This window comes from Nerophis lumbriciformis, linkage group LG13 (assembly GCF_033978685.3).
Source record: "Nerophis lumbriciformis linkage group LG13, RoL_Nlum_v2.1, whole genome shotgun sequence".
Classification (NCBI taxonomy): Eukaryota; Metazoa; Chordata; class Actinopteri; order Syngnathiformes; family Syngnathidae; genus Nerophis; species Nerophis lumbriciformis.
In genome coordinates, this window is record NC_084560.2 from 13,973,695 (window position 1) to 14,045,783 (window position 72,089).

The following is a 72,089-nucleotide window of genomic DNA, read 5'->3' on the forward strand; positions in this document are numbered from 1 at the left end:
TAACTTGCGTCATGGCAAAACTTACAAAAGATTATTTTTCTAGTAAAACTAACAAAGATACATGTCTCCAGGCATTATTAGACATTTTGCATGTTTGGTGTAGGAATTATGTTGTAATACATTTTTATTGCTTTTTTCGCATTATCTCAGGATTTTAAGAACATTACCGTCATAATGAGTAAAAAACTACTTTTTGTGTTTGCAAGTCTTATAATAGCATATGTTTAGAGTAAAGCTCACAAGGATGCATTGTTTTAGGCTTAATTAGCCTATTTGCATGTGTTATTATGAAGTTATGTTTAAATAACTGTCAAATTGAATGTAGCAGTTATACTGTCATTATGAGAAAACCCCAATTTTTGTATTTGTAAAACTTACCAAATTACCTGATTCTGGTTAAACTCACATAGATACATAATATTAGGCATTTTTGGACATAATGAATGTTCAGTTTTGGAGTTATGTTTATATAACTTTCATATTTGGTATTACAGTTATACTATCATTATGAATTAAAAAAAATAACTTGCATCTTTGCAAAACTTACAAAAGATAATTTTTCTAGTGAAACCAACAAAGATACATGTTTCCAGGCATTATTAGACATGTTGCATGTTTTGTGTAGGATTTATGTTGAAAAACTTTTTTATTGCTTTTTTCGCATTATCTCATGATTTTAAGAACATTACCGTCATAATGAGTAAACAACTACTTTTTGTGTTTGCAAGCCTTAAAATAGCATATGTTTAGAGTAAAACTCACAAGGATGCATTGTTTTAGTATTAATTGGCCTATTTGCATGTGTTATTACGAAGTTATGTTTAAATAACTGTCAAATGAATGTAGCAGATATACTGTCATTATGAGAAAAACCCAATTGTTGTATTTGTAAACCTTACCAAATTACCTGATTATGGTAAAACTCACATAGATACAAAATTATTGGCATTTTTAGACATAATGTAATTTCAGTTTTGGAGTTTTGTTTATATAACTTTCATATTCGGTATGACAGTTATACTGTCATGTTGAATTAAAAAACTAACTTGCGTCTTTGCAAAACTTACAAAAGATTATTTTTCTAGTAAAACTAACAAAGAGACATGTCTCCGGGCATATTAGACATGTTGCATGTTTGGTGTAGGATTTATATTGAAAAACTTTTTTATTGCTTTTTTCGTATTATCTCAGGATTTTAAGAACATTACTGTCATAATGAGTAAAAAACTACTTTTTGTGTTTGCAAGTCTTATATAGCATATGTTTCGAGTAAAACTCACAAGGATGCATTGTTTTAGGCTTTATTGGCCTATTTGCATGTGTTATTATGAAGTTATGTTTAAATAACTGTGAAATTGAATGTAGCAGTTATACTGTCATTATGAGAAAAACCCAATTGTTGTATTTTCAAACCTTACCAAATTATCTGATTATGGTAAAACTCACATAGATACAAAATTACAGGCATTTTTAGACTTAATACATATTCAGTTTTGGAGTTATGTTTATATAACTTTCATATTTGGTATGACAGTATACTGTCATATTGTATTAAAAAAACTAACTTGCGTCTTTGCAAAACTTACAAAAGATTATTTTTCTAGTAAAACTAACAAAGATACATGTCTCCAGGCATTATTAGACATTTTGCATGTTTGGTGTAGGAATTATGTTGTAAAACATTTTTATTGCTTTTTTCGCATTATCTCAGGATTTTAAAAACATTACTGTCATATTGAGTAAAAAACTACTTTTTGTGTTTGCAAGCCTTAAAGTAGCATATGTTTAGAGTAAAACTCCCAAGGATGCATTGTTTTAGGCTTTATTGGCCTATATGCATGTGTTAATATGAAATTATGTTTAAATACCTGTCAAATTGAATGTAGCAGCTATACTGTCATTATGAGAAAAACCCATTTTTTGTATTTGTAAAACTTAACAAATTACCTGATTCTGGTTAAACTCACATAGATACAATATAACAGGCATTTTTAGACATATTGCATGTTCAATTTTGGAGTTATGTTTATATAACTTTTATATTTGGTGTGACAGTTATACTGTCATTATGAATTAAAAAAACTAACTTGCGTCATGGCAAAACTTACAAAAGATAATTTTTCTAGTGAATTTAATAATGTGAGCCCTTTGGTAAGGTTTGAAAATACAACAATTGGGTTTTTCTCATAATGACAGTATAACTGCTACATTCAATTTCACAGTTATTTAAACATAACTTCATAATAACACATGCAAATAGGCCAATAAAGCCTAAAACAATGCATCCTTGTGAGTTTTACTCTAAACATATGCTATTATAAGACTTGCAAACACAAAAAGTAGTTTTTTACTCATTATGACAGTAATGTTTTTAAAATCCTGAGATAATGCGAAAAAAGCAATAAAAATGTTTTACAACATAATTCCTACACCAAACATGCAAAATGTCTAATAATGCCTGGAGACATGTATCTTTGTTAGTTTTACTAGAAAAATAATCTTTTGTAAGTTTTGCAAAGACGCAAGTTAGTTTTTTTAATACAATATGACAGTATAACTGTCATACCAAATATGAAAGTTATATAAACAAAACTCCAAAACTGAACATGCATTATGTCCAAAAATGACTACAATTGAGTTTAACCAGAATCAGGTAATTTGGTAAGGTTTACAAATACAACAATTGGGTTTTTCTCATAATGACAGTATAACTGCTACATTCAATTTCACAGTTATTTAAACATAACTTCATAATAACACATGCAAATAGGCCAATAAAGCCTAAAACAATGCATCCTTGTGAGTTTTACTCGAAACATATGCTATATAAGACTTGCAAACACAAAAAGTAGTTTTTTACTCATTATGACAGTAATGTTCTTAAAATCCTGAGATAATACGAAAAAAGCAATAAAAAAGTTTTTCAATATAAATCCTACACCAAACATGCAACATGTCTAATAATGCCCGGAGACATGTATCTTTGTTAGTTTTACTAGAAAAATAATCTTTTGTAAGTTTTGCAAAGACGCAAGTTAGTTTTTTAATTCAATATGACAGTATAACTGTCATACCAAATATGAAAGTTATATAAACAAAACTCCAAAACTGAAATTACATTAAGTCTAAAAATGCCAATAATTTTGTATCTATGTGAGTTTTACCATAATCAGGTAATTTGGTAAGGTTTACAAATACAACAATTGGGTTTTTCTCATAATGACAGTATATCTGCTACATTCATTTGACAGTTATTTAAACATAACTTCGTAATAACACATGCAAATAGGCCAATTAATACTAAAACAATGCATCCTTGTGAGTTTTACTCTAAACATATGCTATTTTAAGGTTTGCAATCACAAAAAGTAGTTTTTTACTCATTATGACGGTAATGTTCTTAAAATCATGAGATAATGCGAAAAAAGCAATAAAAAAGTTTTTCAACATAAATCCTACACAAAACATGCAACATGTCTAATAATGCCTGGAAACATGTATCTTTGTTGGTTTCACTAGAAAAATTATCTTTTGTAAGTTTTGCAAAGATGCAAGTTATTTTTTTTAATTCATAATGACAGTATAACTGTAATACCACATATGAAAGTTATATAAACATAACTCCAAAACTGAACATGCATTATGTCCAAAAATGCCTAATATTATGTATCTATGTGAGTTTAACCAGAATCAGGTAATTTGGTAAGTTTTACAAATACAACAATTGGGTTTTTCTCATAATGACAGCATAGCTGCTACATTCAATTTGACAGGTATTTAAACATAATTTCATATTAACACATGCATATAGGCCAATAAAGCCTAAAACAATGCATTCTTGGGAGTTTTACTCTAAACATATGCTACTTTAAGGCTTGCAAACACAAAAAGTAGTTTTTTACTCAATATGACAGTAATGTTTTTAAAATCCTGAGATAATGCGAAAAAAGCAATAAAAATGTTTTACAACATAATTCCTACACCAAACATGCAAAATGTCTAATAATGCCTGGAGACATGTATCTTTGTTAGTTTTACTAGAAAAATAATCTTTTGTAAGTTTTGCAAAGACGCAAGTTAGTTTTTTTAATACAATATGACAGTATACTGTCATACCAAATATGAAAGTTATATAAACATAACTCCAAAACTAAACATGCATTAAGTCTAAAAATGCCTGTAATTTTGTATCTATGTGAGTTTTACCATAATCAGGTAAGTTGTTAAGGTTTACAAATACAACAATTGGGTTTTTCTCATAAGGACAGATAACTGCTACAATCAATTTGACAGTTATTTAAACATAACTTCATAATAACACATGCAAATAGGCCAATAAAGCCTAAAACGATGCATTCTTGTGAGTTTTACTCGAAACTTAAGGCTTGCAAACACAAAAAGTAGTTTTTTACTCATTATGACAGTAATGTTCTTAAAATCCTGAGATAATGCGAAAAAAGCAATAAAAAAGTTTTTCCAACATAAATCCGACACAAAACATGCAACATGTCTAACCATGCCTGGAACCATGTATCTTTGTTAGTTTCACTAGAAAAATTATCTTTTGTAAGTTTTGCAAAGACGCAAGTTCCTTTTTTTAATTCATAATGACAGAAAACTGTAATACCAAGTATGACAGTTATATAAACATAACTCCAAAACTAAAGATGCATTAAGTCTAAAAATGCCTGTAATTTTGTATGTATGTGAGTTTTACCATCCATCCATCCATCCATCTTCTTCCGCTTATCCGAGGTCGGGTCGCGGGGGCAGCAGCCTAAGCAGGGAAGCCCAGACTTCCCTCTCCCCAGCCACTTCGTCCAGCTCCTCCCGGTGGATCCCGAGGCGTTCCCAGGCCAGCCGGGAGACATAGTCTTCCCAACGTGTCCTGGGTCTTCCCCGTGGCCTCCTACCGGTCGGACGTGCCCGAAACACCTCCCGAGGGAGGCGTTCGGGTGGCATCCTGACCAGATGCCCGAACCACCTCATCTGGCTCCTCTCGATATGGAGGAGCAGCGGCTTTACTTTGAGCTCCCCCCGGATGGCAGAGCTTCTCACCCTATCTCTAAGGGAGAGCCCCGCCACCCGGCGGAGGAAACTCATTTCGGCCGCTTGTACCCGTGATCTTGTCCTTTCGGTCATGACCCAAAGCTCATGACCATAGGTGAGGATGGGAACGTAGATCGACCGGTAAATCGAGAGCTTTGCCTTCTGGCTCAGCTCCTTCTTCACCACAACGGATCGATACAGCGTCCGCATTACTGAAGACGCCGCACCGATCCGCCTGTCGATCTCACGATCCACTCTTCCCTCACTCGTGAACAAGACTCCGAGGTACTTGAACTCCTCCACTTGGGGCAAGATCTCCTCCCCAACCCGGAGATGGCACTCCACCCTTTTCCGGGCGAGAACCATGGACTCGGATTTGGAGGTGCTGATTCTCATCCCAGTCGCTTCACACTCGGCTGCGAACCGATCCAGTGAGAGCTGAAGATCTTGGCCAGATGAAGCCATCAGGACCACATCATCTGCAAAAAGCAGAGACCTAATCCTGCAGCCACCAAACCAGATACCCTCAACGCCCTGACTGCGCCTAGAAATTCTGTCCATAAAGGTTATGAACAGAGTTTTACCATAATCAGGTAATTTGGTAAGTTTTACAAATACAAAAATTGGGTTTTTCTCATAATGACAGTATACTGCTACATTCAATTTGACAGTTATTTAAACATAACTTCATAATAACACATGCAAATAGGCCAATTAAGCCTAAAACAATGCATCCTTGTGAGTTTTACTCTAAACATATGCTTTTTGAAGGCTTGCTAACACAAAAAGTAGTTTTTTACTCATTATGACAGTAATGTTCTTAAAATCCTGAGATAATGCGAAAAAAGCAATAAAAACGTTTTTCAACATAAATCCTACACCAAACATGCAACATGTCTAATAATGCCTGGAGACATGTATCTTTGTTAGTTTTAATTTAAAAATGATCTTTTGTAAGTTTTGCAAATACGCAAGTTAGTTTTTTTGATTCATAATGACAGTATAACTGTCATACCACATATAACATTTAAATAAACATATCTCCAAAACTGAACATGCATTATCTCTAAAAAAGCCTCAAATATTGTATCTATTTGAGTTTTACAATAATCGGGTAATTTGGTAAGGTTTACAAATACAAAAATTAGGGTTTACTCATAAAGACAGATAAGTGATGCATTCAATTTGACAGTTATTTATACATAACTTACTAACCACACATGCAAAAAGGCTAATAAAAAAAAAGCCTAAAACAATGCATCCTTGTGAGTTTTACTCGAAACATATACTATTTTAAGGCTTGCAAACACAAAAAGTATTTTTTTACTCAATATGTTAGTAATATTCTTAAAATCCTGAGATAATGCGAAAAAAGCAATAAAAATGTTTTTCAACATAATTCCTACACCAAACATGAAAAATGTCTAATAATGCCTAAACTTATATCTTTGTTAGTTTTACTAGAAAAATCATATTTTGTAAGGTTTGCAAAGAAGCTGTCATACTAAATTTTAAAGTTATTTACACATAACTCCAAAATAAACATGCAGTACGTCTAAGAATGCCTGTAATGTTTTATATACGTGAGTATTAACAGAATCTGTTATTTTGGTAAGGTTTACAAATACAAAAATTAAGGTTTTACTCATAATGACAATATAGCTGCCACATTCAAAATGTGACTCCTAAATCACATGCAAATTGGTTAATAATGCCTGGTGAAAGGTATATTTGTAAATTTTACTGGGAAAAAAAACATTTTTTAAGGTTTGTAAAGAAACAAGTTAGTGTTTTTTTTAACTCAACAAGAAAGTATAACTGTCCTACTATATATATCAAAGTTATATAAACATAACTCCAAAATTAAACATGCATTATGTCTAAAAATGCCTGTAATATTTTATATACGTGAGTATTATCAGAATCCATTATTTTGGTAAGGTTACAAATACAAAAATTAAGGTTTTACTCATGACTGCCACATTCAAAATGACAGTTACTTAAACATGACTCCTAAATCACATGCAAATTGGTTAATAATGCCTGGAGAAATGTATTTTTGTGAGTTTTACTGGAAAAAAATAATTTTTAAGGTTTATAAAGATACAAGTTAGTTTTTATATTTAATATGATGGTATAACTGTCATACTAAATATGAAAGTTATATAAACATAACTCCAAAACCAAGCATGCAATCCAACTAAAAATAACTGTAATATTGAATTTGTGTGAGTTTTACTAGAATCAAGTATTTTGGTAAGGTTTACAAATACAAAAATTAGGTTTTACTCATAATGTCAGTATCACTGCCACACTCAATATGACAGTTATTTAAACATAACTCCTAAACCAATTATGCTCAAAGGCTAATGCCTGGACAAATGTATCTTTGTGTGTTTTACTGGAAACAAATAATTTGTAAGGTTTGAAAAGACACAAGTTAGGTTTTTTTTACTCAATATGATGGTATAACTGTCAGACTTAATATGAAAGTTGTATAAACATAACTCCAAAACTAAACATGCATTACGTCTAAAAATGCCTGTAATATTGTATTCATGTGAGTTTTACAAAAATCAGTTGTTTTTGTAAGGTTTGCAAATACAAAATATTGTTTTTACTCACGATGACAGTATACTGTCACACTCAATATGACAGTTATTTAAACATGACTCCTAAATCATATGCAAATTGGTTAATAATGCCTGGAGAAATGTATTTTTGTGAGTTTTACTGGGAAAAAAATAATTTGTAAGGTTTATAAAGACACAAGTTAGTTTTTTTTATTTAATATGATGGTATAACTGTCATACTAAATATGAAAGTTATACAAACACAACTCCAAAACCAAACATGCAATCCGTCTAAAAATGCCTGTAATATTGAATTTTTGTGAGTTTTACTAGAATCAAGTATTTTGGTAAGGTTTACAAATACAAAAAATTAGGTTTTACTCATAATGACAGTATCACTGCCACACTCAATATGACAGTTATTTAAACATAAATCCTAAACCAAACATGCTAAATGGTTAATAATGCCTGGGGAAATCTATCTTTGTGAGTTTTACTGGAAACAAATATTTTGTAAGGTTTGTAAAGACACAAATTATTTTTTTTACTCAATATGATTGTATAACTGTCATACTAAATATGAAAGTTATATAAACATAACTTCCAAAACCAAAAATGCCTTATGTCTAAAAATGCTTGAATTGTGAATCTATGTGAGTTTTACTAGAAGCACGTATTTTGGTAAGGTTTACAAATACAAAAATTAGGTTTTACTCATAATGACAGTATAACTGCCACATTCCAAATGACAGTTTTTTAAACATAAATCCTAAACCAAACATGCTAAATGGCTAATAATGCCTGGAGAAAGGTATATTTGTAAGTTTGTATACAATGTCTCAAAACGTCATCAGGAGTCCCGACACAACCTAAAAATAGAAGAAAATGCATAGTTTACGGAAAAAAAATTTTGATAAAATTTCGTAAGGCGGGACCCTTACAAAAAAATTCAAAAAATCGGACTTGCTTCAGCAGCACATTTCTGGTGCTGTAGTTGTATAAAATGTCTCAAAATGTCATCAGGAGTCCCGACACAACCTAAAAATAGAAGAAAATGCATCGTTTACGAAAAAAAAATGTTGCCAAAATTTCGTAAGGCGGGAGATCCTTACAAAAAATTCCAAAAAACGGACTTGCTTCAGCAGCACATTTCTGCTGCTGTAGTTGTATAAAATGTCTCAAAACGTCATCAGGTGTCCCGACAAAACCTAAAAATAGAAGAAAATGCATAGTTTACGGAAAAAAAATGTTGCTAAAATTTCGTAAGGCGGGACCCTTACAAAAAAATTCAAAAAATCGGACTTGCTTCAGCAGCACATTTCTGGTGCTGTAGTTGTATAAAATGTCTCAAAATGTCATCAGGAGTCCCGACACAACCTAAAAATAGAAGAAAATGCATCGTTTATGAAAAAAAAATGTTGCCAAAATTTCGTAAGGCGGGAGACCCTTACAAAAAATTCAAAAAAACGGACTTGCTTCAGCAGCACATTTCTGCTGCTGTAGTTGTATAAAATGTCTCAAAACGTCATCAGGAGTCTCGACACAACCTAAAAATAGAAGAAAATGCATAGTTTACGGAAAAAAAATGTTGCTAAAATTTTGTAAGGCGGGACCCTTACAAAAAAATTCAAAAAATCGGACTTGCTTCAGCAGCACATTTCTGGTGCTGTAGTTGTATAAAATGTCTCAAAATGTCATCAGGAGTCCCGACACAACCTAAAAATAGAAGAAAATGCATCGTTTATGAAAAAAAATTTTTGCCAAAATTTCGTAAGGCGGGAGACCCTTACAAAAAATTCAAAAAAACGGACTTGCTTCAGCAGCACATTTCTGGTGCTGTAGTTGTATAAAATGTCTCAAAACGTCATCAGGTGTCCCGACACAACCTAAAAATAGAAGAAAATGCATAGTTTACGGAAAAAAAATGTTGCTAAAATTTCGTAAGGCGGGACCCTTACAAAAAATTCAAAAAAACGGACTTGCTTCAGCAGCACATTTCTGGTGCTGTTTTTGTATAAAATGTCTCAAAACGTCATCAGGTGTCCCGACACAACCTAAAAATAGAAGAAAATGCATAGTTTACGGAAAAAAAATTTTGCTAAAATTTTGTAAGGCGGGACCCTTACAAAAAATTCAAAAAAAAGGACTTGCTTCAGCAGCACATTTCTGCTGCTGTAGTTGTATAAAATGTCTCAAAACGTCATCAGGTGTCCCGACACAACCTAAAAATAGAAGAAAATGCTTAGTTTACGTAAAAAAATGTTTGCTAAAATTTCGTAAGGCGGGACCCTTACAAAAAATTCAAAAAAACGGACTTGCTTCAGCAGCACATTTCTGCTGCTGTAGTTGTATAAAATGTCTCAAAACGTCATCAGGTGTCCCGACAACCTAAAAATAGAAGAAAATGCATAGTTTACGGAAAAAAATGTTTGCTAAAATTTCGTAAGGCGGGACCCTTACAAAAAATTCAAAAAAACGGACTTGCTTCAGCAGCATATTTCTGGTGCTGTCGTTGTATAAAATGTCTCAAAATGTCATCAGGAGTCCCGACACAACCTAAAAATAGAAGAAAATGCATCGTTTACGAAAAAAAATTTTTACTAAAATTTCGTAAGGCAGTCGTTTAAATGTCTCAAAAAATTCAAAAAAACAGACTTGCTTCAGCAGCACATTTCTGCTGCGGTAGTTGTATAAAATGTCTCAAAATGTTATCAAGAGTCCCGACACAACCTAAAAATAGAAGAAAATGCATCGTTTACGAAAAAAAATGTTTGCTAAAATTTCGTAAGACGGGACCCTTACAAAAAATTCAAAAAAACGGACTTGCTTCAGCAGCACATTTCTGGTGCTGTAGTTGTATAAAATGTCTCAAAATGTCATCAGGAGTCCCGACACAACCTAAAAATAGAAGAAAAGGCATCGTTTACGAAAAAAAAGTTTTGCTAAAATTTCGTAAGGCGGGACCCTTGCAAAAAATTCAAAAAAACGGACTTCCTTCAGCAGCATATTTCTGGTGCTTTAGTTGTATAAAATGTCTCAAAATGTCATCAAGAGTCCCGACACAACCTAAAAATAGAAGAAAATACATCGTTTACGAAAAAAAATGTTTGCTAAAATTTCGTAAGACGGGACCCTTACAAAAAATTAAAAAAAACGGACTTGCTTCAGCAGCACATTTCTGGTGCTGTAGTTGTATAAAATGTCTCAAAATGTCATCAGGAGTCCCGACACAACCTAAAAATAGAAGAAAATGCATCGTTTACGAAAAAAAAGTTTTGCTAAAATTTCTTTAGGCGGGACCCTTGCAAAAAATTTAAAAAAACGGACTTGATTCAGCAGCACATTTCTGGTGCTGTAGTTGTATAAAATGTCTCAAAACGTCATCAGGTGTCCCGACACAACCTAAAAATAGAAGAAAATGCATAGTTTACGGTAAAAAATTTTTGCTAAAATTTCGTTGGGCGGGACCTTTACAAAATATTCAAAAAAACGGACTTGCTTCAGCAGCACATTTCTGCTGCTGTAGTTGTATAAAATGTCTCAAAACGTCATCAGGTGTCCCGACACAACCTAAAAATAGAAGAAAATGCATAGTTTACGGAAAAAAAATTTTGCTAAAATTTCGTAAGGCGGGACCCTTACAAAAAATTCAAAAAAACGAACTTGCTTCAGCAGCACATTTCTGCTGCTGTAGTTGAATAAAATGTTTCAAAACGTCATCAGGTGTCCCGACACAACCTAAAAATAGAAGAAAATGCATAGTTTACGGAAAAAAAGGTTTGCTAAAATTTCGTAATGCGGGACCCTTACAAAAAATTCAAAAAAAAGGACTTGCTTCAGCAGCACATTTCTGCTGCTGTAGTTGTATAAAATGTCTCAAAACGTCATCAGGTGTCCCGACACAACCTAAAAATAGAAGAAAATGCATAGTTTACGGGCAGCACATTTCTGCTGCTGTAGTTGTATAAAATGTCTCAAAACGTCATCAGGTGTCCCGACACAACCTAAAAATAGAAGAAAATGCATAGTTTACGGAAAAAAAATGTTGCTAAAATTTCGTAAGGCGGGACCCTTACAAAAAATTCAAAAAAACGGACTTGCTTCAGCAGCACATTTCTGCTGCTGTAGTTGTATAAAATGTCTCAAAACGTCATCAGGTGTCCCGACACAACCTAAAAATAGAAGAAAATGCATAGTTTACGGAAAAAAAATGTTGCTAAAATTTCGTAAGGCGGGACCCTTACAAAAAATTCAAAAAAACGGACTTGCTTCAGCAGCACATTTCTGCTGCTGTAGTTGTATAAAATGTCTCAAAACGTCATCAGGTGTCCCGACACAACCTAAAAATAGAAGAAAATGCATAGTTTACGGAAAAAAAATGTTGCTAAAATTTCGTAAGGCGGGACCCTTACAAAAAATTCAAAAAAACGGACTTGCTTCAGCAGCACATTTCTGCTGCTGTAGTTGTATAAAATGTCTCAAAACGTCATCAGGTGTCCCGACACAACCTAAAAATAGAAAAAAATGCTTAGTTTACGTTAAAAAAAATTTTGCTAAAATTTCATAAGGCGGGACCCTTACAAAAAATTCAAAAAAACGGACTTGCTTCAGCAGCACATTTCTGCTGCTGTAGTTGTATAAAATGTCTCAAAACGTCATCAGGTGTCCCGACACAACCTAAAAATAGAAGAAAATGCATAGTTTACGGAAAAAATGTTTTGCTAAAATTTCGTAAGGCGGGACCCTTACAAAAAATTCAAAAAAACGGACTTGCTTCAGCAGCATATTTCTGGTGCTGTCGTATAAAATGTCTCAAAATGTCATCAGGAGTCCCGACACAACCTAAAAATAGAAGAAAATGCATCGTTTACGAAAAAAAAATGTTGCTAAAATTTCGTAAGGCGGGACCCTTACAAAAAGTTCAAAAAAACGGACTTGCTTCAGCAGCACATTTCTGGTGCTTTAGTTGTATAAAATGTCTCAAAATGTCATCAGGAGTCCCGACACAACCTAAAAATAGAAGAAAATGCATCGTTTACGAAAAAAAAATTTTACTAAAATTTTGTAAGGCGGGACCCTTACAAAAAATTCAAAAAAACAGACTTGCTTCAGCAGCACATTTCTGCTGCTGTAGTTGTATAAAATGTCTCAAAATGTCATCAAGAGTCCCGACACAACCTAAAAATAGAAGAAAATGCATCGTTTAGGAAAAAAAATGTTTGCTAAAATTTCGTAAGGCGGGACCCTTCAAAAAATTAAAAAAAAACGGACTTGCTTCAGCAGCACATTTCTGCTGCTGTAGTTGTATAAAATGTCTCAAAACTTCATCAGGTGTCCCAACCTAAAAATAGAAGAAAATGCATAGTTTACGTAAAAAAAGTTTTGCTAAAATTTCGTAAGACGGGACCCTTACAAAAAATTCAAAAAAACGGACTTGCTTCAGCAGCACATTTCTGGTGCTGTAGTTGTATAAAATGTCTCAAAACGTCATCAGGTGTCCCGACACAACCTAAAAATAGAAGAAAATGCTTAGTTTACGTAAAAATGTTTTGCTAAAATTTCGTAAGGCGGGACCCTTACAAAAAATTCAAAAAAACGGACTTGCTTCAGCAGCACATTTCTGCTGCTGTAGTTGTAAAAAATGTCTCAAAACGTCATCAGGTGTCCCGACACAACCTAAAAATAGAAGAAAATGCATAGTTTACGGAAAAAAAATTTAGCTAAAATTTCGTAAGGCGGGACCCTTACAAAAAATTCAAAAAAACGGACTTGCTTCAGCAGCACATTTATGGTGCTGTAGTTGTATAAAATGTCATCAGGAGTCCCGACACAACTTAAAAATAGAAGAAAATGCATAGTTTATGGAAAAACATTTTTGCTAACATTTCGTAAGGCGGGAACCTTACAAAAAATTTAAAAAAACGGACTTGCTTCAGCAGCACATTTCTGGTGCTGTGGTTGTATAAAATGTCTCAAAATGTCATCAGGAGTCCCGACACAACCTAAAAATAGAAGAAAATGCATCGTTTACGAAAAAAAAATGTTGCCAAAATTTCGTTAGGCGGGACCCTTACAAAAAATTCAAAAAAACGGACTTGCTTCAGCAGCACATTTCTGCTGCTGTAGTTGTATAAAATGTCTCAAAACGTCATCAGGTGTCCCGACACAACCTAAAAATAGAAGAAAATGCATAGTTTACGGAAAAAAAATTTTGCTAAAATTTCGTAAGGCGGGACCCTTACAAAAAATTCAAAAAAACGAACTTGCTTCAGCAGCACATTTCTGCTGATGTAGTTGAATAAAATGTTTCAAAACGTCATCAGGTGTCCCGACACAACCTAAAAATAGAAGAAAATGCATAGTTTACGGAAAAAAATGTTTGCTAAAATTTCGTAATGCGGGACCCTTACAAAAAATTCAAAAAAAAGGACTTGCTTCAGCAGCACATTTCTGCTGCTGTAGTTGTATAAAATGTCTCAAAACGTCATCAGGTGTCCCGACACAACCTAAAAATAGAAGAAAATGCATAGTTTACGGGCAGCACATTTCTGCTGCTGTAGTTGTATAAAATGTCTCAAAACGTCATCAGGTGTCCCGACACAACCTAAAAATAGAAGAAAATGCATAGTTTACGGAAAAAAATGTTTGCTAAAATTTCGTAAGGCGGGACCCTTACAAAAAATTCAAAAAAACGGACTTGCTTCAGCAGCACATTTCTGCTGCTGTAGTTGTATAAAATGTCTCAAAACGTCATCAGGTGTCCCGACACAACCTAAAAATAGAAAAAAATGCTTAGTTTACGTTAAAAAAATTTTTGCTAAAATTTCGTAAGGCGGGAGGGACCCTTACAAAAAATTCAAAAAAACGGACTTGCTTCAGCAGCACATTTCTGCTGCTGTAGTTGTATAAAATGTCTCAAAACGTCATCAGGTGTCCCGACACAACCTAAAAATAGAAGTAAATGCATAGTTTACGGAAAAAATGTTTTGCTAAAATTTCGTAAGGCGGGACCCTTACAAAAAATTCAAAAAAACGGACTTGCTTCAGCAGCATATTTCTGGTGCTGTCGTATAAAATGTCTCAAAATGTCATCAGGAGTCCCGACACAACCTAAAAATAGAAGAAAATGCATCGTTTACGAAAAAAAAATGTTGCTAAAATTTCGTAAGGCGGGACCCTTACAAAAAGTTCAAAAAAACGGACTTGCTTCAGCAGCACATTTCTGGTGCTTTAGTTGTATAAAATGTCTCAAAATGTCATCAGGAGTCCCGACACAACCTAAAAATAGAAGAAAATGCATCGTTTACGAAAAAAAAATTTTACTAAAATTTTGTAAGGCGGGACCCTTACAAAAAATTCAAAAAAAACAGACTTGCTTCAGCAGCACATTTCTGCTGCTGTAGTTGTATAAAATGTCTCAAAATGTCATCAAGAGTCCCGACACAACCTAAAAATAGAAGAAAATGCATCGTTTACGAAAAAAAATGTTTGCTAAAATTTCGTAAGGCGGGACCCTTCAAAAAATAAAAAAAAACGGACTTGCTTCAGCAGCACATTTCTGCTGCTGTAGTTGTATAAAATGTCTCAAAACGTCATCAGGTGTCCCAACCTAAAAATAGAAGAAAATGCATAGTTTACGTAAAAAAAGTTTTGCTAAAATTTCGTAAGACGGGACCCTTACAAAAAATTCAAAAAAACGGACTTGCTTCAGCAGCACATTTCTGGTGCTGTAGTTGTATAAAATGTCTCAAAACGTCATCAGGTGTCCCGACACAACCTAAAAATAGAAGAAAATGCTTAGTTTACGGAAAAAATGTTTTGCTAAAATTTCGTAAGGCGGGACCCTTACAAAAAATTCAAAAAAACGGACTTGCTTCAGCAGCACATTTCTGCTGCTGTAGTTGTAAAAAATGTCTCAAAACGTCATCAGGTGTCCCGACACAACCTAAAAATAGAAGAAAATGCATAGTTTACGGAAAAAAATTTTTGCTAAAATTTCGTAAGGCGGGACCCTTACAAAAAATTCAAAAAAACGGACTTGCTTCAGCAGCACATTTCTGCTGCTGTAGTTGTATAAAATGTCTCAAAACGTCATTAGTTGTGTCCCGACACAACCTAAAAATAGAAGAAAATGCATAGTTTACGAAAAAAAATTTTTACTAAAATTTTGTAAGGCGGGACCCTTACAAAAAATTTTAAAAAACGGACTTGCTTCAGCAGCACATTTCTGCTGCTGTAGTTGTATAAAATGTCTCAAAACGTCATCAGGTGTCCCGACACAACCTAAAAGTAGAAGAAAATGCATAGTTTACGGAAATAATGTTTTGCTAAAATTTCGTAAGGCGGGACCCTTACAAAAAATTCAAAAAAACGGACTTGCTTCAGCAGCACATTTCTGCTGCTGTAGTTGTATAAAATGTCTCAAAACGTCATCAGGAGTCCCGACACAATCTAAAAATAGAAGAAAATGCATCGTTTACGAAAAAAAAAATTTGCCAAAATTTCGTAAGGTGGGAGACCCTTACAAAAAATTCAAAAAAACGGACTTGCTTCAGCAGTATATTTCTGCTGCTGTAGTTGTATAAAATGTCTCAAAACGTCATCAGGTGTCCCGACACAACCGACAAGTTATACTGTCATTATGAATTAAAAAAACTAACTTGCGTATTTGCAAAACTTACAAAAGATCATTTTTCTAGTAAAACTAACAAAGATACATGTCTCCAGAAATTATTAGACATTTTGCATGTTTGGTGTAGGAATTATGTTGTAAAACATTTTTATTGCTTTTTTCGCATTATATCAGGATTTTAAGAACATTACTGTCATAATGAGTAAAAAACTACTTTTTGTGTTAGCAAGCCTTAAAATAGCATATGTTTAGAGTAAAACTCACAAGGATGCATTGTTTTAGGCTTTATTGGCCTATTTGCATGTGTTATTATGAAGTTATGTTTAAATAACTGTCAAATTTAATGTAGCAGTTATACTGTCATTATGAGAAAACCCCAATTTTTGTATTTGTAAACCTTACCAAATTACCTGATTCTGGTAAAACTCACATAGATACAATATTACAGGCATTTTTATACATAATGCATGTTCAGTTTTGGAGTTATGTTTATATATACTTTTCATATTTGGTATGACAGTTATACTGTCATTGTGAATGAAAAAAACTAACTTGCGTCATGGCAAAACTCTCAAAAGAATTTTTTTCTGGTGAAAATAACAAGGATACATGTCTCCAGGCATTATTAGACAAGTTGGATGTTTGGTGTAAGAATTATGTTGAAAAACATTGTTATTGCTTTTTTCGCATTATCTCAAGATTTTAAGAACATTACTGGCATATTGAGTAAAAAACTAATATGACAGTATACTGTCACATCCAATCTGACTGTTATTTAAACACAACTTCTAAACCATGCATGCAAAATGTCTAATAATGACTGGAGAAATTTATTTTTGTAAGTTTTACTGGAAAAAAATAGTTTGTAAGGTTTGTAAAGATACAAGTTATCTTTTTTTTTTACTCAATATGACGGTATAACTGTCATATTAAATAAGTTTTACAAATACAAAACTTGGGTTTTACTCATAATGACAGTATAACTGCAACATTTGATATGACAGTTATTTTAACATAACTCTTAAACCACACATGGCTAATACTGCCTGGAAAAATGTATCTTTGTGAGTTTTACTGGAAAAAAATAATTTGTAAGGTTTATAAAGACACAAGTTAGTTTTTTTATTTAATATGATGGCAAAACTGTCATACTAAATATGAAAGTTATATAAACATAACTCCAAAACCAAAATGCATTTTGTCTAAAAATGCCTGTAATATTGTAACCATTGGAATTTACCAGAATCAGTTATTTTGGTAAGGTTGAAAAATACAAAAATTAGGTTTTACTCATAATGACAGTATAACTGCCACATTCAATATGACAATTATCTAAACATAACTCCAAAACCAAACATGCATTATGTCTAAAAATGCCTACAATTTTGTATCCACGTGAGTTTTACTAGAATCAGTTGTTTTTGTAAGGTTTACAAATCAAAATATTAGTTTTACTCATAATGTCAGTATACTGCCACAATCAATCCGACAAAATGGCTAATAATGCCTAGAGGAATGTATCTTTGTGAATTTTACTGGAAAAAAATATTTGTAAGGTTTGTAAAGACACAAGTTAGATTTTTTTACTCAATTTAACGTATAGCTGTCATACTAAATATGAAAGTTATATAAACATAACTCCAAAACCAAACATACTTTATGTCTAAAAATTCCTGTAATATTGCATCTATGTGCTTTTTACCAGAATCAGGTATTTTGGTAAGGTTTACAAATACAAAAATTAAGTTTTACTCATAATGACAGTATATCTGCCACACCCAATATGACAGTTATTTAAACATAACTCCTAAACCAAACATGATAAATGGCTAATAATGCCTGGGGAAATGTATCTTTGTGAGTTTAACTGGGAAAAAAAAAAGATTTTGTAAGGTTTGTAAAGACACAAGTTAGTTTGTTTGTTTTTACTCATAATGACAGTATAACTGCCACATTCAAAATGACAGTTATATAAACATACCTCCGAAACCAAACATGCTAAATCAAATCAAATCAACTTTATTTATAATGGCTAATAATGCCTGGAGAAATTTATTTTTGTGAGTTTTACTGGAAAAAAAAATATTTTGTAAGGTTTGTAAAGTTAGTTATTTTTTACTCAATATGACAGCATAACTGTCATACTAAACGAAAGTTAAATAAACATAACTCCAAAATCAAACTTGCAATCCGTCTAAAAATGCCTGTAATTTTGAATCTATGTTAGTTTTACCAGAATGAGATATTTTGGTAATGTTTACAAATACAAAACTTGGGTTATACTCATAATGACAGTATAACTGGCATTATTAGACATTTTGCATGTTTGGTGTAGGAATTATGTTGTAAAACATTTTTATTGCTTTTTTCGCATTATCTCAGGATTTTAAAAACATTACTGTCATATTGAGTAAAAAACTACTTTTTGTGTTTGCAAGCCTTAAAGTAGCATATGTTTAGAGTAAAACTCCCAAGGATGCATTGTTTTAGGCTTTATTGGCCTATATGCATGTGTTAATATGAAATTATGTTTAAATACCTGTCAAATTGAATGTAGCAGCTATACTGTCATTATGAGAAAAACCCATTTTTTGTATTTGTAAAACTTAACAAATTACCTGATTCTGGTTAAACTCACATAGATACAATATAACAGGCATTTTTAGACATATTGCATGTTCAATTTTGGAGTTATGTTTATATAACTTTTATATTTGGTGTGACAGTTATACTGTCATTATGAATTAAAAAAACTAACTTGCGTCATGGCAAAACTTACAAAAGATAATTTTTCTAGTGAATTTAATAATGTGAGCCCTTTGGTAAGGTTTGAAAATACAACAATTGGGTTTTTCTCATAATGACAGTATAACTGCTACATTCAATTTCACAGTTATTTAAACATAACTTCATAATAACACATGCAAATAGGCCAATAAAGCCTAAAACAATGCATCCTTGTGAGTTTTACTCTAAACATATGCTATTATAAGACTTGCAAACACAAAAAGTAGTTTTTTACTCATTATGACAGTAATGTTTTTAAAATCCTGAGATAATGCGAAAAAAGCAATAAAAATGTTTTACAACATAATTCCTACACCAAACATGCAAAATGTCTAATAATGCCTGGAGACATGTATCTTTGTTAGTTTTACTAGAAAAATAATCTTTTGTAAGTTTTGCAAAGACGCAAGTTAGTTTTTTTAATACAATATGACAGTATAACTGTCATACCAAATATGAAAGTTATATAAACAAAACTCCAAAACTGAACATGCATTATGTCCAAAAATGACTACAATTGAGTTTAACCAGAATCAGGTAATTTGGTAAGGTTTACAAATACAACAATTGGGTTTTTCTCATAATGACAGTATAACTGCTACATTCAATTTCACAGTTATTTAAACATAACTTCATAATAACACATGCAAATAGGCCAATAAAGCCTAAAACAATGCATCCTTGTGAGTTTTACTCGAAACATATGCTATATAAGACTTGCAAACACAAAAAGTAGTTTTTTACTCATTATGACAGTAATGTTCTTAAAATCCTGAGATAATACGAAAAAAGCAATAAAAAAGTTTTTCAATATAAATCCTACACCAAACATGCAACATGTCTAATAATGCCCGGAGACATGTATCTTTGTTAGTTTTACTAGAAAAATAATCTTTTGTAAGTTTTGCAAAGACGCAAGTTAGTTTTTTAATTCAATATGACAGTATAACTGTCATACCAAATATGAAAGTTATATAAACAAAACTCCAAAACTGAAATTACATTAAGTCTAAAAATGCCAATAATTTTGTATCTATGTGAGTTTTACCATAATCAGGTAATTTGGTAAGGTTTACAAATACAACAATTGGGTTTTTCTCATAATGACAGTATATCTGCTACATTCATTTGACAGTTATTTAAACATAACTTCGTAATAACACATGCAAATAGGCCAATTAATACTAAAACAATGCATCCTTGTGAGTTTTACTCTAAACATATGCTATTTTAAGGTTTGCAATCACAAAAAGTAGTTTTTTACTCATTATGACGGTAATGTTCTTAAAATCATGAGATAATGCGAAAAAAGCAATAAAAAAGTTTTTCAACATAAATCCTACACAAAACATGCAACATGTCTAATAATGCCTGGAAACATGTATCTTTGTTGGTTTCACTAGAAAAATTATCTTTTGTAAGTTTTGCAAAGATGCAAGTTATTTTTTTTAATTCATAATGACAGTATAACTGTAATACCACATATGAAAGTTATATAAACATAACTCCAAAACTGAACATGCATTATGTCCAAAAATGCCTAATATTATGTATCTATGTGAGTTTAACCAGAATCAGGTAATTTGGTAAGTTTTACAAATACAACAATTGGGTTTTTCTCATAATGACAGCATAGCTGCTACATTCAATTTGACAGGTATTTAAACATAATTTCATATTAACACATGCATATAGGCCAATAAAGCCTAAAACAATGCATTCTTGGGAGTTTTACTCTAAACATATGCTACTTTAAGGCTTGCAAACACAAAAAGTAGTTTTTTACTCAATATGACAGTAATGTTTTTAAAATCCTGAGATAATGCGAAAAAAGCAATAAAAATGTTTTACAACATAATTCCTACACCAAACATGCAAAATGTCTAATAATGCCTGGAGACATGTATCTTTGTTAGTTTTACTAGAAAAATAATCTTTTGTAAGTTTTGCAAAGACGCAAGTTAGTTTTTTTAATACAATATGACAGTATACTGTCATACCAAATATGAAAGTTATATAAACATAACTCCAAAACTAAACATGCATTAAGTCTAAAAATGCCTGTAATTTTGTATCTATGTGAGTTTTACCATAATCAGGTAAGTTGTTAAGGTTTACAAATACAACAATTGGGTTTTTCTCATAAGGACAGATAACTGCTACAATCAATTTGACAGTTATTTAAACATAACTTCATAATAACACATGCAAATAGGCCAATAAAGCCTAAAACGATGCATTCTTGTGAGTTTTACTCGAAACTTAAGGCTTGCAAACACAAAAAGTAGTTTTTTACTCATTATGACAGTAATGTTCTTAAAATCCTGAGATAATGCGAAAAAAGCAATAAAAAAGTTTTTCCAACATAAATCCGACACAAAACATGCAACATGTCTAACCATGCCTGGAACCATGTATCTTTGTTAGTTTCACTAGAAAAATTATCTTTTGTAAGTTTTGCAAAGACGCAAGTTCCTTTTTTTAATTCATAATGACAGAAAACTGTAATACCAAGTATGACAGTTATATAAACATAACTCCAAAACTAAAGATGCATTAAGTCTAAAAATGCCTGTAATTTTGTATGTATGTGAGTTTTACCATAATCAGGTAATTTGGTAAGTTTTACAAATACAAAAATTGGGTTTTTCTCATAATGACAGTATACTGCTACATTCAATTTGACAGTTATTTAAACATAACTTCATAATAACACATGCAAATAGGCCAATTAAGCCTAAAACAATGCATCCTTGTGAGTTTTACTCTAAACATATGCTTTTTGAAGGCTTGCTAACACAAAAAGTAGTTTTTTACTCATTATGACAGTAATGTTCTTAAAATCCTGAGATAATGCGAAAAAAGCAATAAAAACGTTTTTCAACATAAATCCTACACCAAACATGCAACATGTCTAATAATGCCTGGAGACATGTATCTTTGTTAGTTTTAATTTAAAAATGATCTTTTGTAAGTTTTGCAAATACGCAAGTTAGTTTTTTTGATTCATAATGACAGTATAACTGTCATACCACATATAACATTTAAATAAACATATCTCCAAAACTGAACATGCATTATCTCTAAAAAAGCCTCAAATATTGTATCTATTTGAGTTTTACAATAATCGGGTAATTTGGTAAGGTTTACAAATACAAAAATTAGGGTTTACTCATAAAGACAGATAAGTGATGCATTCAATTTGACAGTTATTTATACATAACTTACTAACCACACATGCAAAAAGGCTAATAAAAAAAAAGCCTAAAACAATGCATCCTTGTGAGTTTTACTCGAAACATATACTATTTTAAGGCTTGCAAACACAAAAAGTATTTTTTTACTCAATATGTTAGTAATATTCTTAAAATCCTGAGATAATGCGAAAAAAGCAATAAAAATGTTTTTCAACATAATTCCTACACCAAACATGAAAAATGTCTAATAATGCCTAAACTTATATCTTTGTTAGTTTTACTAGAAAAATCATATTTTGTAAGGTTTGCAAAGAAGCTGTCATACTAAATTTTAAAGTTATTTACACATAACTCCAAAATAAACATGCAGTACGTCTAAGAATGCCTGTAATGTTTTATATACGTGAGTATTAACAGAATCTGTTATTTTGGTAAGGTTTACAAATACAAAAATTAAGGTTTTACTCATAATGACAATATAGCTGCCACATTCAAAATGTGACTCCTAAATCACATGCAAATTGGTTAATAATGCCTGGTGAAAGGTATATTTGTAAATTTTACTGGGAAAAAAAACATTTTTTAAGGTTTGTAAAGAAACAAGTTAGTGTTTTTTTTAACTCAACAAGAAAGTATAACTGTCCTACTATATATATCAAAGTTATATAAACATAACTCCAAAATTAAACATGCATTATGTCTAAAAATGCCTGTAATATTTTATATACGTGAGTATTATCAGAATCCATTATTTTGGTAAGGTTACAAATACAAAAATTAAGGTTTTACTCATGACTGCCACATTCAAAATGACAGTTACTTAAACATGACTCCTAAATCACATGCAAATTGGTTAATAATGCCTGGAGAAATGTATTTTTGTGAGTTTTACTGGAAAAAAATAATTTTTAAGGTTTATAAAGATACAAGTTAGTTTTTATATTTAATATGATGGTATAACTGTCATACTAAATATGAAGGTTATATAAACATAACTCCAAAACCAAGCATGCAATCCAACTAAAAATAACTGTAATATTGAATTTGTGTGAGTTTTACTAGAATCAAGTATTTTGGTAAGGTTTACAAATACAAAAATTAGGTTTTACTCATAATGTCAGTATCACTGCCACACTCAATATGACAGTTATTTAAACATAACTCCTAAACCAATTATGCTCAAAGGCTAATGCCTGGACAAATGTATCTTTGTGTGTTTTACTGGAAACAAATAATTTGTAAGGTTTGAAAAGACACAAGTTAGGTTTTTTTTACTCAATATGATGGTATAACTGTCAGACTTAATATGAAAGTTGTATAAACATAACTCCAAAACTAAACATGCATTACGTCTAAAAATGCCTGTAATATTGTATTCATGTGAGTTTTACAAAAATCAGTTGTTTTTGTAAGGTTTGCAAATACAAAATATTGTTTTTACTCACGATGACAGTATACTGTCACACTCAATATGACAGTTATTTAAACATGACTCCTAAATCATATGCAAATTGGTTAATAATGCCTGGAGAAATGTATTTTTGTGAGTTTTACTGGGAAAAAAATAATTTGTAAGGTTTATAAAGACACAAGTTAGTTTTTTTTATTTAATATGATGGTATAACTGTCATACTAAATATGAAAGTTATACAAACACAACTCCAAAACCAAACATGCAATCCGTCTAAAAATGCCTGTAATATTGAATTTTTGTGAGTTTTACTAGAATCAAGTATTTTGGTAAGGTTTACAAATACAAAAAATTAGGTTTTACTCATAATGACAGTATCACTGCCACACTCAATATGACAGTTATTTAAACATAAATCCTAAACCAAACATGCTAAATGGTTAATAATGCCTGGGGAAATCTATCTTTGTGAGTTTTACTGGAAACAAATATTTTGTAAGGTTTGTAAAGACACAAATTATTTTTTTTACTCAATATGATTGTATAACTGTCATACTAAATATGAAAGTTATATAAACATAACTTCCAAAACCAAAAATGCCTTATGTCTAAAAATGCTTGAATTGTGAATCTATGTGAGTTTTACTAGAAGCACGTATTTTGGTAAGGTTTACAAATACAAAAATTAGGTTTTACTCATAATGACAGTATAACTGCCACATTCCAAATGACAGTTTTTTAAACATAAATCCTAAACCAAACATGCTAAATGGCTAATAATGCCTGGAGAAAGGTATATTTGTAAGTTTGTATACAATGTCTCAAAACGTCATCAGGAGTCCCGACACAACCTAAAAATAGAAGAAAATGCATAGTTTACGGAAAAAAAATTTTGATAAAATTTCGTAAGGCGGGACCCTTACAAAAAAATTCAAAAAATCGGACTTGCTTCAGCAGCACATTTCTGGTGCTGTAGTTGTATAAAATGTCTCAAAATGTCATCAGGAGTCCCGACACAACCTAAAAATAGAAGAAAATGCATCGTTTACGAAAAAAAAATGTTGCCAAAATTTCGTAAGGCGGGAGATCCTTACAAAAAATTCCAAAAAACGGACTTGCTTCAGCAGCACATTTCTGCTGCTGTAGTTGTATAAAATGTCTCAAAACGTCATCAGGTGTCCCGACAAAACCTAAAAATAGAAGAAAATGCATAGTTTACGGAAAAAAAATGTTGCTAAAATTTCGTAAGGCGGGACCCTTACAAAAAAATTCAAAAAATCGGACTTGCTTCAGCAGCACATTTCTGGTGCTGTAGTTGTATAAAATGTCTCAAAATGTCATCAGGAGTCCCGACACAACCTAAAAATAGAAGAAAATGCATCGTTTATGAAAAAAAAATGTTGCCAAAATTTCGTAAGGCGGGAGACCCTTACAAAAAATTCAAAAAAACGGACTTGCTTCAGCAGCACATTTCTGCTGCTGTAGTTGTATAAAATGTCTCAAAACGTCATCAGGAGTCTCGACACAACCTAAAAATAGAAGAAAATGCATAGTTTACGGAAAAAAAATGTTGCTAAAATTTTGTAAGGCGGGACCCTTACAAAAAAATTCAAAAAATCGGACTTGCTTCAGCAGCACATTTCTGGTGCTGTAGTTGTATAAAATGTCTCAAAATGTCATCAGGAGTCCCGACACAACCTAAAAATAGAAGAAAATGCATCGTTTATGAAAAAAAATTTTTGCCAAAATTTCGTAAGGCGGGAGACCCTTACAAAAAATTCAAAAAAACGGACTTGCTTCAGCAGCACATTTCTGGTGCTGTAGTTGTATAAAATGTCTCAAAACGTCATCAGGTGTCCCGACACAACCTAAAAATAGAAGAAAATGCATAGTTTACGGAAAAAAAATGTTGCTAAAATTTCGTAAGGCGGGACCCTTACAAAAAATTCAAAAAAACGGACTTGCTTCAGCAGCACATTTCTGGTGCTGTTTTTGTATAAAATGTCTCAAAACGTCATCAGGTGTCCCGACACAACCTAAAAATAGAAGAAAATGCATAGTTTACGGAAAAAAAATTTTGCTAAAATTTTGTAAGGCGGGACCCTTACAAAAAATTCAAAAAAAAGGACTTGCTTCAGCAGCACATTTCTGCTGCTGTAGTTGTATAAAATGTCTCAAAACGTCATCAGGTGTCCCGACACAACCTAAAAATAGAAGAAAATGCTTAGTTTACGTAAAAAAATGTTTGCTAAAATTTCGTAAGGCGGGACCCTTACAAAAAATTCAAAAAAACGGACTTGCTTCAGCAGCACATTTCTGCTGCTGTAGTTGTATAAAATGTCTCAAAACGTCATCAGGTGTCCCGACAACCTAAAAATAGAAGAAAATGCATAGTTTACGGAAAAAAATGTTTGCTAAAATTTCGTAAGGCGGGACCCTTACAAAAAATTCAAAAAAACGGACTTGCTTCAGCAGCATATTTCTGGTGCTGTCGTTGTATAAAATGTCTCAAAATGTCATCAGGAGTCCCGACACAACCTAAAAATAGAAGAAAATGCATCGTTTACGAAAAAAAATTTTTACTAAAATTTCGTAAGGCAGTCGTTTAAATGTCTCAAAAAATTCAAAAAAACAGACTTGCTTCAGCAGCACATTTCTGCTGCGGTAGTTGTATAAAATGTCTCAAAATGTTATCAAGAGTCCCGACACAACCTAAAAATAGAAGAAAATGCATCGTTTACGAAAAAAAATGTTTGCTAAAATTTCGTAAGACGGGACCCTTACAAAAAATTCAAAAAAACGGACTTGCTTCAGCAGCACATTTCTGGTGCTGTAGTTGTATAAAATGTCTCAAAATGTCATCAGGAGTCCCGACACAACCTAAAAATAGAAGAAAAGGCATCGTTTACGAAAAAAAAGTTTTGCTAAAATTTCGTAAGGCGGGACCCTTGCAAAAAATTCAAAAAAACGGACTTCCTTCAGCAGCATATTTCTGGTGCTTTAGTTGTATAAAATGTCTCAAAATGTCATCAAGAGTCCCGACACAACCTAAAAATAGAAGAAAATACATCGTTTACGAAAAAAAATGTTTGCTAAAATTTCGTAAGACGGGACCCTTACAAAAAATTAAAAAAAACGGACTTGCTTCAGCAGCACATTTCTGGTGCTGTAGTTGTATAAAATGTCTCAAAATGTCATCAGGAGTCCCGACACAACCTAAAAATAGAAGAAAATGCATCGTTTACGAAAAAAAAGTTTTGCTAAAATTTCTTTAGGCGGGACCCTTGCAAAAAATTTAAAAAAACGGACTTGATTCAGCAGCACATTTCTGGTGCTGTAGTTGTATAAAATGTCTCAAAACGTCATCAGGTGTCCCGACACAACCTAAAAATAGAAGAAAATGCATAGTTTACGGTAAAAAATTTTTGCTAAAATTTCGTTGGGCGGGACCTTTACAAAATATTCAAAAAAACGGACTTGCTTCAGCAGCACATTTCTGCTGCTGTAGTTGTATAAAATGTCTCAAAACGTCATCAGGTGTCCCGACACAACCTAAAAATAGAAGAAAATGCATAGTTTACGGAAAAAAAATTTTGCTAAAATTTCGTAAGGCGGGACCCTTACAAAAAATTCAAAAAAACGAACTTGCTTCAGCAGCACATTTCTGCTGCTGTAGTTGAATAAAATGTTTCAAAACGTCATCAGGTGTCCCGACACAACCTAAAAATAGAAGAAAATGCATAGTTTACGGAAAAAAATGTTTGCTAAAATTTCGTAATGCGGGACCCTTACAAAAAATTCAAAAAAAAGGACTTGCTTCAGCAGCACATTTCTGCTGCTGTAGTTGTATAAAATGTCTCAAAACGTCATCAGGTGTCCCGACACAACCTAAAAATAGAAGAAAATGCATAGTTTACGGGCAGCACATTTCTGCTGCTGTAGTTGTATAAAATGTCTCAAAACGTCATCAGGTGTCCCGACACAACCTAAAAATAGAAGAAAATGCATAGTTTACGGAAAAAAAATGTTGCTAAAATTTCGTAAGGCGGGACCCTTACAAAAAATTCAAAAAAACGGACTTGCTTCAGCAGCACATTTCTGCTGCTGTAGTTGTATAAAATGTCTCAAAACGTCATCAGGTGTCCCGACACAACCTAAAAATAGAAGAAAATGCATAGTTTACGGAAAAAAAATGTTGCTAAAATTTCGTAAGGCGGGACCCTTACAAAAAATTCAAAAAAACGGACTTGCTTCAGCAGCACATTTCTGCTGCTGTAGTTGTATAAAATGTCTCAAAACGTCATCAGGTGTCCCGACACAACCTAAAAATAGAAGAAAATGCATAGTTTACGGAAAAAAAATGTTGCTAAAATTTCGTAAGGCGGGACCCTTACAAAAAATTCAAAAAAACGGACTTGCTTCAGCAGCACATTTCTGCTGCTGTAGTTGTATAAAATGTCTCAAAACGTCATCAGGTGTCCCGACACAACCTAAAAATAGAAAAAAATGCTTAGTTTACGTTAAAAAAAATTTTGCTAAAATTTCATAAGGCGGGACCCTTACAAAAAATTCAAAAAAACGGACTTGCTTCAGCAGCACATTTCTGCTGCTGTAGTTGTATAAAATGTCTCAAAACGTCATCAGGTGTCCCGACACAACCTAAAAATAGAAGAAAATGCATCGTTTACGGAAAAAATGTTTTGCTAAAATTTCGTAAGGCGGGACCCTTACAAAAAATTCAAAAAAACGGACTTGCTTCAGCAGCATATTTCTGGTGCTGTCGTATAAAATGTCTCAAAATGTCATCAGGAGTCCCGACACAACCTAAAAATAGAAGAAAATGCATCGTTTACGAAAAAAAAATGTTGCTAAAATTTCGTAAGGCGGGACCCTTACAAAAAGTTCAAAAAAACGGACTTGCTTCAGCAGCACATTTCTGGTGCTTTAGTTGTATAAAATGTCTCAAAATGTCATCAGGAGTCCCGACACAACCTAAAAATAGAAGAAAATGCATCGTTTACGAAAAAAAAATTTTACTAAAATTTTGTAAGGCGGGACCCTTACAAAAAATTCAAAAAAACAGACTTGCTTCAGCAGCACATTTCTGCTGCTGTAGTTGTATAAAATGTCTCAAAATGTCATCAAGAGTCCCGACACAACCTAAAAATAGAAGAAAATGCATCGTTTAGGAAAAAAAATGTTTGCTAAAATTTCGTAAGGCGGGACCCTTCAAAAAATTAAAAAAAAACGGACTTGCTTCAGCAGCACATTTCTGCTGCTGTAGTTGTATAAAATGTCTCAAAACTTCATCAGGTGTCCCAACCTAAAAATAGAAGAAAATGCATAGTTTACGTAAAAAAAGTTTTGCTAAAATTTCGTAAGACGGGACCCTTACAAAAAATTCAAAAAAACGGACTTGCTTCAGCAGCACATTTCTGGTGCTGTAGTTGTATAAAATGTCTCAAAACGTCATCAGGTGTCCCGACACAACCTAAAAATAGAAGAAAATGCTTAGTTTACGTAAAAATGTTTTGCTAAAATTTCGTAAGGCGGGACCCTTACAAAAAATTCAAAAAAACGGACTTGCTTCAGCAGCACATTTCTGCTGCTGTAGTTGTAAAAAATGTCTCAAAACGTCATCAGGTGTCCCGACACAACCTAAAAATAGAAGAAAATGCATAGTTTACGGAAAAAAAATTTAGCTAAAATTTCGTAAGGCGGGACCCTTACAAAAAATTCAAAAAAACGGACTTGCTTCAGCAGCACATTTATGGTGCTGTAGTTGTATAAAATGTCATCAGGAGTCCCGACACAACTTAAAAATAGAAGAAAATGCATAGTTTATGGAAAAACATTTTTGCTAACATTTCGTAAGGCGGGAACCTTACAAAAAATTTAAAAAAACGGACTTGCTTCAGCAGCACATTTCTGGTGCTGTGGTTGTATAAAATGTCTCAAAATGTCATCAGGAGTCCCGACACAACCTAAAAATAGAAGAAAATGCATCGTTTACGAAAAAAAAATGTTGCCAAAATTTCGTTAGGCGGGACCCTTACAAAAAATTCAAAAAAACGGACTTGCTTCAGCAGCACATTTCTGCTGCTGTAGTTGTATAAAATGTCTCAAAACGTCATCAGGTGTCCCGACACAACCTAAAAATAGAAGAAAATGCATAGTTTACGGAAAAAAAATTTTGCTAAAATTTCGTAAGGCGGGACCCTTACAAAAAATTCAAAAAAACGAACTTGCTTCAGCAGCACATTTCTGCTGATGTAGTTGAATAAAATGTTTCAAAACGTCATCAGGTGTCCCGACACAACCTAAAAATAGAAGAAAATGCATAGTTTACGGAAAAAAATGTTTGCTAAAATTTCGTAATGCGGGACCCTTACAAAAAATTCAAAAAAAAGGACTTGCTTCAGCAGCACATTTCTGCTGCTGTAGTTGTATAAAATGTCTCAAAACGTCATCAGGTGTCCCGACACAACCTAAAAATAGAAGAAAATGCATAGTTTACGGGCAGCACATTTCTGCTGCTGTAGTTGTATAAAATGTCTCAAAACGTCATCAGGTGTCCCGACACAACCTAAAAATAGAAGAAAATGCATAGTTTACGGAAAAAAATGTTTGCTAAAATTTCGTAAGGCGGGACCCTTACAAAAAATTCAAAAAAACGGACTTGCTTCAGCAGCACATTTCTGCTGCTGTAGTTGTATAAAATGTCTCAAAACGTCATCAGGTGTCCCGACACAACCTAAAAATAGAAAAAAATGCTTAGTTTACGTTAAAAAAATTTTTGCTAAAATTTCGTAAGGCGGGAGGGACCCTTACAAAAAATTCAAAAAAACGGACTTGCTTCAGCAGCACATTTCTGCTGCTGTAGTTGTATAAAATGTCTCAAAACGTCATCAGGTGTCCCGACACAACCTAAAAATAGAAGTAAATGCATAGTTTACGGAAAAAATGTTTTGCTAAAATTTCGTAAGGCGGGACCCTTACAAAAAATTCAAAAAAACGGACTTGCTTCAGCAGCATATTTCTGGTGCTGTCGTATAAAATGTCTCAAAATGTCATCAGGAGTCCCGACACAACCTAAAAATAGAAGAAAATGCATCGTTTACGAAAAAAAAATGTTGCTAAAATTTCGTAAGGCGGGACCCTTACAAAAAGTTCAAAAAAACGGACTTGCTTCAGCAGCACATTTCTGGTGCTTTAGTTGTATAAAATGTCTCAAAATGTCATCAGGAGTCCCGACACAACCTAAAAATAGAAGAAAATGCATCGTTTACGAAAAAAAAATTTTACTAAAATTTTGTAAGGCGGGACCCTTACAAAAAATTCAAAAAAAACAGACTTGCTTCAGCAGCACATTTCTGCTGCTGTAGTTGTATAAAATGTCTCAAAATGTCATCAAGAGTCCCGACACAACCTAAAAATAGAAGAAAATGCATCGTTTACGAAAAAAAATGTTTGCTAAAATTTCGTAAGGCGGGACCCTTCAAAAAATAAAAAAAAACGGACTTGCTTCAGCAGCACATTTCTGCTGCTGTAGTTGTATAAAATGTCTCAAAACGTCATCAGGTGTCCCAACCTAAAAATAGAAGAAAATGCATAGTTTACGTAAAAAAAGTTTTGCTAAAATTTCGTAAGACGGGACCCTTACAAAAAATTCAAAAAAACGGACTTGCTTCAGCAGCACATTTCTGGTGCTGTAGTTGTATAAAATGTCTCAAAACGTCATCAGGTGTCCCGACACAACCTAAAAATAGAAGAAAATGCTTAGTTTACGGAAAAAATGTTTTGCTAAAATTTCGTAAGGCGGGACCCTTACAAAAAATTCAAAAAAACGGACTTGCTTCAGCAGCACATTTCTGCTGCTGTAGTTGTAAAAAATGTCTCAAAACGTCATCAGGTGTCCCGACACAACCTAAAAATAGAAGAAAATGCATAGTTTACGGAAAAAAATTTTTGCTAAAATTTCGTAAGGCGGGACCCTTACAAAAAATTCAAAAAAACGGACTTGCTTCAGCAGCACATTTCTGCTGCTGTAGTTGTATAAAATGTCTCAAAACGTCATTAGTTGTGTCCCGACACAACCTAAAAATAGAAGAAAATGCATAGTTTACGAAAAAAAATTTTTACTAAAATTTTGTAAGGCGGGACCCTTACAAAAAATTTTAAAAAACGGACTTGCTTCAGCAGCACATTTCTGCTGCTGTAGTTGTATAAAATGTCTCAAAACGTCATCAGGTGTCCCGACACAACCTAAAAGTAGAAGAAAATGCATAGTTTACGGAAATAATGTTTTGCTAAAATTTCGTAAGGCGGGACCCTTACAAAAAATTCAAAAAAACGGACTTGCTTCAGCAGCACATTTCTGCTGCTGTAGTTGTATAAAATGTCTCAAAACGTCATCAGGAGTCCCGACACAATCTAAAAATAGAAGAAAATGCATCGTTTACGAAAAAAAAAATTTGCCAAAATTTCGTAAGGTGGGAGACCCTTACAAAAAATTCAAAAAAACGGACTTGCTTCAGCAGTATATTTCTGCTGCTGTAGTTGTATAAAATGTCTCAAAACGTCATCAGGTGTCCCGACACAACCGACAAGTTATACTGTCATTATGAATTAAAAAAACTAACTTGCGTATTTGCAAAACTTACAAAAGATCATTTTTCTAGTAAAACTAACAAAGATACATGTCTCCAGAAATTATTAGACATTTTGCATGTTTGGTGTAGGAATTATGTTGTAAAACATTTTTATTGCTTTTTTCGCATTATATCAGGATTTTAAGAACATTACTGTCATAATGAGTAAAAAACTACTTTTTGTGTTAGCAAGCCTTAAAATAGCATATGTTTAGAGTAAAACTCACAAGGATGCATTGTTTTAGGCTTTATTGGCCTATTTGCATGTGTTATTATGAAGTTATGTTTAAATAACTGTCAAATTTAATGTAGCAGTTATACTGTCATTATGAGAAAACCCCAATTTTTGTATTTGTAAACCTTACCAAATTACCTGATTCTGGTAAAACTCACATAGATACAATATTACAGGCATTTTTATACATAATGCATGTTCAGTTTTGGAGTTATGTTTATATATACTTTTCATATTTGGTATGACAGTTATACTGTCATTGTGAATGAAAAAAACTAACTTGCGTCATGGCAAAACTCTCAAAAGAATTTTTTTCTGGTGAAAATAACAAGGATACATGTCTCCAGGCATTATTAGACAAGTTGGATGTTTGGTGTAAGAATTATGTTGAAAAACATTGTTATTGCTTTTTTCGCATTATCTCAAGATTTTAAGAACATTACTGGCATATTGAGTAAAAAACTAATATGACAGTATACTGTCACATCCAATCTGACTGTTATTTAAACACAACTTCTAAACCATGCATGCAAAATGTCTAATAATGACTGGAGAAATTTATTTTTGTAAGTTTTACTGGAAAAAAATAGTTTGTAAGGTTTGTAAAGATACAAGTTATCTTTTTTTTTTACTCAATATGACGGTATAACTGTCATATTAAATAAGTTTTACAAATACAAAACTTGGGTTTTACTCATAATGACAGTATAACTGCAACATTTGATATGACAGTTATTTTAACATAACTCTTAAACCACACATGGCTAATACTGCCTGGAAAAATGTATCTTTGTGAGTTTTACTGGAAAAAAATAATTTGTAAGGTTTATAAAGACACAAGTTAGTTTTTTTATTTAATATGATGGCAAAACTGTCATACTAAATATGAAAGTTATATAAACATAACTCCAAAACCAAAATGCATTTTGTCTAAAAATGCCTGTAATATTGTAACCATTGGAATTTACCAGAATCAGTTATTTTGGTAAGGTTGAAAAATACAAAAATTAGGTTTTACTCATAATGACAGTATAACTGCCACATTCAATATGACAATTATCTAAACATAACTCCAAAACCAAACATGCATTATGTCTAAAAATGCCTAAAATTTTGTATCCACGTGAGTTTTACTAGAATCAGTTGTTTTTGTAAGGTTTACAAATCAAAATATTAGTTTTACTCATAATGTCAGTATACTGCCACAATCAATCCGACAAAATGGCTAATAATGCCTAGAGGAATGTATCTTTGTGAATTTTACTGGAAAAAAATATTTGTAAGGTTTGTAAAGACACAAGTTAGATTTTTTTACTCAATTTAACGTATAGCTGTCATACTAAATATGAAAGTTATATAAACATAACTCCAAAACCAAACATACTTTATGTCTAAAAATTCCTGTAATATTGCATCTATGTGCTTTTTACCAGAATCAGGTATTTTGGTAAGGTTTACAAATACAAAAATTAAGTTTTACTCATAATGACAGTATATCTGCCACACCCAATATGACAGTTATTTAAACATAACTCCTAAACCAAACATGATAAATGGCTAATAATGCCTGGGGAAATGTATCTTTGTGAGTTTAACTGGGAAAAAAAAAAGATTTTGTAAGGTTTGTAAAGACACAAGTTAGTTTGTTTGTTTTTACTCATAATGACAGTATAACTGCCACATTCAAAATGACAGTTATATAAACATACCTCCGAAACCAAACATGCTAAATCAAATCAAATCAACTTTATTTATAATGGCTAATAATGCCTGGAGAAATTTATTTTTGTGAGTTTTACTGGAAAAAAAAATATTTTGTAAGGTTTGTAAAGTTAGTTATTTTTTACTCAATATGACAGCATAACTGTCATACTAAACGAAAGTTAAATAAACATAACTCCAAAATCAAACTTGCAATCCGTCTAAAAATGCCTGTAATTTTGAATCTATGTTAGTTTTACCAGAATGAGATATTTTGGTAATGTTTACAAATACAAAACTTGGGTTATACTCATAATGACAGTATAACTGCAACATTTGATATGACAGTTATTTTAACATAACTCTTAAACCACACATGCAAAATGGCTAATACTGCCTGGAAAAATGTATCTTTGTAAATTTTACTAGAAAAAAATATTTTGTAAGGTTTGTAAAGACAACTTTTTTTTTTTTTTTTACTCAATATGATGATATAACTGTCATACTAAATATGAAAGTTATACAAACATAATTCCAAAACCAAACTCCTAAACCAAACTATTTGAATTTTATCAGAATCAGTTATTTTGGTAAGGTTTACAAATACAAAAAAATAGGTTTTACTCATAATGACAGTATGACTGCCACACTCAATATGACAGTTATTTAAATATAACTCCTAAACCATCCATCCATCCATCTTCTTCCGCTTATCCGAGGTTGGGTCGCGGGGGCAGCAGCCTAAACTTCCCTCTCCCCAGCCACTTCGTCCAGCTCTTCCTGTGGGACCCCGAGGCGTTCCCAGGCCAGCCGGGAGATATAGTCTTCCCAACGTGTTCTGGGTCTTCCCCGCGGCCTCCTACCGGTCGGACGTGCCCTAAACACCTCCCTAGGGAAGCGTTCGGGTGGCATCCTGACCAGATGCCCGAACCACCTCATCTGGCTCTTCTCGATGTAAAACCACACATGCACAATTGCTAATAATGCCTGTAAAAATGTATCTTTGTGAGTTTTACTGGAAAAAAAATAAATATTTTTTCAATATGACAGTATAACTGTCATACTAAATGTAAAAGTTACATAATTATAACTCCAAAACCAAACATGCATTATGTCTAAAAATGCCTGTAATATTGTATCCATTTGAGTTTTACTAGAATCAATTGTTTTTGTAAGGTTTGCAAATACAAAATATTGTTTTTACTCACGATGACAGTATACTGTCACACACAATATGACAGTTATTTAAACATAACTCCTAAATCACATGCAAATTGGTTAATATTGCCTGGAGAAATGTATCTTTGTGAGTTTTACTGGAAAATAATATTTTGTAAGGTTTTTAAAGACACAAGTAATTTTTTTTTACTTAATATGACATTATAACTGTCATACTAAATATGAAAGTTATATAAACATAACTCCAAAACCAAACATGCAATCCGTCTAAAATGCCTGTTATATTGAATCTATGTGAGTTTTACTAGAATCAGGTATTTTGGTAAGGTTTACAAATACAAAAATTAGGTTTTACTCATAATGACAGTATAACTGCCAAACTCAATATGACGGTTATGTAAACATAAAACCTAAACCAAATATGCAAAAAGGCTTATAATGCCTGGAGAAATGTATCTTTGTGAGTTTTACTGGAAAAAATATTTTGTAAGGTTTGTAAAGACACAAATTTGTCTTTTTTTACTTAATATGACAGTATAACTGTCATACTAAATATAAAAAGTTATATAAACATAACTCCAAAACCAAACTTGCAATCCGTCTAAAAATGTGTGTAATATTGAATCTATTTGATTTTTGGAGTTATGCTTATATAACTGTCATTTTGAATGTGGCAGTTATACTGTCATTATGAGTAAAAAAAAACTAACTTTTTTCTTTACAAACCTTACAAAATATTTTTTTTTCTAGTAAAACTCACAAAGATACATTTCCCCAGGCATTATTAGCCATCTATCATGTTTTGTTTAGGAGTTATGTTTAAATAACTGTCATATTGAGTGTGGCAGTTATACTGTCATTATGAGTAAAACCTATTTTTTGTATTTGTAAACCTTACCAAAATACCTGATTCTGGTAAAACCCACAAAGACACAATATTACAGGAATTTTTAGACATAAAGTTTGTTTGGTTTTGGAGTTATGTTTATATAACGTTCATATTTAGTATGACAGTTATGCCATCATATTGAGTAAAACAAAACTAATTTGTATCTTTACAAACCTTACAAAATATTGTTTTTCAGTAAAATTCACAAATATACATTTCTCCAGTCATTATTAGCCAGTTAAAATGTTTGGTTTAGGAGTTATGTTTAAATAACTGTCATTTTGAATGTGGCAGATATACTGTCATAGTGAGTAAAACCTAATTTTTGTATTTGTAAACCTTACCAAAATACCTGATTCTGGTTTAACTCACATAGATTCAATATTACAGGCATTTTTAGACGGATTGCAAGTTTGGTTTTGAAGTTATGTTTTTATAACTTTCAAATTTAGTAAGACAGTTATACCATCATATTGAGTTAAAAAAAACTAAATTGTGTTTATACAAACCTTACAAAATATTTGTTTCCAGTACAACTCACAAAAATACATTTCTCCAGTCATTATTAGCCATTTTGCATCCGTGGTTTAGAATTTTTGTTTAAATAACAGTCAGATTGAATGTGACAGTATACTGTCATAGTGAGTAAACCCAGAATTTTGTGTTTGCAAACCTTACAAAAACAACTGATTCTACTAAAACTCACATAGATACAATGTTATAGGCATTTTTAGACAAAATGCAACATTTAGTAGGACAGTATACCATCATATTGAGTATAAAAAAAACCTTGTCTTTACAAACCTTACAATTTATTTTTTTCCAGTGAAACTCACAAAGATAAATTTTTCCAGGCATTATTAACCATTTCGCATGTGTCGTTTAAATAAACTGTCATATTGAGTGTGGCAGTTATACTGTCATTATTAGTAAAACCTCATTTTTGTATTTGTAAACCTTACCATAATACCTGATTCTAGTAAAACTCACATAGATTCAATATTACAGGCATTTTTAGACGGATTGCAAGTTTGGTTTTGGAGTTTTGTTAATACAATTTCCATATTTAATATGACAGTTAAACTGTCATATTGAGTAAAGAAAACTAACTTGTGTCTTTACAAACCTTACAAAATATTTTTGTTTCCAGTAAAACTCACAAAGATACATTTCTCCAGGCATTATTAACCATTTAGCATGTGTGGTTTAGGAGTTATGTTTACAAAACTGTCATATTGAATGTGGCAGTTATACTGGCATTATGAGTAAAACCTAATTTTTGTATATGTAAACCTTACCAAAATACTTGATTCTGGTAAATCTCACATAGATACAATATTACAGGCATTTTTAGACATAATGCAAGTTTGGTTTTGGAGTTATGTTTATATAACTTTCATATTTAGTATATTGAGTAAAAAAAACAACTATTTTGTGTCTTTACAAATCTTACAAACTATTTTTTTTAGTAAAACTTACGAAGATACATTTTTCCAGGAATTATTAATCATTTTGCATGTGTGGTTTAGGAGTTATGTTTAAATAACTGTCAGATTGAATGTGACAGTATACTGTCATAGTGAGTAAAACCTAATTTTTGTATTTGTAAACCTTAACAAAATACCTGATTCTAGTAAAACTCACATAGATTCAATATTACAGACATTTTTAGACAGATTGCATGTTTGGTATTGGAGTTATGTTTATATAACTTTTACATTTATTATGACAGTTATACAAACATATTGAATAAAAAAACCTAACTTGTGTCTTTACAAACCTAAAAAAAAATGTTTTCCAGTAAAACTCACAAAGATACATTTCTCCAGGCATTTTTAGCCATTTTGCATGTGTGGTATAGGAGTTATGTTTAAATAACTGTCATATTGAGTGTGGCAGTTATATGGCAGTTATATGTATAAGTAAATCCTAATTTTTGTATTTGTAAACCTTACCAAAATACCTGATTCTAGTAAAACTCACATAGTTTCAATTTTACAGCCATTTTTATACGGATTGCATGTTTGGTTTTTGAGTTATGTTTATATAACTTTCATATTTAGTATGACAGTTATACCATAATATTGAGTAAAAAAAAACTTATTTATGTCATTACAAACCTTACAAAACATTTGTTACCAGTAAAATTCACAAAGATACATTCTCCAGGCATTATCAGTCATTTTGCATTTGTGTTTTAGGAGTTATGTTTAAATAACTGTCGTATTGAGTGTGGCAGTCATTATGAGTAAAACCTAATTTTTGTATTTGTAAACCTTACCAAAATACCTAATTCCGATAAAACTCACATAAATTCATTATTACAGGCATTTTTAGACGGATTGCATGTTTGGTTTCGGGTTTGGTTTTGGAGTTATGTTTACATAACTTTAATTATTAGTATGACAGTTATACCGTCATATTGAGTAAAAAAAACTAACTTGTGTCTTTGCAAACCTTACAAAAGATCATTATTCTAGGATAACTAACAAAGATACATTTCTCCAGGTTTATTAGCCATTTTGCATGTGTCGTTTATGAGTTATGTTTAAATAACTGTCAGATTGAATGTGACAGTATACTGTCATAGTGAGTAAAGCCAATATTTTGTATTTGCAAACCTTTCAAAAAGAACTGTTTCTAGTAAAACTCACATGGATACAATATTACCTGCATTTTTAGACATAATGCATGTTTGGTTTTGGAGTTATGTTTAAACAACTTTCAAATTTAGTGTGACAGTTATAGTGTCTTATTGAGTAAAAAAAAAAATAACGTGTCATTACAAACCCATCCATCCATCCATTTTCTACCGCTTATTCCCTTTTGGGGTTGCGGGGGGCGCTGGAGCCTATCTTAGCTACAATCGGGCGGAAGGCGGTGTACACCCTGGACAAGTCGCCACCTCATCGCAGGTCATTACAAACCTTACAAAATATTTTTTTCCCAGTAAAACTCACAAAGATACATTTCTTCAGGCATTATTAGCCATTTTGCATGTGTGGTTTAGGAGTTATGTTTATATAACTGTTATATTGAATGTTGCAGTTACACTGTCATTATGAGTAAAACCCAGGTTTTGTATTTGTAAACCTTACCAAAATACCTGATTCAGGTAAAACTCACATAGATTCAATATTACAGGCAGTTTAAGACATATTGCAAGTTTGGTTTTGGAATTATGTTTATATAACTTTCATATTTAGTATGACAGTTATACCATCATATTGAGTAAAAAAAACGAACTCTTGTCTTTACAAACCTTACAAAATATGTTTTTCTAGTAAAACTTACAAAGATACATTTCTCCAGGCATTATTAGCCATTTTGCATGTGTGGTTTAAGAGTTATGTTAAAATAACTGTCATATCAAATGTTGCAGTATACTGTCATTATGAGTATAACCCAAGTTTTGTATTTGTAAACCTTACCAAAATATCTGATTCTGGTAAAACTCACATAGATTCAATACTACAGGCATTTTTAGACGGATTGCAAGTTTGGTTTTGGAGTTATGTTTATTTAACTTTCATATTTAGTAAGACAGTTATACTGTCATATTAAGTAAAAAAAACTAACTTGTGTCTTTACAAACATTACAAAATATTTTTTTTCCAGTAAAACTCACAAAGATTCATTTCTCCAGGCATTATTAGCCATTTAGCATGTTTGGATTAGGAGAGATAACTGTCAGATTGAATGTGACAGTTATTTTTAAAACTGTCCTAGTGATTAAAAACACTAATTTGTATTTGCAAAACTTACAAAAACAACTGATTCTAGTAAAACTTACATGGATACAATATTACAGGCATTTTTAGACATAATGCATGTTTGGTTTTGGAGTTATGTTTATATAACCTTTACATTTAGTATGACAGTTATACTGTCAAATGTAGTAAAAAAAACAACTAACTTGTGTCTTTACAAACCTTACAAAATATTTTTTTTCCCAGTAAAACTCACAAAGATACCTTTCTCCAGGCATTATTAGCCATTTAGCATTTGTGGTTTAGGAGTTATGTTTAAATAACTGTCATATTGCGTGTGGCAGTTATACTGTCATTATGAGTAAAACCTATTTTTTGTATTTGTAAACCTTACCAAAATACCTGATTGTAGTAAATCACACATAAATACAATATAACAGGCATTTTTAGATATAATGCATGTTTGGTTTTGAAATTATGTTTATATAACTTTCATATTTTGTATGACAGTTATACTGTCATATTGAGTAAAAAAACTAACTTGTGTCTTTACAAACCTTACAAAAAAAAATTGTTCAAGTAAAACTCACAAAGATACATTTCTCCAGTCATTATTAGCCATTTAGCATGTTTGGTTTTTGAGTTATGTTTAAATAACTGTCATTTTGAATGTGGCAGTTATATTGTCATTATGAGTAAAACCTAATTTTCAGGCATTTTTAGACGGATTGCATGTTTGGTTTTGGAGTTATGTTTATAAAACTTTCATATTTAGTCTGACAGTTATACTGTCAAATTGAGTAAAAAATAACAAACTTGTAATTTTACAAACCTTACAAAATATTTTTTTTCCAGTAAAATTCACAGAGATACATTTTTCCAGGCATTATTAGTCATTTTGCATGTGTGGTTTAGGAGTTATGTTTAAATAACTGTCAGATTGAATGTGACAGTATATTGTCATTATGAGTAAAACCAAATTTTTGTATTTGTAAACCTTACCAAAATACATGATTCTGGTAAAACTCACATTTAAACAATTGTACAGGCATTATAATACATAATGCATGTTTGGTTTTAGGGTTATGTTTATACAACTTTCATATTTAGTATGACAGTTATACAATCATATTGAGTAAAAAAACAAACTAACTTGTGTCTTGACAAACCTTACAAAATATTTTCCAGGAAAACTCACAAAGATACATTTATCCAGGCATTATTAGCCATTTTGCATGTGTGGTTTAGGAGTTACAGTATGTTTAAATAACTGTCAGATTGAATGTGACATAGATTTTTTTATTGTAAACCTTACCAAAATACCTGATTCTGGTAGAACTCACATAGATACATTATTACAGGCATTTTTAGACATAATGCATGTTCGGTTTTGGAGTAATATTTTTATAACTTTCACATTTATTATGACAGTTTAACTGTCATATTGAGTAAAAAAACAAAAACACTATTTTTTCAGGCGTTATTAACCATTTTGCATGTGTGGTTTAGGAGTTATGTTTACATAACTGTCATATTGAATACGGCAGTTATACTGTCATTATGAGTAAAACCTCATTTTTGTATATGTAAACCTTACCAAAATACCTGATTCTGGTTAAACTCACATAGATACAATATAACAGGCATTTTTAGACATAATGCATGTTTGGTTTTGGATTTAGGTTGATATATTTTTTACATTTAGTATGACAGTTATACTGTCAAATTGAGTAAAACAAAACTAACTGGTGTCTTTACAAACCTTACAAAATATTTTTTTTCCCAGTAAAACTCACAAAGATACCTTTCTCCAGGCATAATTAGCCATTTAGCATATTTGGTTTAGGAGTTATGTTTAAAAAACTGTCATTTGGAATGTGGCAGTTATACTGTCATTATGAGTAAAACCTAATGTTTGTATTTGTAAACCTTACCAAAATACCTGTTTCTAGTAAAACTCATATAGATTCAAAATTCAAGCATTTTTAGACATAAGGCATGTTTGGTTTTAGAGTTATGTTTATATAACTTTCATATTTAGTATGACAGTTATACAATCATATTGAGTAAAAAAAATTAACTTGTCTTTACAAACATTACAAATATTTTTTTTCTCCAGTAAAACTCACAAAGATACATTTCTCCAGGCATTATTAGCCATTTAGCATGTTTGGTTTAGGATTTATGTTTAAATAACTGTCATATTGAGTGTGGCAGTGATACTGTCATTATGAGTAAAACTTAATTTTTGTATTTGTAAACCTTACCAAAATAATTGATTCTAGTGAAACTCACAAAAATTCAATATTACAGGCATTTTTAGACGGATTGCATGTTTGGTTTTGGAGTTATGTTTATATAACTTTCATATTTAGTATGACAGTTATACCATCATATTAAAAAAAAAAACTAACTTGTGTCTTTATAAACCTTACAAATTATTTTTTTCCAGTAAAACTCACAAAAATACATTTCTCCAGGCATTATTAACCAATTTGCATATGATTTAGGAGTCATGTTTAAATAACTGTCATATTGAGTGTGACAGTATACTGTCATCGTGAGTAAAAACAATATTTTGTATTTGCAAACCTTACAAAAACAACTGATTTTTGTAAAACTCACATGAATACAATATTACAGGCATTTTTAGACGTAATGCATGTTTAGTTTTGGAGTTATGTTTATACAACTTTCATATTAAGTCTGACAGTTATACCATCATATTGAGTAAAAAAAACCTAACTTGTGTCTTTTCAAACCTTACAAATTATTTGTTTCCTGTAAAACACACAAAGATACATTTGTCCAGGCATTAGCCTTTGAGCATAATTGGTTTAGGAGTTATGTTTAAATAACTGTCATATTGAGTGTGGCAGTGATACTGACATTATGAGTAAAACCTAATTTTTGTATTTGTAAACCTTACCAAAATACTTGATTCTAGTAAAACTCACACAAATTCAATATTACAGTTATTTTTAGTTGGATTGCATGCTTGGTTTTGGAGTTATGTTTATATAACTTTCATATTTAGTATGACAGTTATACCATCATATTAAATACAAAAACTAACTTGTGTCTTTATAAACCTTAAAAATTATTTTTTTCCAGTAAAACTCACAAAAATACATTTCTCCAGGCATTATTAACCAATTTGCATGTGATTTAGGAGTCATGTTTAAGTAACTGTCATTTTGAATGTGGCAGTCATTATGAGTAAAACCTTAATTTTTGTATTTGTAAACCTTACCAAAATAACGGATTCTGATAATACTCACGTATATAAAATATTACAGGCATTTTTAGACATAATGAATGTTTAATTTTGGAGTTATGTTTATATAACTTTGATATATATAGTAGGACAGTTATACTTTCTTTTTGAGTTAAAAAAAACAACTAACTTGTGTCTTTACAAACCTTACAAAATGTTTTTTTTTCCCAGTAAAACTTACAAATATACCTTTCTCCAGGCATTATTAGCCATTTAGCATATTTGGTTTAGGAGTTATGTTTAAAAAACTGTCATTTGGAATGTGGCAGTTATACTGTCATTATGAGTAAAACCTAATTTTTGTATTTGTAAACCTTACCAAAATACCTGCTTCTAGTAAAACCCACATAGATTAGAAATTCAAGCATTTTTAGACATAAGGCATGTTTGGTTTTGGAATTATGTTTATATAACTTGGATATTTAGTATGACAGTTATACAATCATATTGAGTAAAAAAATTATTTGTGTCTTTACAAACCTTACAAAATATGTGTTTCCAGTAAAACTCACAAAGATACATTTCCCCAGGCAGTATTAGTCATTTAGCATGTTTGGTTTAGGAGTTATGTTTAAATAACTGTCATATTGAGTGTGGCAGCGATACTGTCATTATGAGTAAAAACAATATTTTGTATTTGCAAACCTTACAAAAACAACTGATTTTAGTAAAACTCACATGAATGCAATATTACAGGCATTTGTAGACATAATGCATGTTTGGTTTTGGAGTTATGTTTATATAACTTTTACATTTAGTATGACAGTTATACTGTCAAATGTAGTAAAAACAACAACTAACTTGTGTCTTTACAAACCTTACAAAATATTTTTTTTCCCAGTAAAACTCACAAAGATACCTTTCTCCAGGCATTATTAGCCATTTAGCATATTTTGTTTAGGAGTTTTGTTTAAATAACTGTCATTTTGAACGTGGCAGTTATACTGTCATTTTGAGTAAAACCTGTTTTTTGTATTTGTAAACCTTACCAAAATACCTGTTTCTAGTAAAACTCACATGGATTCAAAATTCAAGCATTTTTAGACATAATGCATGTTTGGTTTGGAGTTATGTTTATATAACTTTTACATTTAGTATGACAAAAATACTGTCATATGGAGTAAAAAAAAAACTAACTTCTGTCTTTACAAACATTACAAAATATTTTTTTTTTTACAGTAAAACTCACAAAGGCACATTTCACCAGGCATTAATAGCCATTTAGCATTTGTGGTTTAGGAGTTATGTTTAAATAACTGTCATATTGCGTGTGGCACTTATACCGTCATTATGAGTAAAACTTAATGTTTGTATTTGTAAACCTTACCAAAATACCTGATTGTAGTAAAACTCACATAGATACAATATTACAGGCATTTTTAGATATAATGCATGTTTGGTTTTGAAATTATGTTTATATAACTTTCCTATTTAGTATGACAGTTATACTGTCATATTGAGTAAAAAAACTAGCTTGTGTCTTTACAAACCTTACAAAAAAAAGTTTTTTCAAGTAGAACTCACAAAGATACATTTCTGCAGTCATTATTTGCCATTTAGCATGTTTGGTTTAGGAGTTATGTTTAAATAACTGTCATTTTGAACGTGGCAGTTATATTGTCATTATGAGTAAAACCTAATTTTTGTATTTGTAAACCCTACCAAAATACCTGATTTTGGTAAAACTCACATAGTTTCAATATTACAGGCATTTTTAGACGGATTGCATGTTTGGTTTTGGAGTTATGTTTATATAACTTTCATATTTAGTATGACAGTTATACTGTCAAATTGAGTAAAAAATAACAAACTTGTAATTTTACAAACCCTACAAAATATTTTTTTTCCAGTAAAATTCACAGAGATACATTTTTCCAGGCATTATTAGTCATTTTGCATGTGTGGTTTAGGAGTTATGTTTAAATAACTGTCAGATTGAATGTGACAGTATATTGTCATAGTGAGAAAACCAGTATTTTGTATTTGCAAAACTTACAAAAACAACTGATTCTAGTAAAACTCACATGGATACAATACTACAGGCATTTTTAGACATAATGTATGTTTGGTTTTGGAGTAATATTCATATAACTTTCACATTTATTATGACAGTTTAACTGTCATATTGAGTAAGAAAAAACTATTTTTTCAGGCGTTATTAACCATTTTGCATGTGTGGTTTAGGAGTTATGTTTACATAACTGTCAGATTGAATGTGGCAGTTATACTGTCATTATGAGTAAAACCAAATTTTTGTATATGTAAACCTTACCAAAATACCTGATTCTGGTTAAACTCACATAGATACAATATAACAGGCATTTTTAGACATAATGCATGTTTGGTTTTGTAGTTAGGTTGATATATTTTTTACATTTAGTATGACAGTTATACTGTCAAATTGTCATGTTTTTGAGGCCAGGGGAAGGCAAAGGACACACCAGCCGACGAGGCCCCCGCAGTTTCCTCCCTCTGGCAAGGTACTGGAGTATGAGGACTGACATCGGCAAACAGCTCCAGTTCCCCCGTGAAATCACCACCACTTCACTCCGCCCAGACATCGTGCTATGGTCTGCTGTTACCAAGTCTGCCATACTGATCGAGCTCACCATCCCCTGGGAGGAGGGAATCCAAGCAGCCTACGAGCGCAAAGCAGCCAAGTATGCAGATCTGGCTGCTGAGTGCAGAGAGGCAGGCTGGTCCACTACCATCTACCCTGTGGAAGTAGGCTGTCGGGGCTTCGTCGGCACATCAACTATAAGGCTGCTCCGAGATGTGGGAACGACTGGGGCTAAGCTCCAAAGGGAAGCTAAGGCCCTTGCTGAGGAAGCAGAAAAGGGAAGCTTCTGGTTGTGGCTGAGGAGGAGGGATAAGTACTGGGGGTCGAGGAAATAAGATGGGTCAGCTGCAGGTGGTGGCAGGGCGACGTCCCTGCCACCGCTCCGCCACCAGGAGGCGTTCCGGGGTTAAAGAGAGCGAAACTCCAATGAGCGGTGGTCCCCGGCTGATGACCCTGCAGCTACTCAAAGACGCTGTCGGAGGCGCGTCAGGCATACATGCCCAGCAGAAAAAACACCATATCTGTACAATCAATTTGAGTAAAACAAAACTAACTGGTGTCTTTACAAACCTTACAAAATATTTTTTTCCCAGTAAAACTCACAAAGATACCTTTCTCCAGGCATAACTAGCCATTTAGCATGTTTGGTTTAAGAGTTATGTTTAAAAAACTGTCATTTGGAATGTGGCAGTTATACTGTCATTATGAGTAAAACCTAATGTTTGTATTTGTAAACCTTACCAAAATACCTGTTTCTAGTAAAACTCACATAGATTCAAAATTCAAGCATTTTAGACATAAGGCATGTTCGGTTTTGGAGTTATGTTTATATAACTTTCATATTTAGTATGACAGTTATACAATCATATTGAGTAAAAAAAATAATTTGTGTCTTTACAAACCTTACAAAATATTTGTTTCCAGTAAAACTCACAAAGATACATTTCCCCAGGCATTATTAGCCATTTAGCAAGTTTGGTTTAGGATTTATGTTTAAATAACTGTCATATTGAGTGTGGCAGTGATACTGTCATTATGAGTAAAACCTAATTTTTGTATTTGTAAACCTTACCAAAATAATTGATTCTAGTGAAACTCACAAATATTCAATGTTACAGGCATTTTTAAACGGATTGCATGTTTGGTTTTGGAGTTATGTTTATATAACTTACATATTTAGTATGACAGTTATACCATCATATTAAATAAAAAAAACTAACTTGTGTTTTTATAAACCTTACAAATTATTTTTTTCCAGTAAAACTCACAAAAATACATTTCTCCAGGCATTATTAACCAATTTGCATGTGATTTAGGAGTCATGTTTAAATAACTGTCATATTGAGTGTGACAGTATACTGTCATCGTGAGTAAAAACAATATTTTGTATTTGCAAACCTTGCCAAAATAACGGATTCTGATAACACTCACGTATATAAAATATTACAGGCATTTTTAGACATAATGCATGTTTAATTTTGGAGTTATGTTTATATAACTTTGACATTTAGTAGGACAGTTCTACTTTCTTTTTGAGTTACAAAAAACTAACTTGTGTCTTCACAAACCTTACAAAATGTTTTTTTTTCTCCAGTAAAACTTACAAATATACCTTTCTCCAGGCATTATTAGCCATTTAGCATGTTTGGTTTAGGATTTATGTTTAAAAAACTCTCATTTGGAATGTGGCAGTTATACTGTCATTATGAGTAAAACCTAATTTTTGTATTTGTAAACCTTACCAAAATACGTGCTTCTAGTAAAACTCACATAGATTCAAAATTCAAGCATTTTTAGACATAAGGCATTTTTGGTTTTGGAAGTTATGTTTACATAACTTTCATATTTAGTATGACAGTTATACAATCATATTGAGTAAAAAAAATAATTTGTGTCTTTACAAACATTACAAAATATTTGTTTCCAGTAAAACTCACAAAGATAGATTTCCCCAGGCATTATTAGCCATTTAGCATGTTTGGTTTAGGATTTATGTTTAAATAACTGTCATATTGAGTGTGGCAGTGATACTGTCATTATGAGTAAAACCTAATTTTTTGTATTTGTAAACCTTACCAAAATACTTGATTCTAGTAAATCTCACAAAATTTCAATATTACAGGCATTTTTAGACGCATTGCATGTTTGGTTTTGGAGTTGTGTTTGTATAACTTTCATATTTAGTATGACAGTTATACCATCAAATTAAATAAAAAAAACTAACTTGTGTCTTTATAAACCTTAAAAATTATTTTTTTCCAGTAAAACTCACAAAAATACATTTCTCCAGGAATTATTAACCAATTTGCATGTGATTTAGGCGTCATGTTTAAATAACTGTCATATTGAGTGTGACAGTATACTGTCATCGTGAGTAAAAACAATATTTTGTATTTGCAAACCTTACAAAAACAACGGATTTTTGTAAAACTCACATGAATACAATATTACAGGCATTTTTAGACATAACGCATGTTTGGTTTTGAAGTTATGTTTATACAACTTTCATATTAAGTCTGACTGTTATACCATTATATTGAGTAAAAAATAAATAACTTGTGTCTTTACAAACCTTACAAATTATTTGTTCCCAGTAAAACACACAAAGATACATTTGTCCAGGCATTAGCCTTTGAGCATAATTGGTTTAGGAGTTATGTTTAAATAATTGTCATATTGAGTGTGGCAGTGATACTGACATTATGAGTAAAACCTAATTTTTGTATTTGTAAACCTTACCAAAATACTTGATTCTAGTAAAACTCACACAAATTCAATATTACAGTTATTTTTAGTTGGATTGCATGTTTAGTTTTGGAGTTATGTTTATATAACTTTCATATTTAGTATGACAGTTATACCATCATAATAACTACCAAAACTAACTTGTGTCTTTATAAACCTTACAAATTATTTTTTTCCAGTAAAACTCACAAAAATACATTTCTCCAGGCATTATTAACCAATTTGCATGTGATTTAGGAGTCATGTTTAAGTAACTGTCATTTTGAACGTGGCAGTCATTATGAGTAAAACCTTAATTTTTGTATTTGTAACCTTACCAAAATAATGGATTCTGATAATACTCACGTATATAAAATATTAAAGGCATTTTTAGACATAATGCATGTTTAATTTTGGAGTTATGTTTATATAACTTTGATATATATAGTAGGACAGTTATACTTTCTTGTTGAGTTAAAAAAAACACTAACTTGTTTCTTTACAAACCTTACAAAATGTTTTTTTTCCCAGTAAAATTTACCAATATACCTTTCACCAGGCATTATTAACCAATTTGCATGTGATTTAGGAGTCACATTTTGAATGTGGCAGCTATATTGTCATTATGAGTAAAACCTTAATTTTTGTATTTGTAAACCTTACCAAAATAACAGATTCTGTTAATACTCACGTATATAAAACATTACAGGCATTTTTAGACATAATGCATGTTTATTTTAGAGTTATGTGTAAATAACTTTAAAATTTAGTATGACAGCTTCTTTGCAAACCTTACAAAATATGATTTTTCTAGTAAAACTAAAAGAGATATAAGTTTAGGCATTATTAGACATTTTTCATGTTTGGTGTAGGAATTATGTTGAAAAACATTTTTATTGCTTTTTTCGCATTATCTCAGGATTTTAAGAATATTACTAACATATTGAGTAAAAAAATACTTTTTGTGTTTGCAAGCCTTAAAATAGTATATGTTTCGAGTAAAACTCACAAGGATGCATTGTTTTAGGCTTTTTTTTTTTAGCCTTTTTGCATGTGTGGTTAGGAAGTTATGTATAAATAACTGTCAAATTGAATGCATCACTTATCTGTCATTATGAGTAAACCCTAATTTTTGTATTTGTAAACCTTACCAAATTACCTGATTCTTGTAAAACTCAAATAGATACAATATTTGAGGCTTTTTTAGAGATAACGCATGTTCAGTTTTGGAGATATGTTTATTTAAATGTTATATGTGGTATGACAGTTATACTGTCATTATGAATCAAAAAAACTAACTTGCGTATTTGCAAAACTTACAAAAGATCATTTTTAAATTAAAACTAACAAAGATACATGTCTCCAGGCATTATTAGACATGTTGCATGTTTGGTGTAGGATTTATGTTGAAAAACGTTTTTATTGCTTTTTTCGCATTATCTCAGGATTTTAAGAACATTACTGTCATAATGAGTAAAAAACTACTTTTTGTGTTAGCAAGCCTTCAAAAAGCATATGTTTAGAGTAAAACTCACAAGGATGCATTGTTTTAGGCTTAATTGGCCTATTTGCATGTGTTATTATGAAGTTATGTTTAAATAACTGTCAAATTGAATGTAGCAGTATACTGTCATTATGAGAAAAACCCAATTATTGTATTTGTAAAACTTACCAAATTACCTGATTCTGGTTAAACTCACATAGATACATAATTTTAGGCATTTTTAGACATAATGCATGTTCAGTTTTGGAGTTATGTTTATATAACTGTCATACTTGGTATTACAGTTTTCTGTCATTATGAATTAAAAAAAGTAACTTGCGTCTTTGCAAAACTTACAAAATATATTTTTTCTAGTGAAACTAACAAAGATACATGTCTCCAGGCATTATTAGACATGTTGCATGTTTTGTGTAGGATTTATGTTGAAAAACGTTTTTATTGCTTTTTTCGCATTATCTCAGGATTTTAAGAACATTACTGTCATAATGAGTAAAAAAACTACTTTTTGTGTTTGCAAGCCTTAAAATAGCATTTGTTTCGAGTAAAACTCACAAAAATGCATTGTTTTAGGCTATATTGGCCTATTTGCATGTGTTAATACGAAGTTATGTTTAAATAATTGTCAAATTGAATGTAGCAGATATACTGTCATTATGAGAAAAACCCAATTGTTGTATTTGTAAACCTTACCAAATTACCTGATTATGGTAAAACTCACATGCATGCAAAATTACAGGCATTTTTAGACGTAATGCATCTTTAGTTTTGGAGTTATGTTTATATAACTTTCATATTTGGTATGACAGTATACGGTCATATTGTATTAAAAAAACTAACCTGCGTCTTTGCAAAACTTACAAAAGATTATTTTTCTTGTAAAACTAACAAAGATACATGTCTCCAGGCATTATTAGACATTTTGCATGTTTGGTGTAGGAATTATGTTGTAAAACATTTTTATTGCTTTTTTCGCATTATCTCAGGATTTTAAAAACATTACTGTCATATTGAGTAAAAAACTACTTTTTGTGTTTGCAAGCCTTAAAGTAGCATATGTTTAGAGTAAAACTCTCAAGAATGCATTGTTTTAGGCTTTATTGGCCTATATGCATGTGTTAATATGAAATTATGTTTAAATACCTGTCAAATTGAATGTAGCAGCTATACTGTCATTATGAGAAAAACCCATTTTTTGTATTTGTAAAACTTACCAAATTACCTGATTCTGGTTAAACTCACATAGATACAATATAACAGGCGTTTTTAGACATATTGCATGTTCAATTTTGGAGTTATGTTTATATAACTTTTATATTTGGTGTGACAGTTATACTGTCATTATGAATTAAAAAAACTAACTTGCGTCATGGCAAAACTTACAAAAGATCAATTTTCTAGTGAATTTAATAAGGATACATGTCTCCAGGCATTTTAGACATGTTGCATGTTTGGTGTAGGATTTATGTTGAAAGACTTTTTTATTGCTTTTTTCGCATTATCTCAGGATTTTAAGAACATTACCGTCATAATGAGTAAAAAACTACTTTTTGTGTTTGCAAGTCTTATAATAGCATATGTTTAGAGTAAAACTCACAAGGATGCATTGTTTTAGGCCTAATTGGCCTATTTGCATGTGTTATTATGAAGTTATGTTTAAATAACTGTCAAATTGAATGTAGCAGTGAAACTGTCATTATGAGAAAACCCCAATTTTTGTATTTGTAAAACTTACCAAATTACCTGATTCTGGTTAAACTCACATTGATACATAATTTTAGGCATTTTTGGACATAATGCATGTTCAGTTTTGGAGTTATGTTTATATAACTTTCATATTTGGTATTACAGTTATACTGTCATTATGAATTAAAAAAAATAACTTGCATCTTTGCAAAACTTACAAAAGATAATTTTTCTAGTGAAACCAACAAAGATACATGTTTCCAGGCAATATTAGACATGTTGCATGTTTTGTGTAGGATTTATGTTGAAAAACCTTTTTATTGCATTTTTCGCATTATCTCATGATTTTAAGGACATTACCGTCATAATGAGTAAAAAACTACTTTTTGTGTTTGCAAGCCTTAAAAAGCATATGTTTAGAGTAAAACTCACAAGGATGCATTGTTTTAGGATTAATTGGCCATTTGCATGTGTTATTACGAAGTTATGTTTAAATGACTGTCAAAATGAATGTAGCAGATATACTGTCATTATGAGAAAAACCCAAATGTTGTATTTGTAAACCTTACCAAATTACCTGATTATGGTAAAACTCACATAGATACAAAATTATTGGCATTTTTAGACTTAATGTAATTTCAGTTTTGGAGTTATGTTTATATAACTTTCATATTTGGTATGACAGTTATACTGTCATATTGAATTAAAAAACTAACTTGCGTTTTTTCAAAACTTACAAAAGATTATTTTTCTAGTAAAACTAACAAAGATACATGTCTCCGGGCATTATTAGACATGTTGCATGTTTGGTGTAGGATTTATATTGAAAAACTTTTTTATTGCTTTTTTCGCATTATCTCAGGATTTTAAGAACATTACTGTCATAATGAGTAAAAAACTACTTTTTGTGTTTGCAAGTGTTATAATAGCATGTGTTTAGAGTAAAACTCAAAAGGATGCATTGTTTTAGGCTTTATTGGCCTATTTGCATGTGTTATTATGAAGTTATGTTTAAATAACTGTGAAATTGAATGTAGCAGTTATACTGTCATTATGAGAAAAACCCAATTGTTGTATTTTCAAACCTTACCAAATTATCTGATTATGGTAAAACTCACATAGACACAAAATTACAGGCATTTTTAGACTTAATGCATGTTCAGTTTTGGAGTTATATTTATATAACTTTCATATTTGGTATGACAGTATACTGTCATATTGTATTAAAAAAACTAACTTGCGTCTTTGCAGAACTTACAAAAGATTATTTTTCTAGTAAAACTAACAAAGATACATGTCCCTAGGCATTATTAGACATTTTGCATGTTTGGTGTAGGAATTATGTTGTAAAACATTTTTATTGCTTTTTTCGCATTATCTCAGGATTTTAAAAACATTACTGTCATATTGAATGTAGCAGCTATACTGTCATTATGAGAAAAACCCATTTTTTTGTATTTGTAAAACTTACCAAATTACCTGATTCTGGTTAAACTCACATAGATACAATATAACAGGCATTTTTAGACATATTGCATGTTCAATTTTGGAGTTATGTTTATATAACTTTTATATTTGGTGTGACAGTTATACTGTCATTATGAATTAAAAAAACTAACTTGCGTCATGGCAAAACTTACAAAAGATCATTTTTCTAGTGACTTTAATAAGGATGCATGTCTCCAGGCATTTTAGACATGTTGCATGTTTGGTGTAGGATTTATGTTGAAAGACTTTTTTATTGCCTTTTTCGCATTATCTCAGGATTTTAAGAACATTACCGTCATAATGAGTAAAAAACTACTTTTTGTGTTTGCAAGCCTTAAAATAGCATATGTTTAGCGTAAAACTCACAAGGATGCATTGTTTTAGGATTAATTGGCCTATTTGCATGTGTTATTACGAAGTTATGTTTAAATAACTGTCAAATTGAATGTAGCAGATATACTGTCATTATGAGAAAAACCCAATTGTTGTATTTGTAAACCTTACCAAATTACCTGATTATGGTAAAACTCACATAGATACAAAATTATTGGCATTTTTAGACTTAATGTAATTTCAGTTTTGGAGTTATGTTTATATAACTTTCATATTTGGTATGACAGTTATACTGTCATATTGAATTAAAAAACTAACTTGCATCTTTGCAAAACTTACAAAAGATTATTCTTCTAGTAAAACTAACAAAGATACATGTCTCCAGGCATTATTAGACATTTTGCATGTTTGGTGTAGGAATTATGTTGTAAAACATTTTTATTGCTTTTTTCGCATTATCTCAGGATTTTAAAAACATTACTGTCATAATGAGTAAAAAACTACTTTTTGTGTTTGCAAGTCTTATAATAGCATATGTTTAGAGTAAAACTCACAAGGATGCATTGTTTTAGGCTTTATTGGCCTATTTGCATGTGTTATTATGAAGTTATGTTTAAATAACTGTGAAATTGAATGTAGCAGTTATACTGTCATTATGAGAAAAACCCAATTGTTGTATTTTCAAACCTTACCAAAGGGCTCACATTATTAAATTCACTAGAAAAATTATCTTTTGTAAGTTTTGCCATGACGCAAGTTAGTCTTTTTAATTCATAATGACAGTATAACTGTCACACCAAATATAAAAGTTATATAAACATAACTCCAAAATTGAACATGCAATATGTCTAAAAATGCCTGTTATATTGTATCTATGTGAGTTTAACCAGAATCAGGTAATTTGTTAAGTTTTACAAGTACAAAAAATGGGTTTTTCTCATAATGACAGTATAGCTGCTACATTCAATTTGACAGGTATTTAAACATAATTTCATATTAACACATGCATATAGGCCAATAAAGCCTAAAACAATGCATCCTTGGGAGTTTTACTCTAACCATATGCTACTTTAAGGCTTGCAAACACAAAAAGTAGTTTTTTACTCAATATGACAGTAATGTTTTTAAAATCCTGAGATAATGCGAAAAAAGCAATAAAAATGTTTTACAACATAATTCCTACACCAAACATGCAAAATGTCTAATAATGCCTGGAGACATGTATCTTTGTTAGTTTTACTAGAAAAATAATCTTTTGTAAGTTTTGCAAAGACGCAAGTTAGTTTTTTTAATACAATATGACAGTATACTGTCATACCAAATATGAAAGTTATATAAACATAACTCCAAAACGGAATATGTATTAAGTCTAAAAATGCCTGTAATTTTGTATCTATGTGAGTTTTACCATAATCAGATAATTTGGTAAGGTTTGAAAATACAACAATTGGGTTTTTCTCATAATGACAGTATAACTGCTACATTCAATTTCACAGTTATTTAAACATAACTTCATAATAACACATGCAAATAGGCCAATAAAGCCTAAAACAATGCATCCTTGTGAGTTTTACTCGAAACATATGCTATATAAGACTTGCAAACACAAAAAGTAGTTTTTTACTCATTATGACAGTAATGTTCTTAAAATCCTGAGATAATACGAAAAAAGCAATAAAAAAGTTTTTCAATATAAATCCTACACCAAACATGCAACATGTCTAATATGCCCGGAGACATGTCTCTTTGTTAGTTTTACTAGAAAAATAATCTTTTGTAAGTTTTGCAAAGACGCAAGTTAGTTTTTTAATTCAACATGACAGTATAACTGTCATACCGAATATGAAAGTTATATAAACAAAACTCCAAAACTGAAATTACATTAAGTCTAAAAATGCCAATAATTTTGTATCTATGTGAGTTTTACCATAATCAGGTAATTTGGTAAGGTTTACAAATACAACAATTGGGTTTTTCTCATAATGACAGTATATCTGCTACATTCATTTGACAGTTATTTAAACATAACTTCGTAATAACACATGCAAATAGGCCAATTAATACTAAAACAATGCATCCTTGTGAGTTTTACTCTAAACATATGCTATTTTAAGGCTTGCAAACACAAAAAGTAGTTGTTTACTCATTATGACGGTAATGTTCTTAAAATCATGAGATAATGCGAAAAAAGCAATAAAAAAGTTTTTCAACATAAATCCTACACAAAACATGCAACATGTCTAATAATGCCTGGAAACATGTATCTTTGTTGGTTTCACTAGAAAAATTATCTTTTGTAAGTTTTGCAAAGATGCAAGTTATTTTTTTTAATTCATAATGATAGTATAACTGTAATACCAAATATGAAAGTTATATAAACATAACTCCAAAACTGAACATGCATTATGTCCAAAAATGCCTAATATTATGTATCTATGTGAGTTTAACCAGAATCAGGTAATTTGGTAAGTTTTACAAATACAAAAATTGGGGTTTTCTCATAATGACAGTATAACTGCTACATTCAATTTGACAGTTATTTAAACATAACTTCATAATAACACATGCAAATAGGCCAATTAAGCCTAAAACAATGCATCCTTGTGAGCTTTACTCTAAACATATGCTATTATAAGACTTGCAAACACAAAAAGTAGTTTTTTACTCATTATGACGGTAATGTTCTTAAAATCCTGAGATAATGCGAAAAAAGCAATAAAAATGTTTTACAACATAATTCCTACACCAAACATGCAAAATGTCTAATAATGCCTGGAGACATGTATCTTTGTTAGTTTTACTAGAAAAATAATCTTTTGTAAGTTTTGCCATGACGCAAGTTAGTTTTTTTAATTCATAATGACAGTATAACTGTCACACCAAATATGAAAGTTATATAAACATAACTCCAAAACTAAACATGCATTAAGTCTAAAAATGCCTGTAATTTTGTATCTATGTGAGTTTTACCATAATCAGGTAAGTTGGTAAGGTTTACAAATACAACAATTGGGTTTTTCTCATAAGGACAGTATAACTGCTACAATCAATTTGACAGTTATTTAAACATAACTTCATAATAACACATGCAAATAGGCCAATAAAGCCTAAAACAATGCATTCTTGTGAGTTTTATCGAAACTTAAGGCTTGCAAACACAAAAAGTAGTTTTTTACTCATTATGACAGTAATGTTCTTAAAATCCTGAGATAATGCGAAAAAAGCAATAAAAAAGTTTTTCCAACATAAATCCGACACAAAACATGCAACATGTCTAATCATGCCTGGAAACATGTATCTTTGTTAGTTTCACTAGAAAAATTATCTTTTGTAAGTTTTGCAAAGACGCAAGTTCCTTTTTTTAATTCATAATGACAGAAAACTGTAATACCAAGTATGACAGTTATATAAACATAACTCCAAAACTAAAGATGCATTAAGTCTAAAAATGCCTGTAATTTTGTATGTATGTGAGTTTTACCATAATCAGGTAATTTGGTAAGGTTTACAAATACAACAATTGGGTTTTTCTCATAATGACAGTATAACTGCTACATTCAATTTGACAGTTATTTAAACATAACTTCATAATAACACATGCAAATAGGCCAATTAAGCCTAAAACAATGCATCCTTGTGAGTTTTACTCTAAACATATGCTTTTTGAAGACTTGCTAACACAAAAAGTAGTTTTTTACTCATTATGACAGTAATGTTCTTAAAATCCTGAGATAATGCGAAAAAAGCAATAAAAACGTTTTTCAACATAAATCCTACACCAAACATGCAACATGTCTAATAATGCCTGGAGACATGTATCTTTGTTAGTTTTAATTTAAAAATGATCTTTTGTAAGTTTTGCAAATACGCAAGTTAGTTTTTTTGATTCATAATGACAGTATAACTGTCATACCACATATAACATTTAAATAAACATATCTCCAAAACTGAACATGCATTATCTCTAAAAAAAGCCTCAAATATTGTATCTATTTGAGTTTTACAAGAATCGGGTAATTTGGTATGGTTTACAAATACAAAAATTAGGGTTTACTCATAAAGACAGATAAGTGATGCATTCAATTTGACAGATATTTATACATAACTTACTAACCACACATGCAAAAAGGCTAAAAAAAAAAAAAGCCTAAAACAATGCATCCTTGTGAGTTTTACTCGAAACATATACTATTTTAAGGCTTGCAAACACAAAAAGTATTTTTTTACTCAATATGTTAGTAATATTCTTAAAATCCTGAGATAATGCGAAAAAAGCAATAAAAATGTTTTTCAACATAATTCCTACACCAAACATGAAAAATGTCTAATAATGCCTAAACTTATATCTTTGTTAGTTTTACTAGAAAAATCATATTTTGTAAGGTTTGCAAAGAAGCTGTCATACTAAATTTTAAAGTTATTTACACATAACTCCAAAATAAACATGCAGTACGTCTAAGAATGCCTGTAATGTTTTATATACGTGAGTATTAACAGAATCTGTTATTTTGGTAAGGTTTACAAATACAAAAATTAAGGTTTTACTCATAATGACAATATAGCTGCCACATTCAAAATGTGACTCCTAAATCACATGCAAATTGGTTAATAATGCCTGGTGAAAGGTATATTTGTAAATTTTACTGGGAAAAAAAACATTTTTTAAGGTTTGTAAAGAAACAAGTTAGTGTTTTTTTTAACTCAACAAGAAAGTATAACTGTCCTACTATATATATCAAAGTTATATAAACATAACTCCAAAATTAAACATGCATTATGTCTAAAAATGCCTGTAATATTTTATATACGTGAGTATTATCAGAATCCATTATTTTGGTAAGGTTACAAATACAAAAATTAAGGTTTTACTCATAATGACTGCCACATTCAAAATGACAGTTACTTAAACATGACTCCTAAATCACATGCAAATTGGTTAATAATGCCTGGAGAAATGTATTTTTGTGAGTTTTACTGGAAAAAAATAATTTGTAAGGTTTATAAAGACACAAGTTAGTTTTGGTATTTATTATGATGGTATAACTGTCATACTAAATATGAAAGTTATATAAACATAACTCCAAAACCAAACATGCAATCCAACTAAAAATAACTGTAATATTGAATTTGTGTGAGTTTTACTAGAATCAAGTATTTTGGTAAGGTTTACAAATACAAAAATGAGGTTTTACTCATAATGTCAGTATCACTGCCACACTCAATATGACAATTATTTAAACATAACTCCTAAACCAATTATGCTCAAAGGCTAATGCCTGGACAAATGTATCTTTGTGTGTTTTACTGGGAACAAATAATTTGTAAGGTTTGTAAAGACACAAGTTATTTATTTTTTACTCAATATAATGGTATAACAGTCAGACTTAATATGAAAGTTGTATAAACATAACTTCAAAACCAAACATGCGTTATGTCTAAAAATGCCTGTAATATTGTATTCATGTGAGTTTTACAAAAATCAGTTGTTTTTGTAAGGTTTGCAAATACAAAATATTGTTTTTACTCACGATGACAGTATACTGTCACACTCAATATGACAGTTATTTAAACATGACTCCTAAATCACATGCAAATTGGTTAATAATTCCTGGAGAAATGTATTTTTGTGAGTTTTACTGGAAAAAAATAATTTGTAAGGTTTATAAAGACACAAGTTAGTTTTTTTTATTTAATATGATGGTATAACTGTCATACTAAATATGAAAGTTATACAAACACAACTCCAAAACCAAACATGCAATCCGTCTAAAAATGCCTGTAATATTGAATTTTTGTGAGTTTTACTAGAATCAAGTATTTTGGTAAGGTTTACAAATACAAAAAATTAGGTTTTACTCATAATGACAGTATCACTGCCACACTCAATATGACAGTTATTTAAACATAAATCCTAAACCAAACATGCTAAATGGCTAATAATGCCCGGGGAAATCTATCTTTGTGAGTTTTACTGGAAACAAATATTTTGTAAGGTTTGTAAAGACACAAATTATTTTTTTTACTCAATATGATTGTATAACTGTCATACTAAATATGAAAGTTATATAAACATAACTTCCAAAACCAAAAATGCCTTATGTCTAAAAATGCTTGAATTTTGAATCTATGTGAGTTTTACTAGAAGCACGTATTTTGGTAAGGTTTACAAATACAAAAATTAGGTTTTACTCATAATGACAGTATAACTGCCACATTCCAAATGACAGTTTTTTAAACATAAATCCTAAACCAAACATGCTAAATGGCTAATAATGCCTGGAGAAAGGTATATTTGTAAGTTTTACTGGAGAAAAAAAACATTTTGTAAGGTTTGTGAAGACACAAGTTAGTTTTTTGTAACTCAAAAAGAAAGTAGAACTGTCCTACTAAATGTCAAAGTTATATAAACATAACTCCAAAATTAAACATGCATTATGTCTAAAAATGCCTGTAATATTTTATATACGTGAGTGTTATCAGAATCCGTTATTTTGGTAAGGTTTGCAAATACAAAATATTGTTTTTACTCACGATGACAGTATACTGTCACACTCAATATGACAGTTATTTAAACATGACTCCTAAATCACATGCAAATTGGTTAATAATGCCTGGAGAAATGTATTTTTGTGAGTTTTACCTGAAAAAAATAATTTGTAAGGTTTATAAAAACACAAGTTAGTTTTTTTATTTAATATGATGGTATAACTGTCATACTAAATATGTAAGTTATATAAAAATAACTCCAAAACCAAACATGCAATCCGTCTAAAAATGCCTGTAACATTGAATATTTGTGAGTTTCACTAGAATCAATTATTTTGGTAAGGTTTACAAATACAAAAATTTGGTTTTACTCATAATGACAGTATCACTGCCACACTCAATATGACAGTTATTTAAACATAAATCCTAAACCAAACATGCTAAATGGCTAATAATGCCTGGGGAAATGTATCTTTGTGAGTTTTACTGGAAACAAATATTTTGTAAGGTTTGTAAAGACACAAATTTTTTTTTTTTACTCAATATGATTGTATAACTGTCATACTAAATATGAAAGTTATATAAACATAACTCCAAAACCGAACATGCCTTATGTCTAAAATGCTTGAATTTTGAATCTATGTGAGTTTTACTAGAAACAGGTATTTTGGTAAGGTTTACAAATACAAACATTAGGTTTTACTCATAATGCCAGTATAACTGCCACATTCCAAATGACAGTTTTTTAAACATAACTCTTAAACCAAACATGCTAAATGGCTAATTATGCCTGGAGAAAGGTATCTTTGTGAGTTTTACTGGGAAAAAAATATTTTGTAAGGTTTGTAAAGACACCAGTTAGTTTTGTTTTACTCAAATTGATTGTACAGATATGGTGTTTTTTCTGCTGGGCATGTATGCCTGACGCGCCTCCGACAGCGTCTTTGAGTAGCTGCAGGGTCATCAGCCGGGGACCACCGCTCATTGGAGTTTCGCTCTCTTTAACCCCGGAACGCCTCCTGGTGGCGGAGCGGTGGCAGGGACGTCGCCCTGCCACCCCCTGCAGCTGACCCATCTTATTTCCTCGGCCCCCAGTACTTATCCCTCCTCCTCAGCCACAACCAGAAGCTTCCCTTTTCTGCTTCCTCAGCAAGGGCCTTAGCTTCCCTTTGGAGCTTAGCCCCAGTCGTTCCCACATCTCGGAGCAGCCTTATAGTTGATGTGCCGACGAAGCCCCGACAGCCTACTTCCACAGGGTAGATGGTAGTGGACCAGCCTGCCTCTCTGCACTCAGCAGCCAGATCTGCATACTTGGCTGCTTTGCGCTCGTAGGCTGCTTGGATTCCCTCCTCCCAGGGGATGGTGAGCTCGATCAGTATGGCAGACTTGGTAACAGCAGACCATAGCACGATGTCTGGGCGGAGTGAAGTGGTGGTGATTTCACGGGGGAACTGGAGCTGTTTGCCGATGTCAGTCCTCATACTCCAGTCCCTTGCCAGAGGGAGGAAACTGCGGGGGCCTCGTCGGCTGGTGTGTCCTTTGCCTTCCCCTGGCCTCAAAAACATGACAATTTGACAGTATAACTGTCATACTAAATGTAAAAAATATATCAACCTAACTACAAAACCAAACATGCATTATGTCTAAAAATGCCTGTTATATTGTATCTATGTGAGTTTAACCAGAATCAGGTATTTTGGTAAGGTTTACATAAACAAAAATTAGGTTTTACTCATAATGACAGTATAACTGCCACATTCAATCTGACAGTTATGTAAACATAACTCCTAAACCACACATGCAAAATGGTTAATAACGCCTGAAAAAATAGTTTTTTCTTACTCAATATGACAGTTAAACTGTCATAATAAATGTGAAAGTTATATGAATATTACTCCAAAACCAAACATACATTATGTCTAAAAATGCCTGTAGTATTGTATCCATGTGAGTTTTACTAGAATCAGTTGTTTTTGTAAGTTTTGCAAATACAAAATACTGGTTTTCTCACTATGACAATATACTGTCACATTCAATCTGACAGTTATTTAAACATAACTCCTAAACCACACATGCAAAATGACTAATAATGCCTGGAAAAATGTATCTCTGTGAATTTTACTGGAAAAAAAAGATTTTGTAAGGTTTGTAAAATTACAAGTTTGTTATTTTTTACTCAATTTGACAGTATAACTGTAATACTAAATATGAAAGTTATATAAACATAACTCCAAAACCAAACATGCAATCCGTCTAAAAATGCCTGTAATATTGAAACTATGTGAGTTTTACCAAAATCAGGTATTTTGGTAGGGTTTACAAATACAAAAATTAGGTTTTACTCATAATGACAATATAACTGCCACGTTCAAAATGACAGTTATTTAAACATAACTCCTAAACCAAACATGCTAAATGGCTAATAATGACTGCAGAAATGTATCTTTGTGAGTTCTACTTGAAAAAACTTTTTTTTGTAAGGTTTGTAAAGACACAAGCTAGTTTTTTTACTCAATATGACAGTATAACTGTCATACTAAATAGGAAAGTTATATAAACATAATTTCAAAACCAAACATGCATTATATCTAAAAATGCCTGTAATATTGTATCTATGTGAGTTTTACTACAATCAGGTATTTTGGTAAGGTTTACAAATACAAACATTAAGTTTTACTCATAATGACGGTATAAGTGCCACACGCAATATGACAGTTATTTAAACATAACTCCTAAACCACAAATGCTAAATGGCTATTAATGCCTGGTGAAATGTGCCTTTGTGAGTTTTACTGTAAAAAAAAAATATTTTGTAATGTTTGTAAAGACAGAAGTTAGTTTTTTTTTACTCCATATGACAGTATTTTTGTCATACTAAATGTAAAAGTTATATAAACATAACTCCAAACCAAACATGCATTATGTCTAAAAATGCTTGAATTTTGAATCCATGTGAGTTTTACTAGAAACAGGTATTTTGGTAAGGTTTACAAATACAAAAAACAGGTTTTACTCAAAATGACAGTACAACTGCCACGTTCAAAATGACAGTTATTTAAACAAAACTCCTAAACAAAATATGCTAAATGGCTAATAATGCCTGGAGAAAGGTATCTTTGTGAGTTTTACTGGGAAAAAAAATATTTTGTAAGGTTTGTAAAGACACAAGTTAGTTGTTGTTTTTACTACATTTGACAGTATAACTGTCATACTAAATGTAAAAGTTATATAAACATAACTCCAAAACCAAACATGCATTATGTCTACAAATGCCTGTAATATTGCATTCATGTGAGTTTTACTAAAATCAGTTGTTTTTGTAAGGTTTGCAAATACAAAATATTGTTTTTACTCATAATGACAGTATCGCTGCCACACTCAATATGACAGTTATTTAAACATAACTCCTAAACCAAACATGCTAAATGACTAATATTGCCTGGGGAAATGTATCTTTGTGAGTTTTACTGGAAACACATATTTTGTAAGGTTTGTAAAGACACAAATAATTTTTTTACTCAATATGATTGTATAACTGTCATACTAAATATCCAAGTTATATAAACATAATTCCAAAACCAAACATGCCTTATGTCTAAAAATGCTTGAATTTCTAATCTATGTGAGTTTTACTAGAAGCAGGTATTTTGGTAAGGTTTACAAATACAAAAATTAGGTTTTACTCATAATGACAGTATAACTGCCACATTCCAAATGACAGTTTTTTAAACATAACTCCTAAACCAAACATGCTAAATGGCTAATAATGCCTGGAGAAAGGTATATTTGTAAGTTTTACTGGGAAAAAAAACATTTTGTAAGGTTTGTAAAGACACAAGTTAGTTGTTTTTTTTAACTCAAAAAGAAAGTATAACTGTCCTACTATATATATCAAAGTTATATAAACATAACTCCAAAATTAAACATGCATTATGTCTAAAAATGCCTGTAATATTTTATATACGTGAGTATTATCAGAATCCGTTATTTTGGTAAGGTTTACAAATACAAAAATTAAGGTTTTACTCATAATGACTGCCACATTCAAAATGACAGTTACTTAAACATGACTCCTAAATCACATGCAAATTGGTTAATAATGCCTGGAGAAATGTATTTTTGTGAGTTTTACTGGAAAAAAATAATTTTTAAGGTTTATAAAGATACAAGTTAGTTTTTATATTTAATATGATGGTATAACTGTCATACTAAATATGAAAGTTATATAAACATAACTCCAAAACCAAGCATGCAATCCAACTAAAAATAACTGTAATATTGAATTTGTGTGAGTTTTACTAGAATCAAGTATTTTGGTAAGGTTTACAAATACAAAAATTAGGTTTTACTCATAATGTCAGTATCACTGCCACACTCAATATGACAGTTATTTAAACATAACTCCTAAACCAATTATGCTCAAAGGCTAATGCCTGGACAAATGTATCTTTGTGTGTTTTACTGGAAACAAATAATTTGTAAGGTTTGAAAAGACACAAGTTAGGTTTTTTTTACTCAATATGATGGTATAACTGTCAGACTTAATATGAAAGTTGTATAAACATAACTCCAAAACTAAACATGCATTACGTCTAAAAATGCCTGTAATATTGTATTCATGTGAGTTTTACAAAAATCAGTTGTTTTTGTAAGGTTTGCAAATACAAAATATTGTTTTTACTCACGATGACAGTATACTGTCACACTCAATATGACAGTTATTTAAACATGACTCCTAAATCATATGCAAATTGGTTAATAATGCCTGGAGAAATGTATTTTTGTGAGTTTTACTGGAAAAAAATAATTTGTAAGGTTTATAAAGACACAAGTTAGTTGTTTTTTTTAATATGATGGTATAACTGTCATACTAAATATGAAAGTTATATAAACATAACTCCAAAACCAAACATGCAATCCGTCTAAAAATGCCTGTAATATTGAATTTTTGTGAGTTTCACTAGAATCAATTATTTTGGTAAGGTTTACAAATACAAAAATTAAGTTTTACTCATAATGACAGTATCACTGCCACACTCAATATGACAGTTATTTAAACATAAATCCTAAACCAAACATGCTAAATGGCTAATAATGCCTGGAGAAATGTATCTTTGTGAGTTTTACTGGAGAAAAAAAATATTTGTAATGTTTGTAAAGACAAGTTAGTTTTTTTTACTCAATATGATTGTATAACTGTCATACTAAATATGAAAGTTATATAAACATAACTCTAAAAAAAAACATGCCTTATGTCTAAAAATGCTTGAATTTTGAATCTATATGAGTTTTACTAGAAACAGGTATTTTGGTAAGGTTTACAAATACAAACATTAGGTTTTACTCATAATGACAGTATAACTGCCACATTCCAAATGACAGTTTTTTAAACATAACTCCTAAACCAAATATGCTAAATGGCTAATTATGCCTGGAGAAAGGTATCTTTGTGAGTTTTACTGGGGAAAAAAATATTTTGTAAGGTTTGTAAAGACACCAGTTAGTTTTGTTTTACTCAATTTGACAGTATAACTGTCATACTAAATGTAAAAAATATATCAACCTAAATCCAAAACCAAACATGCATTATGTCTAAAAATGCCTGTTATATTGTATCTATGTGAGTTTAACCAGAATCAGGTATTTTGGTAAGGTTTACATATACAAAAATGAGGTTTTACTCATAATGACAGTATAACTGCCGTATTCAATATGACAGTTATGTAAACATAACTCCTAAACCACACATGCAAAATGGTTAATAACGCCTGAAAAAATTGTGTTTTTGTTTTTTTACTCAATATGACAGTTAAACTGTCATAATAAATGTGAAAGTTATATAAATATTACTCCAAAACCGAACATGCATTATGTCTAAAAATGCCTGTAATAATGTATCTATGTGAGTTTTACCAGAATCAGGTATTTTGGTAAGGTTTACAATAAAAAAATCTATGTCACATTCAATCTGACAGTTATTTAAACATACTGTAACTCCTAAACCACACATGCAAAATGGCTAATAATGCCTGGATAAATGTATCTTTGTGAGTTTTCCTGGAAAATATTTTGTAAGGTTTGTCAAGACACAAGTTAGTTTGTTTTTTTACTCAATATGATTGTATAACTGTCATACTAAATATGAAAGTTGTATAAACATAACCCTAAAACCAAACATGCATTATGTATTATAATGCCTGTACAATTGTTTAAATGTGAGTTTTACCAGAATCATGTATTTTGGTAAGATTTACAAATACAAAAATTTGGTTTTACTCATAATGACAATATACTGTCACATTCAATCTGACAGTTATTTAAACATAACTCCTAAACCACACATGCAAAATGACTAATAATGCCTGGAAAAATGTATCTGTGAATTTTACTGGAAAAAAAATATTTTGTAAGGTTTGTAAAATTACAAGTTTGTTATTTTTTACTCAATTTGACAGTATAACTGTCAGACTAAATATGAAAGTTTTATAAACATAACTCCAAAACCAAACATGCAATCCGTTTAAAAATGCCTGAAAATTAGGTTTTACTCATAATGACAATATAACTGCCACATTCAAAATGACAGTTATTTAAACATAACTCAAAAACCAAACATGCTAAATGGCTAATAATGACTGGAGAAATGTATCTTTGTGAGTTTTACTTGAACAATTTTTTTTTGTAAGGTTTGTAAAGACACAAGTTAGTTTTTTTACTCAATATGACAGTATAACTGTCATACAAAATATGAAAGTTATATAAACATAATTTCAAAACCAAACATGCATTATATCTAAAAATGCCTGTTATATTGTATTTATGTGTGATTTACTACAATCAGGTATTTTGGTAAGGTTTACAAATACAAAAAATAGGTTTTACTCATAATGACAGTATAACTGCCACACGCAATATGACAGTTATTTAAACATAACTCCTAAACCACAAATGCTAAATGGCTAATAATGCCTGGAGAAAGGTATCTTTGTGAGTTTTACTGGGAAAAAAAATATTTTGTAAGGTTTGTAAAGACACAAGTTAGTTGTTTTTTTTACTACATTTGACAGTATAACTGTCATACTAAATGTAAAGGTTATATAAACATAACTCCAAAACCAAACATGCATTATGTCTAAAAATGCCTGTAATATTGTATCCATGTAAGTTTTACTAGAATCAGTTGTTTTTGTAAGTTTTGCAAATACAAATTAGTGTTTTTAATCACTAGGACAGTTTTAAAAATAACTGTGACATTCAATCTGACAGTTATCTCTCCTAATCCAAACATGCTAAATGGCTAATAATGCCTGGAGAAAGGTATCTTTGTGAGTTTTACTGGGAAAAAAAATATTTTGTAAGGTTTGTAAAGACACAAGTTAGTTGTTTTTTTTACTACATTTGACAGTATAACTGTCATACTAAATGTAAAGGTTATATAAACATAACTCCAAAACCAAACATGCATTATGTCTAAAAATGCCTGTAATATTGTATCCATGTAAGTTTTACTAGAATCAGTTGTTTTTGTAAGTTTTGCAAATACAAATTAGTGTTTTTAATCACTAGGACAGTTTTAAAAATAACTGTGACATTCAATCTGACAGTTATCTCTCCTAATCCAAACATGCTAAATGGCTAATAATGCCTGGAGAAATGAATCTTTGTGAGTTTTACTGGAAAAAAAATATTTTGTAATGTTTGTAAAGACACAAGTTAGTTTTTTTTACTTAATATGACAGTATAACTGTCTTACTAAATATGAAAGTTAAATAAACATAACTCCAAAACCAAACTTGCAATCCGTCTAAAAATGCCTGTAGTATTGAATCTATGTGAGTTTTACCAGAATCAGATATTTTGGTAAGGTTTACAAATACAAAACTTGGGTTATACTCATAATGACAGTATACTGCAACATTTGATATGACAGTTATTTTAACATAACTCTTAAACCACACATGCAAAATGGCTAATAATGCCTGGAGAAATGTATCTTTGTAAGTTTTACTAGAAAAACATATTTTGTAAGGTTTGTAAAGACAAGAGTTCGTTTTTTTTACTCAATATGATGGTATAACTGTCATACTAAATATGAAAGTTATATAAACATAATTCCAAAACCAAACTTGCAATATGTCTTAAACTGCCTGTAATATTGAATCTATGTGAGTTTTACCTGAATCAGGTATTTTGGTAAGGTTTACAAATACAAAACCTGGGTTTTACTCATAATGACAGTGTAACTGCAACATTCAATATAACAGTTATATAAACATAACTCCTAAACCACACATGCAAAATGGCTAATAATGCCTGAAGAAATGTATCTTTGTGAGTTTTACTGGGAAAAAAATATTTTGTAAGGTTTGTAATGACCTGCGATGAGGTGGCGACTTGTCCAGGGTGTACACCGCCTTCCGCCCGATTGTAGCTGAGATAGGCTCCAGCGCCCCCCGCGACCCCAAAAGGGAATAAGCGGTAGAAAATGGATGGATGGATGGGTTTGTAATGACACGTTATTTTTTTTTTTACTCAATAAGACACTATAACTGTCACACTAAATTTGAAAGTTGTTTAAACATAACTCCAAAACCAAACATGCATTATGTCTAAAAATGCAGGTAATAATGTATCCATGTGAGTTTTACTAGAAACAGTTCTTTTTGTAAGGTTTGCAAATACAAAATATTGGCTTTACTCACTATGACAGTATACTGTCACATTCAATCTGACAGTTATTTAAACATAACTCATAAACGACACATGCAAAATGGCTAATAAACCTGGAGAAATGTATCTTTGTTAGTTATCCTAGAATAATGATCTTTTGTAAGGTTTGCAAAGACACAAGTTAGTTTTTTTTACTCAATATGACGGTATAACTGTCATACTAATAATTAAAGTTATGTAAACATAACTCCAAAACCAAACCCGAAACCAAACATGCAATCCGTCTAAAAATGCCTGTAATAATGAATTTATGTGAGTTTTATCGGAATTAGGTATTTTGGTAAGGTTTACAAATACAAAAATTAGGTTTTACTCATAATGACTGCCACACTCAATACGACAGTTATTTAAACATAACTCCTAAAACACAAATGCAAAATGACTGATAATGCCTGGAGAAATGTATCTTTGTGAATTTTACTGGTAACAAATGTTTTGTAAGGTTTGTAATGACATAAATAAGTTTTTTTTTACTCAATATTATGGTATAACTGTCATACTAAATATGAAAGTTATATAAACATAACTCAAAAACCAAACATGCAATCCGTATAAAAATGGCTGTAAAATTGAATCTATGTGAGTTTTACTAGAATCAGGTATTTTGGTAAGGTTTACAAATACAAAAATTAGGATTTACTTATACATATAACTGCCATATAACTGCCACACTCAATATGACAGTTATTTAAACATAACTCCTATACCACACATGCAAAATGGCTAAAAATGCCTGGAGAAATGTATCTTTGTGAGTTTTACTGGAAAACATTTTTTTTTAGGTTTGTAAAGACACAAGTTAGGTTTTTTTATTCAATATGTTTGTATAACTGTCATAATAAATGTAAAAGTTATATAAACATAACTCCAATACCAAACATGCAATCTGTCTAAAAATGTCTGTAATATTGAATCTATGTGAGTTTTACTAGAATCAGGTATTTTGTTAAGGTTTACAAATACAAAAATTAGGTTTTACTCACTATGACAGTATACTGTCACATTCAATCTGACAGTTATTTAAACATAACTCCTAAACCACACATGCAAAATGATTAATAATTCCTGGAAAAATGTATCTTCGTAAGTTTTACTAAAAAAAATAGTTTGTAAGATTTGTAAAGACACAAAATAGTTGTTTTTTTTACTCAGTATACTAAATATGAAAGTTATATAAACATAACTCCAAAACCAAACTTGCATTATGTCTAAAAATGCCTGTAATATTGTATCTATGTGAGATTTACCAGAATCAAGTATTTTGGTAAGGTTTACATATACAAAAATTAGGTTTTACTCATAATGCCAATATAACTGCCACATTCAATATGACAGTTTTGTAAACATAACTCCTAAACCACACATGCTAAATGGTTAATAATGCCTGGAGAAATGTATCTTTGTGAGTTTTACTGGAAACAAAAATATTTTGTAAGGTTTGTAAAGACACAAGTTAGTTGTTGTTTTTACTACATTTGACAGTATAACTGTCATACTAAATGTAAAAGTTATATAAACATAACTCCAAAACCAAACATGCATTATGTCTACAAATGCCTGTAATATTGCATTCATGTGAGTTTTACTAAAATCAGCTGTTTTTGTAAGGTTTGCAAATACAAAATATTGTTTTTACTCATAATGACAGTATCGCTGCCACACTCAATATGACAGTTATTTAAACATAACTCCTAAACCAAACATGCTAAATGACTAATACTGCCTGGGGAAATGTATCTTTGTGAGTTTTACTGGAAACACATATTTTGTAAGGTTTGTAAAGACACAAATAATTTTTTTACTCAATATGATTGTATAACTGTCATACTAAATATCCAAGTTATATAAACATAATTCCAAAACCAAACATGCCTTATGTCTAAAAATGCTTGAATTTCTAATCTATGTGAGTTTTACTAGAAGCAGGTATTTTGGTAAGGTTTACAAATACAAAAATTAGGTTTTACTCATAATGACAGTATAACTGCCACATTCCAAATGACAGTTTTTTAAACATAACTCCTAAACCAAACATGCTAAATGGCTAATAATGCCTGGAGAAAGGTATATTTGTAAGTTTTACTGGGGAAAAAAAACATTTTGTAAGGTTTGTAAAGACACAAGTTAGTTGTTTTTTTTAACTCAAAAAGAAAGTATAACTGTCCTACTATATATATCAAAGTTATATAAACATAACTCCAAAATTAAACATTCATTATGTCTAAAAAAGCCTGTAATATTTTATATACGTGAGTATTATCAGAATCCGTTATTTTGCTAAGGTTTACAAATACAAAAATTAAGGTTTTACTCATAATGACTGCCACATTCAAAATGACAGTTACTTAAACATGACTCCTAAATCACATGCAAATTGGTTAATAATGCCTGGAGAAATGTATTTTTGTGAGTTTTACTGGAAAAAAATAATTTTTAAGGTTTATAAAGACACAAGTTAGTTTTTGTATTTAATATAATACTGTCATACTAAATATGAAAGTTATATAAACATAACTCCAAAACCAAGCATGCAATCCAACTAAAAATAACTGTAATATTGAATTTGTGTGAGTTTTACTAGAATCAAGTATTTTGGTAAGGTTTACAAATGCAAAAATTAGGTTTTACTCATAATGTCAGTATCACTGCCACACTCAATATGACAGTTATTTAAACATAACTCCTAAACCAATTATGCTCAAAGGCTAATGCCTGGACAAATGTATCTTTGTGTGTTTTACTGGAAACAAATAATTTGTAAGGTTTGAAAAGACACAAGTTAGGTTTTTTTTACTCAATATGATGGTATAACTGTCAGACTTAATATGAAAGTTGTATAAACATAACTCCAAAACTAAACATGCATTACGTCTAAAAATGCCTGTAATATTGTATTCATGTGAGTTTTACAAAAATCAGTTGTTTTTGTAAGGTTTGCAAATACAAAATATTGTTTTAGTCACGATGACAGTCTACTGTCACACTCAATATGACAGTTATTTAAACATGACTCCTAAATCATATGCAAATTGGTTAATAATGCCTGGAGAAATGTATTTTTGTGAGTTTTACTGGAAAAAAATAATTTGTAAGGTTTATAAAGACACAAGTTAGTTGTTTTTTTTAATATGATGGTATAACTGTCATACTAAATATGAAAGTTATATAAACATAACTCCAAAACCAAACATGCAATCCGTCTAAAAATGCCTGTAAAATTGAATTTTTGTGAGTTTCACTAGAATCAATTATTTTGGTAAGGTTTACAAATACAAAAATTAAGTTTTACT